Source organism: Micropterus salmoides, unplaced genomic scaffold (assembly GCF_014851395.1).
Source record: "Micropterus salmoides isolate LMB-PRFRI ecotype aquatic unplaced genomic scaffold, ASM1485139v1 Ms_hic_scaffold_1, whole genome shotgun sequence".
NCBI lineage: Eukaryota > Metazoa > Chordata > Actinopteri > Centrarchiformes > Centrarchidae > Micropterus > Micropterus salmoides.
The window spans coordinates 38,343,537-38,405,656 of NW_024040040.1; the positions used below are offsets into that span (position 1 = coordinate 38,343,537).

Genomic DNA, 62,120 nt, shown 5'->3' on the forward strand with positions numbered 1-62,120 from the left:
TTAGACAGTAGCATTTGATTTTTGGTCTAGGTTTAGTGTGGATTATGCATTCTCTAGATAGCCTGATGTATGTGAGGCCAAGACAGCTAAAGATCCAAAGCTGTTATTCTGTATCTAAGCTGTAGTCTGTAGATAGATTACCTGGTCACCTGGCTGTGGTGTTAAGCCTGAGGGGGCAAAGTAAGATACACAAGAGGTTTACCTCCATGCAGCTATGCAGTACCGATTAGTCATTCATTTTTTTAATATCACTTGAAATGCCTGAGAAAGATTAACATTGATACATTGTTCAGTCACTTTAGCTGATTTCATTACCAGAAATGACATCAGCTATAAATCATCTAGACTGTTATCCTAGAAAACACATAAAATCCTTCCGTGTGTGTGTGTGTGTGTGTGTGTGTGTGTGTGTGTGTGTGTGTGTGTTGCACTGTCTGTCAATGCTGCCAATGTTTTATTTTGAATACAAAGTACAATACAACTTTTGTAAAGCAATACAACTTTTTCTGCACAATCTGGAGAAAAAGTTGTATTGCACTTATTGTGGATAATATTGCAATTTGAGTTTGCGATTCGATTATAATGGAACAAATGGTAAAAAGTCCACTTGCTTGATTATCAAGGAAAATGCACAAATACTGACATTATAAAATGTGTATTTCTCAGCTTGAACGAAGTTAAACGATAAACAATATTTATAACAATAACTAGTAAAACAGATGTAAAACAGAATGAGGGGAGCGTGTTGCTCTACGGAGGAGGTGGCTAGAAGGAGCAAATATTGGCATCCTGGCTCTAGCCAAATCTACATCTGACCACTGCAGAGACTCTATCCACAACCTGGTGGAGGAACTAGTATACATGAGTGTATTAGTATAATATCTTAACATTAAATAAAGAGTATAATGTTCAGTTAATATTATTCTGTTAGTATAACATTAATATATTAATTACTATATTCATTATAATTTCATATAATAGTACACTATTTTACCACTAGTTTACAGTTACAACTGTTTAATTTCTGTGGGTTGTTTTTTTAATATAATCATTATAAAATGGCTTTAATTTGTTAAAGCTAAGTACTAAATAGTCAATAATCATATTGTTCAACATCTGAAAGTTTGCTGTAGCACATCAAACTTTTAATGTCCCGCCCTATTCAGGCTGTAATTGGTCGTTTGACGAGAAGTGACACCTACAAGCATGTCGACTTAATGAAATGTAAAACATGTTGAACAAGGGCTCCAATGTGGCTATGTTTAAGCTCTTTACCTTAACAAGCAATAAATCAGCGTATAGTATGACTAACACAATATTAGATAGATTAAACATACACTGTTCTTTCTTGTAGGCCAGGCCTGTGTTATGATGAAATTAGGTGATGCATGAATTGCATGAATTATTATTATGAGCAATGGCGGAGAAGAAGTATAAAATTTTAATAATATGAGAAAGGTAATTTGAGGGTCATGGCATGAAAAACTAAGTTCACCACCAAGTCCTTATCTTAGTTCAAATATCCTAGGAGTCCATCTTTCTATATCCCAGTAAGCAAACAAAAAATACTCAGTTTGAGGTTCAATTCAAAAGTTGTCCAACAAAGAAAAAATCAAGTGTGTTTAATAGACAAGCAAATTCTCCGACAACACCGGAGTTCCCCCGCAGACATCCGATGCTAGTAAAGGCTTGTGCAGACTACACGACTTTCAGCTTCGGCCGATGCTGTGCCGTTCACACTACACAATTTGCCGTTGTGTGACGGGAGTCTTGAAGTCGTTGTGGCGTTCACACTACGTAACTGTTCGGTAACAGGGGGTCACACACTGCACGAGCTGACAGCGGCTGTGTCACCCGACGCTGGTCTCCAAACCACGTTTGGTCAAGACAACACACTTGAAATGTGAAACAGGAAATGACGCGAACCTACACACGAAACAGCTGTTGTTTATGATAAAGATAGCAATTATAAAGACAAAGAATATGGGTGAAAAAATGTATTAGCACACACAGGTAGCAGGATTGTCTGAGCTACAGAGAGAGCTGGAGGTGAGTAAAAAGTGTTTTGCAGTGAAAAAGTAGCTACCTGCTCTGCCAGCTGCCTGCTGTCATTGGCTGGATGTGGATGTCGAGTCGGCCGACTCTGATGCTAGATATCTGGCAGACGTTGGCGATGTGTCAGAAATGTGTCGGGGAGCCGTTTTGATGCGTCATTGACATTTCATGCCAGGTACTGAGATACTGCAAATGTGAAGGCTGCAGTTTGGAAGTGTTAATGTAAGGTTACCTTACATACACCATGGAGTTTGCAAAAGTTACCCCAACATGTAAGTAATGACACTGCAAAGGAATGAACAAAGGGAGAGGCCTGGGAATTAAACCAGGCTGCACAGGCAACATGCAGACATATGCACATACGTACATATACTGCAATATGTAACCCCGAGCCCCCGTATCCACTTTGGCCAGGCTGTCAAAAGCATCTACTTTGTCTCTCCCTTGAAAATGAGACGTATTACAGTGTTATTACCCTTTGAACACAATGGTGATACAACTGAACCTGCTAAGAAGGGAGACTGGTTAGTTAGACAATACAGAAGAGCCACTACCTCTCTGTTGGTGTAATGAAGCAAATATGTTTGAATCAAGTGGAGGGCCATGATGCACAGAAATAAATGAGCCGTTTATTTGGCCCAGGATATGCAGTGTACGTCATCAGAATTATTCTTGTGTAATGGCTGAGAAAAGCTACAGATATACGCTTTGAAATTCCTTTGTGTGGCAAAAGGTGTGTGGCAGCTTGCTGAAAATAAACTTACTTGATAGGTAGTACATTTTTACTTTAATCCAAGTACTTTGACATTTTACTTGCATTCCTCAGAGCCTGAATAGGTAACACAGCTCATAGTTTTACAGATATGGATTGAAGCCAAAGCTAAAAAGTTGTTGTTTTTTTTCCAGTGGAAATCTCAGTTGTAACCACTGAAGGTTAGTGGGTACAAAACCTCAAACAAGCTAGTGTCTACAAAATCAGTCTCAAACTCATTACAAAAGCATCTTGTGGTTCTAAGTCTGCATGACATTACAAATAAATAATAGGCCTTGTCTCTTTAGGATAATTTTTTTGCTGCACAAAAAAAATAGGATCCTTTTTTTGCATCATAATGCTCGCCTAGCGGCTAGTCCAACACACCCTCAAAAACACCAGTGGAAAACCACAGTGACAAGACGTCTGCCTGCTGCCTCTCTTCTCCCTTCCAAACATTAGCTACCCTCCAGGCAGTGTCAATGGATATAAAGTTGTTACTGTGATGGAGAGAGAGTGCACAGTTAAAACTTTATGGATGAAAGATACATTTGTTACAAATTAAAAACTCACCACTCTGAAACTCTTGCTGCAGTCCATGTTGCTAAGCTGGTAAGGGGATATACAGCTGAACCGAAGGTGTGTTTACCGGCTTCTCACGACCCGGCCTACTCTGCTCCTAATTGGCTATTAGTCCTTAACTAGGAACTCCCAACAAAGATCTTGTAGAGGTGAGATGTATCACTCCATAACTCCATAACAAAGCGTTAAACACACAGGTTTATTTTTTTAGCTTAAAGTAGCCTTCTTTCACACACAGGCTTGATATGTGCTGACATAAACAGAGTAGAGACTAAGCATGAATCTAGCCAACAGGATATGCCAACAAGTTGACCAATCTTCTAATGGTTGTGTCTTGTAATATACTGTATATTCATCATGAAAGTGGTGGCCCTTTCATACAAGTAAACAAGAATGTAGTAAGAATGATCCTAAAAAAGTCAAAGGCAAAGTCAAAGTTAATTGCCCATTTTGGCTCTTAAAGATATCTTGGTAAACAGTGTGTGTGTGTGTGTGTGTGTGTGTGTGTGTGTGAGAGACATGGATGTGGGCCCTGACAGCATAGTTGGAAATACTGGTTACTGGAAAAAGATACAGTGTTCCTAGCTACCGTTCACGAGCTAATTCTAAAAACATTTCAAGCTGCAGAACACCTTATGTCAGGAGTTTTATTTCAGCAGCTGAAAATGGATCAGAGTATAGCTTACAGCTTCACCTTCATGTAATTTGGGAATCTGTAAAAGTTTAGTCCTGGCTTGTCTGTAAGTTCTTTCCGTAAGGCCTTTGGGTGTCTGAGTACACTGCTGGAATAGAAAGGTGTCAGGATGTGTTCTGCTGATGATTTTTGAGTGGATTTGTCACTGGCTGGAAAGTTGCATCACCACAGTTTGAGGCACCCACTGTGAAATCATAGCTTTGAGTCCAGCAGCTACTAACCTGCTGTTCCATGTCACCTGTTCCTGTCCTTTTAAAGTAAAGACCATAATTGTGTTGAGTTCAAGTTCCACATAGCTTTTTATTATGACATGCCTAGAGACAGTAAATGTGTTCAAATGTCTCTTTATTGTTATTAAGTACAGTGACATTTAAAAGACCTTTTCAAGAAAAACAGGTATTTTAATTTGAAAAGTGTGAGTGTCATTTAAATAGTAAATACAAAAATAGTTTTTGTTTTAATTTTCGTAGAAGATTTTGTATCATTTTGGTCTATTTCTTTGCTTCCCTTCCTTAGTTTTTACTTTTTGTTTTTCATACTGTCACTCCTTTCTATCTGTGCCTCTATTAAACTCTCCCCCTCCTGCAGGTTCATTCACTATTTTTATCATTGGCTCTTTCTGTGTCATCCTGTCTATCTGGCTCACTTTCATTCCCTGTCCCTCCTTTCTTTGCCGTCTCCTGCCTCTCTGTCTGACTCAGAGTAGCTGTGTCTGGTTCTGTGCATTGCATAAGAGTGGGGTTCTATAAATATCTGTAGGGAGTGATCTACAGCTAATATGTGTGATGATTATGGGTGAGGAAAACAGAAAAGCTGGAGCCTCACACCCTGGCACCCTGAGGCAATGACAGATAGAGGAACTTGTGGAAGCGTCTTGTGGTTTTGTTCCAATGTGTGTCTCTAAAAACCTTTTAATACAAGACATTTTCTTATTTGCTTGCTCCTGCATTACTTATTGCGATTATTTTGACTGATATTGCAATTGGGATATGATTTGCTATACTAGGAATTTTTACAAGGATCTGTACTAACAGAGATATTTTCTGAAGTCTGTAGAATATGATGTGTAGGCCATTACATCTCTGCAGAATGACAATATTTAATTTAAAATGGTATTTTATTTTTATAAAACACATCACCTTTAACAAATATTGCATCTCCTGCGATTTGAAAATTGCAGTAGGCCATATCGCAATTTTGGTTCATTGCTCAGCCCTATCCCCTACATGCACACGCCTACTTATATGCCTGTGTGTGTGTGTGTGTCCTTCGCCACAGAGTCACTGTGCCATGGCATACTCCTTGCCCAAATGCAATGCCACTTGTTGCTGAGCAGTTTCGCCCAACTTACCCAACAGGACGAGCCATATATCATAAGGCTATTTGCTCCGTCAGTCTAAACCACTATATCCTTTAATAGCTGGCCTTTCGTTGCACTGACTTCACAACAGACTTGCCTGCCTGTGTGTGTGGGTGCATGTGTGTACCTGTTGATGACAACTGTTATTCCTGTGGTACCTATTTCCACCTTAGTCATCTAGTGTTTCAACACAGATAGGAGCATGTCTGTTGTAATAAAGCTCATAAGATGATTATATTAAATAATACTTGTCTTAATTATACACTGTATAGATTTGGTGTACCTGGTAAATTCTACTTGAGTTAAAGACTTGGAAACACACACTTTCTTCAGAACCTGTGTGTGATTGAATGACGAATGACTTACACTGACTAAAATAAAATAGACTTGAATGAGCTGTTAATGCAGACGTGTCACAATTCAAGGGATGATTACCATAAGCATTTAATTGCACTGCAGGTGTCTTACTCGGATAGTTGGTTGCATTGGTCCATGGACCTGTTTCTGTCATTGCGTCTCTGTCCTTCCACCTACACGCACATACACAGATACACATAGACACACACACACACAGACAGATGCAGCAATCCTTTTACCGTACCACTGCTTCTGTGTGTCCTCATTATGGCTAAACTCTTTGCGCTGTGTTTGTAAGCATAGGGAGCAGAGAACTGGCCTGGACACTCAAGTTGTCAAAGTTGCTCCACAGAATTAGGTCACATACAGACTATCATTGTCACATTTATAGTGAATTTCTAGTGAGGGCTGTTCATTGTGTGTAGTTTTAAGCAGAAGTTGTAGCCTACTCACGTTTCCTAGTGTTTAATTAAAAATGTTCTCTAAACGCATTAAAGTATTGCCACTCTAATTATAAGATTAACAGTACATAGTATAGATACAATTTATGCGCTTCCCATATTGCTAAGGTATTATAATTAAAATGTATGTTCTGTTGCTATATAAAATACAAAACAAAGTGCTTTGACATAATGTGATTTATCAGATTTGTCCTTTTTATTGATAATTAAAACACTTAAAATTGTAAATTTCCCATTCTCTAGTTTTTTTCCCACCCTATATTGTGTTCATTCCTTTTTACAGGCTAGCCCATGAATCCCTGATACACACACTCAGATACCATTGTTGTACTGTGTTTAGGGCTTTCCACCTAAAGAGGCTTGAGTTGGATCCTAGGATAAGCTGGTTTATTCTTTATGTGGATACTGTTAAAAGTGCTACATACTATGAATGGTTCTGGGATATGTAACGGGTCAGGTGGTGATGTAATAGGCTTGTTAATTGGCCAGTGAAAGGTCAAGTCCACACTGAATACAATCTACTACAGCTATATGTGACCTTTGCGCTGTTAAAGGGCAAATCTCCATTTAGCCTGGTGTATCTATACTACATATAAATATCACCTGCCATGTTGTGATCACTAACTATACCTGTACATACGTTGATTAATGATAAGTGGTTTGTCTCTTGGAGCCAATCCCTAAAACGTGCAAGACTGATGATGTTAAGTGTGTGTGTTGGGAAAACATTTTGATGTGTACAGTGAAGCTGTTGCTTTATAAAAAATACTGCTGTGCTGCATTGACTGGAGCACTAAATTGCAAAACCATATTCCTCCTTGTATATTTACACTCTACATATTGGTTAATTGCATGTTCAGCCTTTCTTAATTACACTTTAATTAGAGCCACTTAGCTTCCAATATCTTGTAAATAGGCAAAGAGGGAAGTGCACACTAAATGTGCCAAGCTGTCTAGGAGTCGCTTCAGAGCCCAGTCCCGTTTCCCCCACGTAATTGACGGCTTGACACAAAAACATTGAATATGCTGGAAGATGACTCCAGTGGAAAATATATCATATAATGATGCTGATTCTCTGCTGCTCTCTCTCTCTCTGGCTCTCATCTGTTACAAGCCCCCCCCCCCCCCCCCCCCCTTAGCTTTACAGTTACAATTTATCATGTTTCTCTTAAAAACTCAGCTCCTCTTCAAATGTAATAAATCTTCCATATTGGCTGTTGCATTTCTTCACACACTTCATTTCTTTTTTTTCAAATTTGCATTGGTCTTCCCTGACTCATGCTGCCTTCCAAAATTACAAGAACAGAGGGCAACTTGAGCTATGAAATTCTTGAGTAAAATTACTAGACTGAAGACTGAAGATTGTATTTGGGTGACAACAGTTATAGAAACAGAGTCCAGTACAAATGAATGGCAAAAATATAATCTTTACAAACAAAGGTACATTTCTAAAGTGAATTGCCACATCACTATAATGACCTTTTACATCCTGGTTGTAGCTTGCAAGTCAGTGACTGAGTCAGAAATTAGAAAATATAAAAAACATGATGGTCATAGCTTCCTTGTTCCCTGTCAAAGGTACCATATATATCTTGTACTTAAGAAATGAACCAATCATTTGTATTGTAAGATGCAGGGTTTTTGTAAAAAGGTGGTAAAATCTCACTGATGTGAACAGTATCACTGGGCTGTCATCTGCTAAGAGCATGTCATCTGTCATTATTCACAGAGATAAGGCTATACCATGCTGCTGACAGAGCACACTCACCAACTTCCTGTCCAATGGAACAACAGCGCACACTTGCTTCACTCAGGGCCGGAAAACCAGTCTTCATCACCATGGAGACAAACAGGAAATTGTGGTGTGAATTTGTCTGCAAGTTTGATAGCTGCAGGAAGATAGATATACTGGAGGCATCTGATTGAATAAAACATAAGAGCTACATTATGACAAGAGCCTAGTAAATAACAGAGGAGTACTACAAGTTATTTAATGTGGATTCCAAGGGAGAGTCAGGTCGGTATACTGCAATAGCTGCATGCAGGCACGTGCAAAAACATTTAGCGCCATGGCAAGGCCGTGTTAAATATCAGTGCTGTTCCTGCTATCCACACCAACAATTGGTACATAACAGTGACTATCAAAAGCTTGATTTGTAAAAATAGACTATACAGTCATTCTCACATAGATTCTCAATCATTCTTTACAGTTTTTTTTTTAGGGTAGCATGAATTTAATTGCAGGAACAGGAGCATTTGCCACTAAAACAGTAACAGTACACGTGGGTGCAGAAGTGGAGTTTGGGGATATTTCAAACGGGTGCAGATTGTTTTCTAAGTCTATTCGAGATACCACTTTTTATCTAATAGATATTCTCACCCCATTTTTATGTGTGCATTCATGCATGTCAATCATTTTTATTGCTGTGACTTTCATTAACATTCAGTACACTAATGTCCTCGCAGATGTGTGCTTGGTAAGATCAGGCATTGTCTCTGCCCTTGTGTGAAACACAGCTTTGTTGATTAGGCGACGTCTCCCCACTGGGTACCCAGCATGCAGCTGTGCTATAGCATCACTGTGACGTCTGTGCCTGTCACACCAGGGCGCTGAAACATACTCGGATATGGCATCTGTGAACTTGGATCCTCTGCTTGCTCTGTCTCTTTAATGCCCTCCTTTCCATATTTTTTTCTCATGCTGTCTTCTCTTTTCAGATATGCTTCCTTCCTTTTTTTTTTCAGATGTTTTTTTCCTCTATATCTCAAAAGTTTCCTTACTAAAATACTGTTTATCTTCTGTTAATGATCCACACTCTTTCAATGTTCTCATGCTTCATCTCTTTTCTTTTCCTTTCCTTATAAAGCTAACCATAATCCTAGAGATATTTTAAGTGCAGGGATATACAGTTTGAATTGTAACGCTCACCTCAAGTAACAAAGACATCGAAGTGCTGTATGAAAAGTTAAAGTAAAGCTCTGTTCTTGAAATGCTACTGTGCTCAATTTTGTTGAGCTGGTTAAAGTTGGAACAGTGTACAGAGGCAGACTTTTGCCCGTGACTGGACAAGCTTTAGCAGACTTCAGCATTAAGATTTGTTTTACATTTGACCGGTCAAGCCAGTCGGTCAAAGTTCTTTTCTTTTTTTTAACCCTCTTTTTCTTCATTGATGAGTCCTCAAACAAATTCAAAAACGTGATGTAGTGTGAATGTCAGCTTTACTACTTACAGCTTTTACAGTGGCTTAGTCTGGTATATCTTTTTCCAACCCACAGGCTACTTGCTCCCAGGTCCTGTCTTGAGTGCGTTAAATTGTTTGTGCTTTTTAAAGTGAGCAAATCTATTTTACTTGGAAGCTGCCAACAAACTACAGTACAGGATTAATATTATTTTCAGCGAAGACATAGGGCTGGGCAGTAAAACTAAAAAAACTAATAAAAATAATGATAATTATCGCGATCTAATTTTCCTCAATAACAATTTAACAAATGATCAGGAAATGTTATAAGTATTTGATTTAATTAATTTGAATCACAAATGAATTAGCACTTCTGTTTTTATTAAGATATTTATTTTCTTGAGGAAAAAGGGACTGAAATTAAAACTTAATTTTACTCATGTATATTTGTTGAAAAAAGATTTTATCATAATAGTTTTGGATGTTCTACCTCAGATTTGTTAAGTTAACTGTTTGGCATCAAGTATTTGTTCTGACCATAAATAATAATTTAAAATCACAATTAATCATCTGGGCTCTTCAACTTACACAAATCATTTATCGTGATAATTAGCGATATTGAATGATATGAAATTTTTTATCATGATAACATTTTCGGCCATACCGCCCAGCCCTATGAAGTCACTATCGCCTCGATTATTATGCAGCATTCAGACCAAACGCGAATTTAATCCATGCAACGCTTTCCTCGCGGGGGTTTTATCGCTGGACAACTGCAGAGTATTCGCGCACAACGCGATAACGCGAATAAACTCGCCATTACTACAGCTGTATGAACCCAAAGTAAACATTTTGCTGTGATTAAATAGCAATAAATGGATCAAACTGATGCACAAATAACTACATTATAATGCAGGTTTGTTAAACACAGGAATTCATGCTTTGTTGGGTCTGTCAGCAAGTCAGCAGGACAACAGCTTCTAAAATGTTTGTTTTCTGAATGGAGTTCAGATCGATCAGGGCTATGCTATGCTAACTTGGTCACAGTAAAGTACAACGATAGCTGGAATAAAGTTACATACACATGTTTTCTGAACTCATCAGGTAGTTCAACCTCCTCGCTCTCTTTTCTCCCAGCAATGTCCAGTTTTGTCCGGTTTTTATATAAATATGAAGTAGTAGTCAAACAGAGCTCTGCGTGCCAAACAACACTGGAACCTGATGTGCACGGAAGCTAGCTACTGAGAAGCTCGATTGAAGATAAATCAACGTTGTAATCCCAAAAACTAAAGTAAAAAGCTAATTTAATAAAAGCAGTTTACTCTGAGCTCCTCCCGCAAGCAAATGGCGTAGTTGTCAGAGCATAATCCAGTCCGACTATGGATTTTTATTTATCAAAAAGCTGGAGCGCTGCTCTCTGCTCCTCTCCCCCAAGTTTAGCAGCTCTGCGCCGGCCAGCACATTTTCAATCTCTCGCTCTGTCTGGCCCCTCTCCACACAACGCTCTGAAGCCGGCGGTGACGTACGGTCAATCTCAACGCTGATAGGCTATTGCGACTCAGCGTCATGCGACTTTCTGGCTTTAGTTGAAAATATTCAATTCACGCAAATTCCTTCGTGTTGCCTTCGCTTCGCCTTCGCGCCGCTTCGCACCACCTGACAGGAAATCATCTTTGCATTGACTTTGTATGTAAACTAACCGCCCCGAATGCTTGCTTCACTTTTGGTCTGAAAGCACCATTAGGGTTAAACAGACTGTTAATGTTGCTAATTTTCACAATTTCTGTAGTAATTATATATTTGTGCTGCATCTCTACTGCTGTCAACATCCTGAGTACCATCTGATCTACCTGGTTACAAAAATTACATTACACTCGACCATTGAGAGAGAGTTTAGACCAGAAGCTGTCTAAACTAGCAGGGAACTAGTCCCAGATCTCTGACTGGGCAGCTCACTCACACAAGTCAATGTCTTGTAGTCTATTCGGCAATCCTTAATGTTATAGCTCTACCTCTAAATATGAAAATTGGGCCACAGGTATATGCTAATTTGAGAGTCCATGGGCTCAAGTAGGTCAACCTGTTAATCATAGTCAGTCAGTAGTATAAGCTAGCTGTACTCGTCCAATTTAAAGCCTTAACTATGCAGCGTATTGATATTGGTCTGAAACAAAATCATAAGCATTAATTTCATGAACATTTTAAGGCATGTTCTCTTAAAAAGCACACTTCCTATTGTATGCCAAATGCTTTCATGGGTCAGTCAGTCATGCTGAGGCCATTCTCTGCACCATCTGCTGTAATACTCCTGCAGCATTACACGGCCATAGTCAATCCCCAGTGGTAAAAAATATTTCTCTAAGGCAGCTGCTAGAATTGTGATATGCCACCCCCTCTCATCTGTTTGCACAACCCTAGCTCTGAGCATTGTAAAGCTTAAAGTGTATTTGCAACTGTGCTGTAGAGGAACACACACATGTTTCATGATTAATGTTATTGTCCATTGAAGTTTGAGTGTTTTAGTTTATCCATTGTACCTACATTACAAGTGTGCATGGTGGAATGACCAGGGTATTAATAGATTCACACAACCTGCCAGCACCCCCCTGCCTGCAGCCAACAACAAATACGCAAGTGTGCACACACACACACACACACACACACACACACACACACACACACACACTTCATATTTGTATCAAGCTGTGCCTGAGTCATAAGAAATGCCAGGTGACAGGTCTGTGTGTTACAGCAATGTGACGCATGGCCAGCTCTAAATGGAAACTCCTGCAATGTACCTTATGTGTTTGATACCCTGCTGTTTTTCAGTGTGTACAAGGTTTATTGAAGCGTTCTGTAATGTAGCATTTTGTTGGATCACTCAAAATCATTTGAGTGTTAAATAGTCCAACTCACCCCATAGTCCACAATGTCTTGTTTAATTGTAGTCATATGTAAGACTCAAATAATTTTAAACACACTATGGAAAGGAAAAGTAAACCTGAGTGGTTCTTTCAGTCGAAGCTTTTAAAACACTGCACTTGATTGCCCTGAGTTGTTTTCAACATAGAGAGAAAAGAGAGTAAGATGTAAGTGTTGAAAAGAAGCATTTCAACATACACATAGAGAGAAATGTGATCACACATAGAAAGAGAGGTGATTATCTGCTTTTGAGTCATAAATACACTCAAACTAGAAGATTAGAAAATGGCGTATTCTTATGTGCATGTGTTCTCGCACAGATTTCACTCGGTAAAAAAGAAATTGGTAGACTATTAAGTTACGTTACAAGTCGCGTTGGATATTTCATGCGCAGGCCAGGTATAGAAACACACAGGGTGCAGATGGGGTGGAAATATACGGAAAAAAGACAAGTTCTCAGTCTTTTAGGCGACTTTATAAAACATACAAATTGGAGCAGTAGGGGGGAGAGGGACAGAGAAAGGCGGGGCAACCTGGGGTGTTTACCTGATGAGTGTGTGAGTGTGTCAGTGTGGGGAGAAGATCATGATGCCGGCTCAATGTTGTGATGTCTGTCAGCCATCACCAATGGACGATGGCCTTGTCTATCGGCCCAACCATATTTCATACTACACTTACATGTCATCTCGCTCTCTCTCTCCCCCTGTCTCCATCTCTCTCTCTCTCTTTCTGTCTCTCTCTCTCTCTCTCTCGCAACATTCCCACTCTCCTTTCTCCTCCAGCTGCTACATCGTCCTGAAAATCTAATCTGTAAACTGCTCACATCACCAGGTGTTCTGTGCCGAAGATTAGTATTGATTGATGGCCCCAGTCAGAACTCTTGGCCTGAATCATGAATTAGCGCTCATAACTTGTCATCAGGCCGGTCTGATTGGGAGGAAAAAAACTTTTTAAGGTGGAAGCTTACCCTTGTGCCCGTTATGGTTGTTTTTTTGTTTTGTTCTGAAACACACCACAATTTGCTCGGTTATCTGAGATTGTTAACGGGAATACCAGAACCGCGTGTGTGTGTGTGTGTGTGTGTGTGTGTGTGTGTGTGTGTGTGTGTGTGTGTGTGTGTGTGTGTATACAGCACATCCATACTGTAGGTGTACTTTCTGTTACACTGACTGTCTTTTAAGAGGCAGAATATAGTCACGTGAGCCATAATGTGAAGTTATGACGTGAACACTGATCTTCCAGTCCGCAGAATGAGCAGAGCAGAGAGGCTGCAGTACTGGAGTTGATGACAACTAAACTTGTTAGTGAGTGTGTGTAATTAAACCACCTTGAGTAAAAAGCCAATACTTTATCAATACACCTGTTGAACAAGTGTAAATACGTAGAAAGTGATATTTCAATCTGCCTCTGTCCACAGTCTCTCATTTTCTATGTTTTACACAAGCACAGCGCACTAGCTCGGCTAATAGCGAATTGTTACAAACAAGCTAAAATGAAAGCTGTCTGTTTGTAGTCTAGCTGTTTATCTTAGTTTGCCATGTATATTAACATTAGGCAAATTCTTGTGAACTACGCTGTTGGCTGAGACAAACCAGCCGCTCCCCTCTCTACCAGCAGTACCTGCAGGCAGTGATTCATATCAGTAGCAGAGGTAGAGTTGTAAACTTCACTCAGTATTTTGATGTCAGTAATCATATTTATTTAATTGACATTTTAGGTTTGTTTCCAGTGAGATATTACAGAGTTTATGTAGTGGATTTGCTCTTTTAAACTTTGCTATTGCTAGAAACAACATAGTTATTTTTAAAGTATTACATTCTAATTCGGAAAAAAATGATAAGAGTATTGACAAAGAACCAAACGGATAAGGATTATCAAGAAGAGTGGGACTAGAGTTGATAAAATCCTAACAATACCCATCCGTACAGGTTTATGATAATTTATCACTCACAGATAATGAGTCCATTAGGGGAGAAGGAGGGGGGATTGTCATACCATTTTATATGCAAGAATGTTTGTTGCTTTGCATCTATGACACAATGTGTCTTGTTCTGATTTAATTACTTTATTATTTATAAAGATTAAACATGACAATTAACTTTAGTCCTGTTGATTTGATAACCACTGAGAAATAAAACAATTAGTATAGGGGCATGTAGGGTTGGGCTGATAGCCGTCCGTTGTCGATGGCTGACAGACATCACGACGTTGAGCCGGCATCGTGATTGTAAAACCCCCGCCCCCACAGCAAAAAAAAAATCTCAAATGTTCACATTATATCACCCTGTGAAAGCAGGTTTTAATGACCACAAACATTCTTGTCATTGTTTTTAAGTATGCTTTGCACCTGTCTTGGAATTCTCTTCTCCCCACACTCTGACACACTCACACACACCTCAGGTAAACACCCCAGCTTGCCCCGCCTCTCTCTGTCTCTCTCCCCCCGTCTGCTCCATTTTCCCCATCAGCAGTATGTTTTATAAAGTCGCCTAAAAGACTGAGAACTCGTCTTTTTCCGTATATTTCCACCCCCGATCCGTTATCACGGCAGCAGGTGAGCTGCACTCCGGCTTATTATGACGTAGCCTATCAAACAACTGAAACCAACATCTGCACCCTGTGTGTTCACTGTTGCTTTACCTGGTCTTTGCGTAAAGTATCCACCACGACTTGTAACGTAAGTTAATAGTCTACCGATTTTTTTTTACCGAGTGAAGTCTGTGCGAGAACACATGCACATGATGACTGACGCATGCGCACTTGATGACTTCGTCCATCCCGATGTTTCATTGTAGACATTGTCCGATGGAAATTTTGTAGACATCGCCCAACCCTAGGGTCATGTAGATTTCTGACCCACGTACCCCACCGGGCAAAAACATTAACGTTGAACCCTGCCTTGACTTTTCAATTTCTAATCTCTAGCATTTCTACTGGACATGTGATTTCACTTTCATCACTGATCTCCCTATCTCTCTCTGTTTTTTTTCCTTCCCAGATAAATGAGTTAAGCCATGTTCAGATTCCCATCATGCTCATGCCAGATGACTTCAAGGCCTATTCTAAGATCAAAGTGGACAACCACCTCTTCAATAAGTAAGGTGTTTTTAAGTATATTATGTCGTTGTTTTTAATTCACAAAGTTATTTTATAATTCTGTGAAATGTTCTTTATGACGTACTGCAGCTTATAAACTGTCACTTGTCCTTTCTGATATTTGCAAACACACAGGGAGAACATGCCTAGCCATTTCAAGTTCAAGGAGTACTGCCCTCTGGTGTTTCGAAACCTCAGAGAGAGGTTTGGCATCGATGATCAGGACTTCTTGGTAAGAAAAGGCTAGCAAAATTACTTCCACTTCTGGAACATAAACCTGTTTCTATTTAGTACTGGATTAGTCTGACTGGCCACATAAGGGGGTGCCAGCAACTACAGAATTTGGGTCAATTTACAGGCAATATATTATCCTTAAATGTATTTGAATCTTGTGTATTTTATAAAAGTAATCACTTGGTGCTACAAGCATACTGAAAGAAATTTGATCACAGTCTTAACTAGTAAACTGTCACTTTATTACACTTTTCCTTTCCCTCTTTTGTTTCACCCCACTCCATGTCTTTCTTTATTTTTCACAAATCCCCATCCCCAGTGCAGGCAATGAGTTGGCAGTATTTGGAGGTCATTATGTCCCAGCTCAGTGCAGCTGTCTTTCTCACATATTTACATTAGGGTTCGGGTGGCTGCAGTGAGTGGGCAGTTGGGGGTGTTAAGACACTGGCCAGTGCAAAGGAATGTTGTGGCATTCTCAAAATTAAACTACTTTCCTACATGAGGCACCAAATTGTGGTGCTCTATAACCAGCCTGTTGGAATTATTTTTAATTACATAGGTCATATTCCTCATTATAGCCAATGGATGCCACCAGCTTCAGGCCTGCTCTTTTGATGAGCAGCAGTAACCATTTGTTTTAATGAGCAAAGCTAGCATTATTAAATTAAGTTTTGGGAGGGTAACTGAAGCGCAAAGAGATTAACCTTTTTTCCTCACATTATGGTGAATACATGGGGGAGAAAATGGTTAACTAAAACAAAAACATTAGGATATTACTTCGAAAGCTTTTCATCTATGCCAGCCTCAGGCAAAGGGCCTCTTAAACATTTTCAGCCTGTGACACAAACCACTTCCACGTTACACCCCAAAGTGTCCATGCTTTTTAGTAACCTCCAGAACAAGACCAATTTTAGGTCTAAACACAGGAGACAGAAATGCTGCTTAAAAGTTGTATCAGGTTACAAAGGTTAGTCCTCACTTTGCTGTACAAGCAAGAGATGCTATGACTTGAAGAGGGGAGATTGAACTGAGGGCAGAGGACATGAGGAATTCTTGGAGAATGAGGCATTAAGCCAGGGATGTTTGATCATGTTACTTTTGAGCTCTAAAGTCTGGGCAGCAGCTGTGTGTGTCTGCATGTAGCTTTGGACAGGCAGCAGGCGTAGGGGTCAGAACCCCACATGTTTAGACTGGAGTGTGGGAGGTGGTCAGACAACAAGAACGTAGATGCAAGACATGTTGTATTGTGGGATCGGTTCACATACACTAGAGGAGAAGCTATAGTTTCACTACCAGTTATTTAATCACAAGATGTCATAAGTGGTTCTAACTCATAGTTAAATAAGCACTGTAACACTGTATTTAGTGAGACAGGCCATTTAAAAAAAGCTAAATACAAGTAAGAACACTATCCTGGCTCTCTGAAGGCAGTGCAAAGAATGCACATGCAAGGGTTGTCAAGATGACAAGCTGATCATATCCGGTGTGTTGCATCCTGATCAACATGATTGTGATTTTTTTGTTTCCGTCTTTGCTCTGTGTGTTTGCAGAACTCTCTGACACGCAGTGCTCCCATGAACAGTGAGGCCCAGGGACGGAGCGGGGCCCGCTTCCATACCTCTTACGACAAACGCTACGTAGTCAAGACCATCAGCAGCGAGGATGTGGCTGAGATGCATAACATTCTAAAGAAATACCATCAGGTGATAACTGACCTATCTTACTACAACCCTTTCCTGAAACAAACACTAATCTCACAAGGGGACCGCAGGACTTCAGAGATACTGTTGAGAGACACAGGCCTACATCATGCACTGTGGCATAGTAACAACATTTATGATGCAATTTTAGCTGTTGCTCTACCTATTGATCTTAAATTGGTCAAAAAAAGTGTCAGGGTACTGAATCTTATGATTTCCCAGCACAGCTGTTGCAGTCCTCAGATCAGAGTGACACTGAGTCATAAAGGGATCATGCTGTGTTTTATGAACCTTTCTTTTTCTGTTTCTTACAGTCTCCCCTCTAACGCAGACACTAAGCATGCATTGTGACTATAAAAGGGTCGTGAATTGATATTCCTCTCTCTTTTGGTAGTTCATCGTGGAGTGCCATGGCAACACGCTGCTGCCTCAGTTTCTGGGGATTTACCGACTCACCGTGGATGGAGATGAGACCTACATGATTGTTACACGCAATGTCTTCTCTCACCGCCTTTCCGTCTACAAAAAATATGATCTGAAGGTAGGTGATCAGCATGAATACTAGAAGGCGTTATGTAAATCTGATCTATAGTTGAACTGCAATCCCTTGTTGCTACTCATTTTTCACAGATCATATGAGCGTTTGGTGCAAAAATAAAAAGAATGTAAATTCGATAGTTTTTGTGGATTTCTTTCCCCCGAAGACAAGTCTGTTTGTAGTTCAAATATTTTATGAAGCTTGTGTTTAACACAACAGCCATTTCTATAGGGTAATAAGTGATCTAAAACAGGGTTAAGAGCTTCAGGTAACCAGTCTCAGAGCACAAAGTTTTAAGTCGTTTTAAACCATTGGGTGAGCTTCTGTGTTCAGACATGCACAAGGGTTATGAGTATCGGCAGGAATGAGTGGAAGTAGGGTGGTGAGGGAAAGGCAAAAGCAAGACTTTCCAGTGCTTCCAGTAACAAGATGGAGACTAATTTCCTTTTCTTTTGTCTCTAGGGTTCCACTGTGGCAAGAGAGGCTAGTGACAAGGAGAAGGTACAGTCACCTGTCGTGAGCCAGGATCCACTGTAAAACATACCCACAAAGGTTTAGACATTGGCACAGGCAGGATCTCTTAGCCTTTTAACTTTAACCGCTTTAAAGAGTAACAATAATCTATACTCAGAGTGCTACAATTTAAAAGCAAAGTACAAATGTATCAAAACAACATGAATATACAAACCCATCAAAAGAAACACAACAGTTAACACCGCCAGCATGTTTTTAAAGCGCTTACAAGTGTATCGATCCACACGGACACCACATTGTTGCATGCATATACCATTTTTTTATGATCCAAGCGCTCCCTTTTTATATGTTGTGGTGGAAATAAAACTTATTAATCAGTGAACATAAATAATGCCCATTTTCTTCATGTATTACTTTTCACGTAGCTCACTCGGAGTCAGTGTGGATTGAACAGATGGACACTTCCATAGCACTCGCGCACCGCTGATGTCGCAATTCTGGTTCAGTTTTCATGTGAGGAACAAGGGAAATTAAAAAGTATTGAGAAACTTTTTTTACAAACACATGAAACCTAGAATTGTTTCTCTTTGAAGTAATTTAAACAGTGATGTCATGTACTGAAAATGAGTCAGTTATTCTGATTGAACTCCATGTCCATTAAAAGCCATGTGGACAGTTAGAGAATGACAGGGAGAACAAACTGTTTGCAGCGGTTTCAATAACTGACACAGCTTCAAATAATTCCAGCCTTACTGTCATCACCCAAATGGCCCAACGATCACAACTGTGGTGTCGGCTTTTGTTTCCCTTTGGGAGGGGATGACAGTAGCAAATATCCATCTCCTTCAGTTAGCACCTACTCCATCACCCCATTCCCCTTCTATCCCCTGCACGCTATTTGTGTCTATTTAATTTGCTTTATCCCCTCTAACCTCTCTTCTGCTGTTCCATCAGTTCCCTTGCTTGCTGTCTGTGTGTGAAAGATTGAGGGGTGTGTGCGTGCGTGCGTGTGTGTGTGTGTGTGTGTGTGTGCGTGCGTGTGTGTGTCTCTGTGTGTGTCGGGTTTAGAGTTTTATTCAATCATACGTCTCATGAGTAATTCTGTGTATGTGTTTTCAATGTAGCTGTGTATCTGACTGGGCTGTGTGTGTGTGTGTGTGTGTGTGTGTGTATGAGCAGTATATGTGAGCAAGAGATTTAGTGTGATTGATAGTGATTGAAGCTTTGCTGTTTGTGTGAGACTGGCTAATTTGAGTTTTTGGGGCTTGGCTGCTTGGACAGAGTCACCTGTCAAAAATGAATTGTATCACTGAAATTGCGAAGGACCTGATGTGTCACTGCTTCCAGTTAAAATTGTTTTAGTTTAACTATTAGAATGGATATAAGATAGCTATATATAAGCAACATATATATTCACAAATAAAAGGCTTTGACCTTTTGAGTGATGGAAGTTTCTGATATCGTCCTAGGGCACTGTAACTTTGGAGAGCTGTTCAGCAATATTGGAAGGGGATGGTTGTCCCAAGGGATTTTTTTCACATGTCTCAACATGTCGCTCTACAAAGGTCTGTCTGACAAATGAAAAGAGTTTTGATATGAGAGCGTCACAGTTTTGACCCAGAAGGGTTTGAACTTTCCACCAGGGTTTTACAGAGGCTTAATCGTGAGGCACCATGCAGTGAGGCATGGAGGACCTCAGGGAATCCCCAAACTAAATATAGCCTCCTGTAAATGGAAGAAGAAACAAAACGTTATTGGGGTTTAAACAGATGAGTGGAAAAACAAAGCAGCTGAGGATTTGACACAGCCTACTGTGTGACCTCTTTTTGTCTGCAGCTCAGCTGTGTGTGTGAAACACCATCTACAGTCTAGCGACAGAGATTAAGAAGCAATAGGATCCATTTTTGCGAAGCTGACATGAATGAAGATGTTGTCTACCACTGACTCTTAACTCACACATGATTACAAGTTGATGCTGTTAGTCTGTCGGTAATCCTGTGGTTGTCTTACCTTTCAGTGAAAAATACAGTAAACATTATACATATATATTGTCGCCATAGCCATTCACTGCAAAATACAGTACACGATCGATCACACATACTTTCAAATGTCAACACTTGTTAACTACTTAAAACAGGACGCAACTAAAGCTCAGACATTGAAGACAAGGATCTGACAAGAGACATGCTTAAATTAACCTGCCTTTAGTGCTCGTGCTTTGATTAATATGTTTACTTCAAATAATTCTTCTGTATTTGAAGTCCAGTATGTTAACACTATAAACTTAACACTAGTTCACACTAGTGTGAACTCTCACACACACTGCAGTTAGTCAGTAAAATGAAGAAGAGGGTGCATCATTCCAAACGAAAGCGGAAAATCATGTGTTTCTGTTCAGAAGGTACAGTGTGTGGGTGCCAACCTATATTGCTTCACACACACACAAACAACAAGCATGGCAGGGTTCTCTCCTGATTGCATGACCGCCTCCCTTTCATGCATGCGTCTGCATGTTTTATAAAATTGTTTTTCTGCATCTTTTTTGAAGTTACGTTACTTCTAACACATTACAATGTGTATGAACACAAGCCCCATTCTGTTGCACATTGTGGACATGTTCTGTTCTACCCACATATGACATGTGTTTTTCTTTTCATAAAATACATTTTGCGGTTCTTGTAGCTGCTGTCTCAGGGTGTTGGCTATCAAACAGCAGCAATTGGCTTTCTGACACATTTATGTACAACATTTTACCAAGCAGATGTTCAGTGAGTTTACTGTTTTTTTTATTCTAGACTAGTGTCCAAATTAGGTACATTTGGTCTTACTAATGCCCATCAAATCATACAGGTTATTTGTGGGTAAGCTCAATAAACCAGTTACCACCCATTTAGGACACTGTCCCACAATTTAGCAAACACCAGTGGAGGGGATTCCTGCGATCACAGCATTTGTTATGTGACATGGAAAATATAGAGGTTGTGTTTGTATGTTATTAGATCGCTACTGATCCTTGGTTTGTGGAATACCACCTGTCTCGCTTAGGTCTCTGCTAAGTAGCCATCTGCTACAGTTGTTTGTTGTTTTTTTTTAAGCTCCTCTCTCTCCTCACACCAGCACTGGCCAGCATGGCTATAATGTGTCAGTATGACTGAGTGTGAACCTGCCTTGATGTTTTGTCAGTAGCCCCTTATCCAGTCATTGTAAGTCCTTATAAATAGTACCACACCTGAATAGATGTTTGGCAGAATACAGGTTCATAGAAAACCATTTAGTTTACAGTTGTGTCCTTGCTCTTCTTGGTTCCAGCTCCTGGCCTCCTTTAGAGTAGTGCTGCCAGGCTGCTTCCTTTCTTCACCAGGCATCAAAGTGTAGGCAGACCACAGTCATGCATGCATACATATATACATGTATACATAATATACCTCCTGAAGATTTAACACTTAGAAATAATTATTAGGGACAGTCTTAAATCCAATTGATTAATGACACTAATAGCATGGAAATAACTGCAAAAATAATTACACTTCAAAGACATCTAAGAATTATAAAACTATAAACTGGTCGTATGGACCTTTTGCGTTGATGCCCTTTCCAACCCTCTACCAATTTCAATAAAACAATTGTGTTCTGTAACATTTTAAACACTTTGCCTTTACTTCCAACTTCCTTCCTCCCTTCCTCTCTCCTTTCTTCTCTCCTCTCCTCCACCCCTACCGTCCCTCCCTCGCTCCCCCTTTTCTAGCAGCCGCCCCCACCAGAGGATGTGCCCCCGCGGCCCAAATCTGGTAATGTTCAGCAAAGGCTGCAAACACTGCGGATTGCCACGCGCTTTTACTGCGCCATGAAACACGTAAGAGATGTAAGAGAACCAGGGCTCATATACCAGGCATGATCTATTAAACCAATCTTATTTTAGTTTTTTTTTTTTTTTGTACGGCCGAGAATTTTCGTTTCCTCGTCTTCTCCAAGCTGATACACTGTTATTTAAAGGCCATATTTTGCACCCTTTCCATCCATTTACAGTCACCTTTTGCTCAACTTGTCAGCAACGTCAGCTTTGCCAGACAGTTTGTTTTTGTTCCCACCATTCACTCAACGGCACCAACATGTATCTGAAACACTGGAGAGCAAGAAGTGGAAGAGTATGGTGGTGGCATGAATGGGAAGGACACACTGCGTGGTCCAAAAAATCAGGAACCAGAGATCGTAGGGGAAGTACATACTTGTTACATTGCTGGAAAGATGATTTATTTATTTCAGTTTGTTGATATTTTTATTCCAAAGTATCGACTGAATCTAATCAAATTAGCAAGCGACATTATCCGACCTGTGTACGCTAACCACAGCATGGTGTTAAAAACAGAGTACACATTTTGACTTGTCTTCTAAACCTGTGATGAGGAGAAACTGCTTTTTAAACCACATCCAAACATCCAAATCCACAGCCTTCTCAGATAATAAGTGTTTTATGAGCAGTCAGTAATGTTGGCATATTGAATGAGTATGGCAATTACCTGTGTCTCAGTGCTTTGTTTGTTTTTAGTTTTGGGGGGACATTGCCTCTTTGTTTCCAAAAAAATAGTCCAGCATTTGACAGCCAAAATGTTTTTTTACATGCTGTGTTTTTATAGAGGCAGCACAAGTTTAGTCATTAAAGGGAACATTTGACAAAACCATTTAGTTGCAAACTATTTGAAGCACATTTTTTTATGCACAGCTTATATACTCCAGAGCTGCACAGTTAATTATGCTTATGTGATATACACATCTTATACGGTGTTAGATAAACACATGAAGTGCTTGGTTCATGTAGCCTTGCATGTAGTCAGTATGAATCTGCTGTTTTGCTTGTTACAGTCAGAGCTCATAATTTACAAACTGCATATCACTCATTAATCTACACCTGAGATCATCAGTAGGAATATAAGCGGGTAAAGAGGGTAGCATACCACACATCCTACACAAAGGCATAGCTTTATCCCTCGGAGACAGAAATACATTATTGTTGTCAAAGGTGAAGATTCATTTTCCAATTAGCTGACGGGAGACTGAAAAAAATTAGATTAATTTTATGAGGTTGGGGAGAAATTTACCTATCACACAGCTTTAAAAGGCTCATCGACAACCCACCCTTTCTTGCTGCCTCTAATGTATCTTTCTGTTTTTCTACTAACAACCTCAACGTAGTGCCAAGAGTCACATTTCATTGCTGCCGGTGTAACAGAGAAAATCAGTAGCAGACCAGCTGAAGACCAGAATCCTATGCATGGGAGAAACCAGAAGATCTAATGAACCGGTTAGAAAGAGTGAGGATGTATGGCGTGGAAATAAAAGGCAGTTGAAAATGAAAGCATAGAAAGATGGATGAATGCAAGAGCTGAGGTGTCTGTTTAGCTGACAGGCCTGCAAAGTCTTACAGGTTATGTTCACTCTGCAGTCAGCCTTATGTTGTGTCCTCATTTACTTTTTATGTGACATCTCTCTATTCAGTCTAGCAAGTACATCACATATTTATTGCAAATTGGAGGTCTATGTCTGTATATATATGTGCTCAAATGTCCTATTTTGTGATGTGTATTCCTGTCTTTATCTGTGTGAAGGTGTAATCTGTATGTGTGTGTGTGTCCGTGTGTGCTGTCCCAGGCTCATTCTAGTGCTACAAAGTGCTGTTGTGTTGCTGCTCTTCTCCTGCTGCCATAGAAACACTTTAGTAGTTAAACTGCTGCTGCTGCTGCCCTGTTACCACATTTCCTGCTCTCTTTTTCCTCAGTGACTCAGAACTAGGCCCCCGTCCCAACTCATATTACACCTCCTCCCCCTACAGGCTGCTGGCAGTTCTGCAGCAAAATTAACCCAAGTAGATAGAGACACCTAAATATGAAACTCCCTTCATTCTGCTCGTAGGATGAATAGTGGGACTCACAAAGATACAGTATGCAGGCTATAGGTTTATATGGAAAAAACTTTGTTACATGCAAACTACAATCTGGTTTCCGATAAACATCTTACAACAACAATGTTTGTATAATTGTCTCAGGGAAGGATATACTCTGTCATCAAACTAATAAGAAGGGGATGCTTTTCGGAGACCAGCCCAGTGCCCCAAAGGACGTTTCATAGCTTTGAGTTGAAAGTCTTTTTTTTATTATTATTTATTTATTTCATGACACAAAGTGTATGGATCTACCAGATGCATTTGAAAAGCCGTCCAGTGTGCCACAAAAAAATACTGACTGTCCTGTGTTTCGTGGTCCTGAGAAGGAAATCCATTTCACTGTAAACTATATGGAATATAAGCGAATTGGTGCATCAGATGGATCTGTGCCCTGCTGTGAGCATGCTGCATGTACTGTATTTACACGGTTAAATCTTTTAGCTTGAAAGGAGGTCAGCCTTGGTTTGGACAAGCCTGTGTACTCTGTTTGCCAACTCATTTAATCAGAAATATATATATATTGTATTTCGCTGAATCAGCAAGCTTATCTGACAAACCACAGGCTCACAGGCTCATCTGTGTCAACGGGGTATTTCAACATGCTGGATTGTCTTGTCGAGCGTTTAAACGCGCAGTTGACATGACTCATTTGTAAGATTACAGTGAATTTCTGTCATGCATTTTGAAACTTCCCTTAATTCTTATAGTTGAACAGGACAGATATATGCTATCTTTCAGTCCCGTGCACAGTTTATGAAAATGTTAATGTTTTTAAGTGTTCTGGGGAAAAAGGATGAAGAACACTGATGCTGGTGTTACTGCTTTTAGTAAAATAATTATATATATTAAAATAACTTTCTGTTAAATATCTCAAACAATATTGAAATACAATTATTGATTCTAACTTTGTGCAATTGGATGAATTAGTATTTATGGACACTTGTTGTTGTCTTCTTGACGTGAGCACCAGAATTCTGTCACGTTTTTGCCCAGGTCTGCCGCCTACAGTACCATGCATCATGCAGGTTTGAACCGTGTACTGTTGTGGTTTTGACTGTCATTTATTTGGTCGCTAATCTCTGATACTAATGGGCAGGCCAAGGAGCTGCCCACCTACAAGGACAATGACTTCATCAATGATGGGCAGAAGATCTACATTGACGGGGAGAACAAGAAGATGTTCCTGGAGAAGCTCAGGAAAGATGTGGAGGTATGTGTTTACAGTTAGATATGCCAGAAAGTGTAGGCTTTCTGCTTGCTCAGAGAAAAAAGCCCAACCTTCCCTCGATGTCACCCCTTTCTGTCTGTACTAATACATTTCCTCTTTCTCTGGCTCCACTCTTGCAACCTGCCACTCCTCTCTACTGTTTTCTCCCTCTTCCTTAAACACTTATGCTCCTGCCATTTCTTCACTTGCTTTTTATTTCCTCTACCGTCCGACCTTCCTCCAATCATCCCTCAGTTCCTGGCCCAGCTGAAGCTCATGGACTACAGTCTGCTGGTGGGGATCCACGATGTGGAGCGAGCCGAGCAGGAAGAGGTGGAGAGCGAGGACAATGAAGCCGAGGAGGAGGGCGAGAGTGACGGAGGGGGCATTGGAACACCCCCTGACAGTCCCAGCAACACCCTGGACAGCAACAAGCCCCTGTCACCTGGAGAGTTTGATCCCGCCATTGACGTCTACGCCATCAAAAGCAATGATAGTGAGTAGCCCAATGCATGTGGTTTTTTTTATAATATGATGTTAAATTCCAACTTTTGAAATGTGAGGGGTTGTATTGAACAGCTTAATAATAAAAACAGTACTTAGAGCTCCCCCTGCTGGGTATTAAAGTACTGAAGTTTGTCTTATTTAACCGTACCTGATTGTACTTGATGATACTGTGCAAATATAGATTCCCATTAAGGGTGCATTTGTTTTAAACTCCAGGTGCTCCCAGGAAGGAGGTTTACTTCATGGCTATCATAGACATCCTGCAGCATTACGATGCCAAGAAGAAAGCTGCCCACGCCGCCAAGACTGTCAAACATGGGGTATGTAGCTGCTCACAAGAAGCTATTTAATATGGTTCCGTTCAAGAAACATGACAAACTATGTGTCCCTTTACAGGCCGGAGCAGAGATCTCCACGGTGAACCCAGAGCAGTACTCCAAGAGGTTTTATGATTTTATCACCACTATCCTGTCATAGCCTTCAGGAGCAACAGGAGGGCACAGAGGCACATGGGAAAGGGGGGGAAGGCAAGCAGGGAACAGGGCAGGGGAAGAGAAGTGATGGAGAGAAAACCCATCGAGAGGCTGAATACACAAGGTGCTGTGATGGCGTTGTATCACTCTCCCTCATCCCTCCCTGTTTACTTCACCCTCTTTCAGCGGGGTGCCACGCTCTGCAGCTAAAGAAAAACCCATCATTCGTTTACATTTAACCTCTCCTATGTTGAGTTTTGTTCATGCGTTACTTTGGATGACGAGTGTTGAAAGGAAGTGTCCAAGTCATTACGTTTTTTTTTAAATAGAATTTGTTTATTTTGTTTGTTTGTTTATGTGGGAATATGGCTTTTTTTTATTGCCTCTAATATAACATCCAGCACCCTGCAGTTTTTTTATTTTATTTTGATGTTTTTATTTGTCTTTCCCTTATATCGTTTGGGGGGGGGGCGGTTTAGATGTATATAGTGTGAGGTCAAGGGGAGTGCAGAGGTGTCTTTGCAAAGACATGGCAGGATGTAAAAAGGAAGTTTGCGTTGAGCCTCGCCTAATGCAATCGCTTCATTTCAGGAACTAGGAAGCAGTCTTCCAATAGGCCAACAGCCAGACCCCCCCACCCACCCAAATGCTATACAAGTACTCAGCCAAACAAATCTTCCCATTTGTGTTCCTTTTCCATCACTTGTTCTTTGGATGCCTCCCCCTCTCACTCCTTCGTGTACAGTTGACGAATTGAGCTTCTGGGTTATCCTCTTGCCACACACACAAACAAACACGTCTCATCAGCTGAGATGAGTTCACTTGTTGCAGTAAATTATAATGCTTGTTTTCAGCACTAGTTGCGCCTCGTGGTTGTCAGCGCTTTTCCCCTTTTGCTTTGTTGTGGTGCGCAGTGTTTAAGAATGATTAAGGGAAGCATGTGTTTTTAAGGGAGGATTCGAGGACACAGCTTCTCTTAGGCGTTATTTACTTGCATAAACTCTGAATCAGTTGGGCATTGTTATGTAGACCTGGTTTCTGTTCCTGTGGCAGGGAATGACCCAGAAGTCCTGTGTGGTTGATTAAGAGTCAGCCACTCCTCGTTATATCTTCGTAAAGGGTGTCACATTGAAACATCAGCAGCCCTTAACTTTCTGTTGCCATCAGCACCTTATGAGTAAAATCAAAAATGTTGCACTTTTATTTGTTATTAGAGGTTAGGAGATCTTGTTCTGTTACGTGCGCTGCAACAAAGAGGAAAAATAACTCTGCTTTCATAGAATTGAATCTTTAGAGGCCCGATCTCAAAACCTGTCTCCTCCGCCATTTTTCACCTATGGGTGCTTCTTAATGTAAGGATCGGTGGGGAAGAATTTACTGCAATATTAGACGGGGAAAGAAGTTGGGTTTTGTTTACAGGGCTTATGTAAAGTAACCTCTCCAATCCTTGTTTTTAGAAGCGCCCCGTGGTGTTGTGGGTGGTGGGTTTTGGGACTGAGCCAACAGCGTGACCGTGCTTGCACGCTCAGGGCAGACAGAAGGCTGTTTACCTCCAGCATCGTACCAGCACACACCCAATGATGGCGAACAATGTGTGTGTGTGTGTGTGTGTCAGTGTTCAAAAGTTTTTTTTGGGGGGGGGTAGAAAGGGGAGGAGGGAAGAGTAGCTGCAGATGTAAAGATACGTGTTGTTACGTCATTAACACCAACAGCATTGTCCTCTTCTCTAACCTCAGCTGTGAGTCTGTTATTCATCGTTTGTGTTGTTGACATTTTTTAAAGGTGGTTTATCTGTGTTTGAATTTGGCAGTTTTATGAATTGATGTGGTAATATTTTGTTTGTTTCTGTTTGAGGTGTTGTTGTTTTTTTGTATATTTTGCACATGAGGAAAGGAACCAAATGTTACGAATATGATCCCAATTAGTTGATTATGGTCTTAACAAGGGAAATGCAATATACTCGTATGTAAGTGAGAAACGTTGTTGTGCGTGTGATGTTGTGTGTATCCCTTCTGGATAACCAACTAAAGCAAGTAAAAGACGTCATCCTTGACTATTCTAACCCATGCAAAAAGCTTCCATCATAATATGTTAGTTTAAATTTCATAGATTATATTCACATTTATATTTTTACATTGGATTTTAGTCATGAAACATAGGTGTATTTAAAAGAAAAAACTAAACGGAGCCACCCTTAGGAATGAATGATGGTGCTGTGGTAAATGAAGAATGATACTGCTTGAATTTATACAGTGCTTACTATAGATGTACTTTAAAAAAAAAAGTCATAAAAAATTGCATGTCACAGGACTAAGTTTCCTTTTCCCTTTGGTCTGTGTTGTTGGCTGTTCAGGTTCTCTTTGTGTCCCTACACTTTAACCAGATTTGTGAGCTGTTCAGCGTAAATTGGTCCCTACCATGCTTTAAATAATGTGATTTTCATTGTATACACTGTGCAAGATGTGTGCCTTTATACTCCAAAATTATTTAATTTTATATTTTGTAACCTTTTTTTAAAACACAGGCAAATGGTTATTTTAATAACAGGGTGTTTACTTTGACCTTTACATTTCAACCCCCCTGCTCAACCTTCCTCCACTCCAGCACCTCTGTGTTTAGATATTATTTTCACGTTATTCCGTCAGTTAAACTAAACAATTCTAATGATTGTGTTTTAACAGACAAAAAAGTGAATAGCTGTCTTAAATTTGAACACGCTGGATCAGTTTCAATTCTGTACATTCAAGTCCTTCATTCAGATTATTCAGTGTTTGCAGGCGTCCCTCTCCTCCTCAGAGCGAGGCGGTGTCTGCTGATATTAATCCCTTGTTCGTTGACGCTGGTCCTGCCTTTAGAAAAAGGGTGCGTGCGTGGAAGTGTATTGTGGAATGTGTGTGTGTGTTGTGGTTGTGTTTTCTCGTGCTTGTGCTCGCTAAGTGACTGCCCCTCCCATTCCCTCCTCAGGAGTATGTCGGCATCTTCATCACATTTACCCTCTCACATTTCAGGAATGTGTCTTTCTTTTCTTTTCTTTTTTTTTGTACATTTTATAATATTATTATTATTTTTGTGTTTGTCCAGACTTTCACTTACAACTCCTACTCATTTCTAAAACAGGTTTAGGTTCTCTTGCTTCCTCACCTCCATGTTTTTATTTTGTATAACCCAGAACACCTGCGTGTTTTCAGGGAGGTTGTCAGCACATCCTGAGTCAATGTTAGATGATATTTCTGTGTTCTTTCACTGTTAATGGGCAGTTTTGTTGTAACGTAGCCCATGCTGTACATAGGTTGTGTCGTAAAGGAAACAAGAAATGAGGGAACACAATCATCTTCGAGTGTGCTTTGCTCTCTTTGGCTTCGCTGTAGTCAGACTAATAAGCAAGTAATAAACAGAGCAGTGCATGCTGGGAGAGTGAGGATTTTTCTGTTCTGTTTCGGGGATATTAACTCTCCTCTGATGAAGTCCTTGCTTTTGTGACTTTCGCTCATGAACAAGCTCCTCCACCCACCAGTGAACTTGCTGCCACCGTTAACTTGCCAAAAGCATCTTTGAGCAGTCAGAACTACCCCACACGAGCTTAAAGAACATTGTGTGTCGTATAATGTGTCTGTTTAGGTTTTTTTCTTTCTATGTACTGGAAGCGAGATATGCATTGCTGATATGTGAACAAACACCCTAGCGTTCATGTGGTTTATCAAGTGTTAAGGGGAATTGGATTACAAATGCAAAGCCAGGCGAGATCTGCAGAGATGGAACCTTTTCCTTTTGGCCTTGAGTTTCAAAATCAACAAATTTTGTGGAGGATTTTGAAAGCAACTGAATCCTTTTTCTTTTTTAAATTTGCATGCGAAATTGAAGTCAAGAGAGGCCTGAAAACCTCCCCTCCTGCAATTGAGCTTTGGTCTCACAACAGTCCCTAGTACTTAAATTACTGTGTGTGTATGTGTGAGTGTGTGTGTTTCTTTATTGCTGTCTGACAAACAATGGCTGGTGAGAGTTCCCTTTCAGTGGCAGAGAGGCCAAAATGTTGATGTATGTTTATTGTTCTTCACATTTAATGATGACGATGATAATAATACACTCCATTCAATAAGCCTTCACTCAAACCAATTAAAGCACTTGTTCTGCTTAACTCACAGTCTACCTCTGATGTGTTTTTTCTTTGTTGTCTACAATCCCATGTCCCATAAATATATTCCTTAGTTTTTAAATGTTTGACTTACTGAAGCTCTGTATTTAAAATGAAAATATTTTTTTTCACTCGTGTTAATACTCAATCTCTGCTGAGGAAGACAGGAAACCAAGAAACTTATTCCCCGTGACTCTTAAATGAAGAGTTAAAGAGGGAAGGGAGCTATGCGGGGTTTAATTGCCACCGTTTGTCTATGTATGTTTAATTTTTTTTCAACGAAAACTAGCGGCGTTGTTTGTACTATTATTTTTGTTAACTACTATCAACTATTAACCCCGTGCATCAGTCTCTATCCCAGTTAAATTGTCTGCCGTTGCCTCTGATATCAAATAGATTTCAACCAACATTTTAAATGAATAATGTAGCCTAATTACATTTGGAGAAAAATAGCCTACACAAAAAAAACTGAACGAAAGGTGTCGAGAAACTCTGCGTCTTTCCTCTTCTTTTTATTATTGTTTGTTTGTTATATCATTATAATGATAAACCAAACGAGGGTCTGTTTCACAAGTTGCACCAGAGCGAGTCGCGCGCTGGAAAGAAAAGCGTGCCGGTGGAACAAAGGACATGCAGATTTCCACTCCCGGTTGGAAGTTTCATCACACTGGCTAAATTCTTTGCCCTTTGAATCATTTAGGGCTATACACTACAATTTAGCAACAACAACAAACTAAAAAAAAAATGAGACAGTAGTGATGATCTTTAAATAGCCTGATGCATAATTGAGTGTATCTGATTGCAGAAGTGCACAGATTGGGAGCAGGGAAATGCTGTTTGTTTTCTAAGTAGGCTACATATAAAATATGAAGGACAATCTGTTTATGGAAAATATTAAAATATCGTCTCTGCGTTTTTGTTTTTACCCGCGAAATATCAAATGTCACAAATAAAAATATTGACTGTAAAACCAGAGAAAACGAAAGCACATTGGGCAAAATTTTAACGTCATATGCAGCATTTTTACCTACTAATATTTATTTAGAGTATTTCTGTTGTTATTGCGATCAAAAGGTGTAGGCTACGCTATCGCAAAACTTGGCGGAAAACGTGCCTCAATGCTTTCATTAGTTTTTAATTATTCAGATTTTAATTCAAATTGGCTTTTAAAAAAATTGGTCGCTTATTACAGGAGGTCCAAGCATAGGTTAAAGCATTTTTTTTCTGGCTTTCAGGTTTACATTCGTGACTTTCCTTTTTATCCTTATCATGCCATGTGCTACTGCATTTTTATTCAGTATAAAGTAATTAGAATAAAGACTAGGCTATAGCTCTTTATGGAGAGCCCTGCCGTTACACAGGAGATGATCTATTGTTTTGTAACAGGCTATACTGCAAAATTGGTTAAACGCCAAGGCTGGGTTATCAGGCTATATAGGGGAAAATGCGGAGGTTGTGCTTTCGATCATGTTTTGGTTTAATAGCCTATGTTAAATATGAAATATAGGTCCTTCTCATTTTAATTAAATGCCCGAATGAACGCGGCAATTGCAGGCTTTATATTTACTTTAAAAACATGAACTTCTGAAGTGGCAGAGGAAATGAAAGCGTGCCACTAGAAAGAAAACATTTACATCGCCTGGGTCCTGTAGCTGTATGGATATAAAATCAGATTTTTCGAGAGGAGGAGGGGATGGTGGTGGCAGCTGCAGCAGCAGCAGCCGTAACGTGTTCCGATCTCCGCTGCAGTAAGAGGCGGGGGCTCATTTGCACCGTCAGTATAGGCTGCACTGTGGAGAACAAGCAGAGACAACCCAGCAGACAATAAACAAAGAGCGGCTCGCCATGTGCGCTGCAGCTGCTGCACGCGCGCGCGCACACACACAAGTGCACGCGCACCCAGTTGAGCTGCTGTGAGGAGTCACGGCCACCAGGGGGCAGGGTGAACCCTGCAAAGCCGAGGAGGAGAAAGAGACGCATTGCCCCAGATACATGCTACATCTTATGTGTTTCTAACGAAAACTGCAGCGTAGGAAGCCTATGAGCAGCATGTGAGGGAAGCTGCTCTGAAATAAGGGAACTCGGGTTCAAATCCACGTGTCAGCGAGTGTAAGTGTCTTTGAACAACAAACTAATTCCCTACCACCCCCAGGGTTGCTGCTCTGTACTGAACCTGACCTTTGACCTCTCTGTTATGTGGGCATAAGAGAATAGTTTCCATCAACCTCCACTAAGTTTCCCAAAGGTGATGAATGTGTTATCAAAGAGGGGTGAAGCTTTCCTCACCTTTAGATATCATTCAAAGGTGACAAAGACAGGGCTGTTGTTCTTTTATTTTATCTTGAAGGTCTCTTACGTAACATACAGTGGCAATATTTGTATATACTGTCTAAATCTGTCTAAATACAAGCTGCAGTTGCAATCAACATGCATTTAAAAGTGACAACACAAACGCAATATAAAATATGGAAAACAGTTTTTTGAAAAAACATCTTGTATTTACTGTGTATGCATGGTACATCTTCATGTTAACATTTCAACAGGATGTGTAGTGTGAACTGATGTCAGGCTGGCTGGTAGCTCTCCAGCCGCTCCAGCAAGACCTCTGAGTAGCCAGGGGAGTAGTACCTGAAACAACACACCGCAAAATACCATGTGTTATACTGAAGGATGTTTTGTCCTTTGTTTCCCCATGATCATAGAGATAGTGCTGAATTCTGCTTTTTAAAAGAACTCTTTACAAACCCAGTTTAACCTTAAGCCTTTTGTTAGTTTGTAAAAACACAGACACAATGACGTAATGATGTTACAGGACAGGTTTTCTGTCTGTATGTCACGTGATCTGATCAGTCACCTCTAGATTACTGTTTACGTCTCTCAGAGGGCTACCCACACAGGGCTTAGGTGTCAACAAGGTATCTGTTTTAGCATGCATGTGGGAGAGAAACATACCTGACTATCTCTTCAGGGAAACAGCTGTTGATAGCGTTGATGTGCTCCTGTAGAGGGGAGCCGGGCTCGGCCTGGATCTCTTGCACTTTCTTCAGACCCCCGCTGGTCACAAACAGACGGCGAGCCTTAGGGTCATGGGGCAGCACCTTTTGAGGGGAGGGAAGATGAGTGTATGGCACAGATATCGTATCTATAAGCTCTGAATCACCAAGACATTTTGATTTTTTTTTTGCCGATTGCTGATTCAGGTTGTGATGCTGGCTGTAGACTCACTCACTCACCTTGCTGAACTGGCAGACTACATGTTTGAGGATGTTGCTTGGTACATCGTAGAGGAGGGGCTCCAGAGCTGGGATGTAGGTGCACTTCTGCAGGATGCTCTTCAGAGCCTTCTTACTCTGAACAGAACAGGAGGAAATATACTGCATATCCTTTTCCCTTTGCCTTGACCTTTACCTTTGATACCAGCTGCACCAAAGGCTAATTTCCACTACTGATACCAGTTATCTGCGCCCAATGTTAGGCTGATAAAATATTACCAAGCTGCAGCTCTTACCTTGGCCTGCAGGTCCTCAGAGCTGCTGGCGTCCATGTAGAGCTCCAGCAGTTTGGGCAGCAGGTTAGCTGTGCCCACTGCCTTGGCGTGCTCAGGGGTGTGATGACCTATCTGGCCAATGGACCAGGCTGCGGCTGCCTTGATGTGATGTTCAGGTTCTTCGGACAGACACAGGGCCAACTGTGGCACCCCCTGCAGGACAGGAGGACACACATCAGAGCAGCACCAGTTCAGATCATATGACCTACATACTGGACCTGAGGGATGTGTCTCTGGTTTTAGTGGTGGGTTTCGCTGTTGTCACATGGCTTGTTCAGGGGAATCAGAAAAGAGATTGACAACCACACACACACACCTTGGACACAATGACAGCCATGGCAAGGTTCTCAGTGTGAGCTGCCACATATCCCAGCATCATGATCGCCGGCAAGCGCAGGTTTCCACGGCAAGCACCAAGATAGTCGATCACTTCTGTGATGGCACCACAATTCACAATCACCTGGGACAGCTGGAAACACACAAACACATGACTTTCTGTCCGGCAATGCATGTTTGTGCCTGTAAGTATAAGCGTGCAGCACCTCTGGTGTGTGTTTCACCACCTCCCTCAACAGGGTGGCGACGTTCTTCCGGACATACTCGTCTGGATCTCTGAGGCAGACTACAGCTGCAGGGAAGATCTCAGCCTCTATCACCATCTCCGCCAGGCTGACCGAGTGCTTACTGATCTGACTGAGGGCTGAGAACACCTGCCTCTGGATGGAGACAAAAACATGTCTTAAATCGAATCATTTCCAGACTTAATTCCCCTTTTTGTTAGTCAATTACAGCTTCATGTTGCACATTCCTGAAGCCAGCATCTACATCATACACGTTACTGTTTTTTATTAAATATCTGGTCCTTTATACATTACATTACATTCATTAAATCAAAATCAATTAACATTTTATGTCATTGTTAATATTTAACATTTAAATTGGTTGCCAAAGAAATTCTTTCATCTTCAAAGAATTTGTTTCCAGGACAGATTTTTTTTCAGCTTTTCTGAATGTGTTGCTGGCAAGATCTGTAAAATGTCAACATAATTTTGTGACTCTACTCCACCTTCTTGGCACCTGTAATGTTTACTCGAAAATGTTGAGTTACTACAATGGCCCTTTGTACTCAACATCACCCAAAATACAAAAGAATATTTTGAACTAAACTCTGTGATTAAAAGTGTGTCTCAAGTGTGTCCATTTAATGAATTCCTAATTAATTCACAAACCACAATGTATACCAAGGAATTCAGACAGGGCAAGAGTTTTTTGTTGAAAAGGTGAATAAAGGAGAAAGAGGACAAATGGATTAAGAACAATAATATGGGATAGAGTCCAATAGAATCCCAAAAGAAAAAAACATACATATATTTAGACATTATATTTAGATTTTTAAAAGTAGAAATATTTTCACCAATCTGCTCTGAAGCGTCCTGTTATAATCATTAAGGAATAATATGTGATAATGTAACAGTAATTTAATTTGACAGGAAAATCATTAAAAGTATTCACGATAAACATTCATATTGTTATTATTAAAAACAGCATTAAGCTCCAATAATCAAAACAACATGGCGCATTGAGGTAGCATGAATATTTAGCATTACCACATTTTGCAAGCATTGTTTTTAGGCTTGTAAACATTTTCCAGAGAAAAGAAAATGAATATTATCATTTACTGTAATGACATAAAATCATCAAACGTGTTCGTTTCATTCACGCCATTAGACGTGGTCAGCTGAGTGAAAGTAGCAGCGGTTCAGGTGAGGCTGGCCTACCTTGAGTTTGGGGTCTGGGTTGAGGATCATCTGTGCCAGGTGGGCGATGGCACCATTGTCCACCACGGTCTGGGCCTGCTCCGGCGTGTGCTTGGAGATGTCGCTGAGGGTGGAAGCTGCGATGCGTTTGAGGGCCATCTCAGGCTCCAGGAGACACAACACCAGCAGGGGGACAGCACCCGCGTCCACCACCGTCTGGGCCAGCGCTGCACGGTAATAGAAAAGAGGTGGGATGAATGTGTGCAAATGCAGGTGCTTGAAGGAGGGAGCGCTGCATCCCAGGACAAAGAATGACTGAATTAATTATTTTTTTTAATCTTACCATGCGCTGGAATGTTTCTTTAAGCCAAGAAAGTGACAAAAGGGCAGAAGGAAATCATAGAAATCTAAGCATGTCAGCGTGTCTTACTTACATGCGTTGTGTCGTGCGATGCAGGCGAGAGCCCAGGCGGCTGCCTCCTTCACCCCGGGGTCAAACTCCTCCAGGCAGAGAACCAGGGCATCAACTCCCCCGCAGGCCACCACAGCCTGGGACAGCTCGGGGGAGTGTTTGGCGACTGCACGCATCACAAACGCTGCTGCCTTCTTATAGAACCTCTGCATACAAACACACAAAGATACAGGATTTAAAAAACAACCATTTTCTCCTTTGAAATATTTTTATTTTCTTGTCTTTTCCATTCTTTTCTTTAATAAACCCTGTCAAAAAAAATATTGACATGGTAACTGGAAATAATATGAAAAGAAATAATATGTATATTTCATTTGCCAAAAACATAATTCACTGAGAGAGAAATTTGAGACCATTTGTGTGTCGGATCACCCCACATTTAAGTTTTTTTCTATACATTTCAGTGGTGATGCTGTATGCTAAGTACAATATAATCCAGCAGCAAATTCTGGATTCTTGTCATATTTGACATCAAACGTAGACCAATTGTGTCAGATTTTAGGTTCATTATATGAGACTGCAATGTCCCATTAATAATAACAGCTAAACCATGTCTCCCTCCATTCTGGGCCTCTTAGTGGGCTGAGGGGGAGAAAGAGAGAGGAGACAAAGGCCTGGTTGCTCTAATACTAAAGGGCTCTTAGGTTTTGAAGTAGCCCCCAGGGCAAAATGCCAAGTTAGCCCAAAACACACTCTCACACTCAGGGGGCTGACCCAGAGGTCCTGCCTCTGTCTCTTCCCTCACTCACTCACGCACGCACGCACGCACACACACACACACACCAGCCTCTAGAGGGCAGAGACTGAGTACTGCACACTCTGTAGAAAAGCCAAATGATGAGGCACTGACATTGTGTGAGGCCAAAGAGTGGACCAGCTGGGGCAGGATATCTTCCTTCACCACTGCCTCGGCCAGGTCATCGCTGTGGTCTGCCAGGCGGCCCAGAGCCAAAGCTGCCGTCTGCTGGATGCCGGGGACCACGTCCAGCATCAGGGGACGCAGCATTGACATCACACCTGCAGGACAGGAGAGGAGATGAATAACTAAACACTGGGGATATATTAGCAACTGAAGCTAACACAGTCTTATGAAAACCTTGTTTCTTACCAGCACTGTGAAGGATGTCTATGTTTTGGGGCCTGGCTGCCAGATCAGCGACAGTTTGCACAAACTGCATCCTTGATTTCTGATACTGCTCAAAAACTGCAAAGCACCAAAACAAACATGAAGAAAGTTTAGCCACTGAGGTGAATCTTCCATTTATCAATCAAAACAGCTCGCAAGTCTCACCTTGAATGATCTGTCGTTGGCTCATTGTTGCCCTGGGGAAGGATTTATTTTCACACGGGTTATCTCCCCAGAAAGCACCGTGAATTTACCGCAGGATTCAGTATAGCGTTTTTGCTCTTGGCCGTGTCCAGGTTTGGATTTCAGGTGGTGTTGTATAGTGTTGTCGTGGCAACAGACGGGAAGCAGAACGTTCGGCTGTTTCCGATGAAGGTCGACTAGAGTCGAGAGGAAGATCGTCTAGAGCCGAGAGGAGTCACTCTCACCTCGCATGGGTTTGTTTTTTTTTTGCTTCCCGGAAATATGTCGAGTGTGAGAGCTCTGTGTCGCTTCCTCGTCTCTGTCCACGGCGTCTTCAGTTCCCGCTAAAAGACCAGCCGCGGACATGTCGCGTTTACTTTTCACAACGTCGTTTATTCAAAGGAAAACAGAGTGGCGAAATCGAAGCGGCCATTGGCTGATGAAGTGAACATGCTGCTCATTTCACGCTGCGCTGCGTGGCGGAACATTTCAAAAGGAAAGAGTCTCCCCCCTCTTCTTTTTAAATTTTGCCTGCCTTTCCTGCTCAGGAGTGTGTCCTCACATGACCTGCCTGCCTGAAGGGGGTTCGACTTGTTATTTTCCGTTTATAAGAAGGGATTAATATGGACTAAAAAAATGCATTGTTATTACAAAATGTGACGGAGATGGGCCTGGTCCAAACATTTGAGCCGCCGTAGCAAACAAAGACGAAAAAGTTGGACTTAGATAAAAAATAAATAAAAAATAAACCATAGACCAATTCAAATAGAAAATTAAAAATAAAGTACCGTAGGCTATGGACAAAAAAGGTCCAATCGGGCACACAGACACAGCCTTGCATAATGTTGGTTTTGTTACCCAAGTGAATGAAAGAGATTTTAGATGAGCCGATTCAGGTGGCAGAGTGCCAATTTATTAAAGCCTGTTCCCATGTCCCATGTAGCCTACATCTTTTACAAAGTTTCAGAAACAACTAGGTCTATTTAGACATAGGCTATTTTAAAATGTAAGTAATTTAAAATAAATATTAAACCCAATCGGGCTCAGTTTTGTGTTTATGCGATTAGGTTTTTGTTTGCTTGTTTTTTTACACATAAATGCATAGATGAGTTTTGTCGGCTCCGTTTGAGGTCTCTAGGCTATTTAAAAAAAAAAAATAAAATACCGGATGAATAGCCAAATTATCACATTAAACTAAGTTAGCTTTATTATCACTCGGGTAAGCCATCAAAAACTGATCATTCTGAATAAGCAATAGGCTATTTTCGATTTTTTTACGCTAGGTACTGTATATAGGATAACCATGTTGTGTGGTAATGACGCTGCTCTGTGAAACACTAATAGGCTAAAATAAAATAAAACGTCAAATTCAAGCACTTATCTGATAGCGAGTGTGGTTCTTTCCTTCACGTGTTTACAGCATGACACAGGCTAGGCTACTCTTAAGCCCTGCTGCCCGCCTGATTTACTTATTCGGGTTTAATTGTAAAGCTCGATTTGATTGAAAAATATTTTTGAGCCTCCTGGGTGAGATATTATGTATTTATTTATTATTATATATATATAGCCTGCAGTTTTACAATTAATTCGATTTCGGGATGAGGAAAAAAATTGAAATAACATTTAAAAAAAATAAATAATAAATGTTCATTATGAAATTTAAATTAATAGGCCTACTTTTAGCATCCAAAATAAGGTGACGGTTTCACAATGCTGGAGATTGACAATTACACTGGAATGTAATCGTGCAATATAAAATAATAATGTTTTTGCCTCATGTAGCTTAAGTCTTTAGTTTCATTTTCCATAAAAACTGCTGCATTTCAGTCCAGTCAAATCCAGTTAGCTGCTCGTGCGATAATAGTCAATACAAAAAAAAAAAAACAAGCAAAAGAGGGCTTCCGTCTTAATTGGTTATGGTCTGAAACACGACTTGATGACGGGCCAGATCTCCTCCTCCTGACTCCTCAGAGCTGCCCTCCTCAACAGAGTTATCACTGCTGACTCACACGGACATGACGTTTTGCCCATTTGTAATACTCCTTTGTTTAGTTTTAACGCGTAGCTCCAAACTGACTGGTGTCCTTCCGTCAAAAAAAGAAAACCCAGCTGACTTCTTTAGTTAAGTGTAAAATGTTTTATTTAGATGTTTTATACTGTGCAACAGTAACAATACAATAAGTTGTCCATACAATCGAGCGATACAAATACGGAAAACACAACATTTGAGACATCAAAACATCTGTCATTGAGCATGAAATGGAGCTGAACAGGAGCCCAAGTCATTCCCTCAGAAGAAAGGGGAATAAGAGAATAACATCATCGCTGATTAAATATGCATTTTGTTTCTATTTACATGTGGATTCGCCAAAAACTGCTTAGCCTATACCATGTTAAAGACGTGGAGCATAAGCAATCCGATTCCACTGCAGCTACAAGAAACTGTTTTTTTTTCCAGTAAAAAGGCAATATTAAAGTTTTTCCTCCATAGGCATTTTTTCGTGAAGCAGCGCTACACAAAGATATTTTCCTTTCGTTGAAAATAGTCGATGCCTGAAACACTTCCACAGACCCGACACAATGAGAGTTGTGGGGGGAAACACGCAGAATCCGCTTTCACGAAATAAAATCCGAAAAAAGTGTTATCATGAGCATGCATGTTTAAACTCGACGGCTTCAAAAATATCCCAACACACATGAAATAATCATGATAAAACACGTTTCATTTGAAAAGAAAATATAAAAGTCTATCAGTCTTCAGTCACTTCTGTAAAATAAAGATGTAGCTTTTAAAAAGGGGGATAAATGCTTGTCCAACTGTTTCCAACTTTCCTTTTTTTTGTCAACATCAAAATCTGCTTCGATATTTAAAAATAAAAATCCCACTCCACCCGACCTTCTCGTTCCTTTTATTTTGGAAATGTCTCTGGTTCCGCTAAACTTACATATGATGCCATAATATTTATAACAACAAACGGAGAAAAAGATAGATAACATTGTCTACACAATGGAACTACGTTGGCATGAAAACAGTAGGCCTATTAGCTGAGCGGGTGTCTGGCGTTGGCTGGTCCGGTTCAGTCCGGAGCCCCACGTCATCCGGAGGAGGTCGACGAGCCGTTCAGAGCAACCTTCCGGGGTTTGCCGCCGCCGCCGCCGCCGCCGCACTGCGTGAAAGGGCGACTGGGGGTCGGTGGGGCAGCGGCCGGGGTCCCGTTGACGTTATTTGGGCCGTGCGGAAGCTGCGGGTGCGGGGACTGCGCAGGCGTGCCGGGGCTGGGCAGCGACGAAGACGTGGAAGGAGCCCCGGCGGGACTCCCGGCTTTGTCGCTGGCGGAGTCGCTCTCGGGACCGGATCTGCTCGCGCTGTTCTGGCCTTCCTGTTGCGCGTGGCTCACCTTCATCTTCTTACAGTTGGGTCGGACTCTGTACTTCAGCGGCAAAGGGCCATTCTGTGGAGAAGGGTCGAATAAAGACATGACAAAATATTATAAGAGCTGAATCAAAACCAAATGCATGAAATTAATAACCTCAAACATTAAACAAGTGTAACCTGCATGTTCTTCCCATGTTAAAATATGTTTCGAACCAGCCTACTTACAAAGTTCTGTGTAAAAATGTGGCAATTTCATCAAATTAAAATAGCATGTAACCAAACATTTTGAAACTGTGAAACATATTCTGAAGGACAGATGAAGCACTTCTCATTTTCTTAGGAACAGGGATCAAATGAATGAAGGTCAGTTGTGTTCCTCAGGGAATAACCCCCATGTGGGTCTACAAGCCAAATAAAGTATTTGGAAAATGCAACTCTTCCCCATCCAACAGCCTCCTGTCAGTCTGTATTTTGTTTTAAAATAATTATATTGCTTTTTATTAATATATTAAACTGACCAGAGTAGTGTCTGCTCCAGTTACAACAAAAGGTGTGGAAACCCATATTTAACAAACAGCCAATTTTTCTGTGTAGTGTACAACTTAGCTATACTTGGTGCAAATAAAAAATCTAAATTTATGATTTTCAATTTATTCATTAATAATGTAAAATGTAAATACACTAATTGCAACATCAACACTGGTTGTCTCTTAACTACTGCAATTACACACTGCATTTATTTTTTTAACCTTAAATCACAGTGTGTTTAAATGTATGCTCCAGCTGATGAGAGGACATGATGATAGTAAAGTTTATTTGACAATGTAAATGACTTAAAATGATCAGTACTTATATATTTAATCAGGCAAAATAAGAACACTTGTGATGTTAGTTAGTTACACAACACAGCTGTGGATAAATCAACTGAAATCAAGTTTATTTTGCCCAAAAAGATCTCTTACTCTTCTCCAAGTGTAGATATATGCTATATCCATTAACGTGTAGTAATCTTTCAGAGGTTCGTCTTCATACATGACTTCAACCTGAAGAAAACCCAAAAACAAAAGACAGTACATTTTTATTTTTAATAAATTTAAAACAGTAAATATATCTGCAATAATGAAAGATTTTGAGATATGAATCATGATATCACAATTCTCTTGCACCTTAAAAGTAGTTTAAATGTCCTGTCTATATTTATCAAATATAAAAAAAAAAAAATAATCAGAAAATGACCTGGTAGGTACTTGGGATGTCCATTTTGCTACGCAGAAACTTCCTCAGGTGCATGACTGTCATGGCTGCTGGACACTGCAGATACCTCTTGTTAGCCACCTGCAGAACAAGTAAGCATTCCAAAATTGTACACAGGACAATATATTTGTATGGAAGTATATTGATAAAGAGTGACTAAGCATCTAAATTATTACACACTGGTCTACCTTAAAAGCAGGAAAAGAATCTGCTTTGAAAAAACAATGTTAACCAAACATTGTTGTTGCAAAGCAAATTCTTTTCCTGGGACAGATTTGACAACAGAGATGGCAAACTGAATATTAATTAGTTACTTCCCTAAAACTCTGCAGTAGCCTAAGTTTCATTCTTATTTTATTCCAAAGGATGCTAACAAGAAAAACACACTGTTTGCAGAGAAGATAATGTGGCTGAAATCCATACCTGATCTTTAGACGGCTTGTCTTCCACTATACCTCCCAGTCTGCACAGAATGACAAAAGAGAAAATAATAAATAATTTTACAACTCTATGATATTTATGTCATTCATGTGCCAACACCATACATACTTAAAATAACATTTGATCACGATCAATAAAAACTCATGATATTTAAAAATCTAAAAATATTTAATTATAATTTTGTGGTCATCTGTTGATTTACAGAATCAGCCACAAAAAGTAGGATCTTTTCCTTTTTTTTTAAAACTGTATTTGACACCTACAGTAACTTATCACTCATGTCAACAGCCCTTAAAACTTTCTATAGTATTGCAAGAAAACCAAGAAGGTTGGCACTGCCCGAGACAAGTTGCAAAACATACAATTAAATAAATTAATGGCTGAAACTACATACACACATTATAGATACATATAGAAAAAGAGGAGCCTATGAGTGATATCCAATAATGATTATTGGAAAAAAGCCAATTTCTTAACTTGAAGAAAATGCTTTTTCTGGATGACCTTCCGCAGGATATCAGTGATTTTAAGAACTGAAATGGGCAGTGTTGTGCCCTGGATATTTATTATGTTGGACAGAAGAAAACTAAAGGTGGAGGATAGTTGACCTTGTTTTTTCAGAAGCAGGACAGCTGAATTTTGGAAGGGTGCACACTTTATATATAATGCAGTATTTTATATCCATCTATCTTCCATATCTAAAGAAAATCTGATGGAACACATCTTACCCAATATGCATGCGTTTTCTTAAGCATATTATGATAATATAAACATGACATTTCTTGCCACTGTAACTGAATTAAATACTAAGTTTATACTGAAAACTGCTACTTTGTTAAGAACAAAGATTTATACATATAAAATCTAGCATTAATAATAATATTACAAAAAGTATAAATGGAACAAAACCAACCAAACAAAGCCTACCTGGTCTGGTCAAAAAACTCAATAGAGAGGCTGATGATCTCATCATCTGTAATAATTCTCTTGTCCTCGTCTGCCACCTCACCACGATCCTCATTTGATCCATTAGAGGCTATAGAATCCACAAACACACAGAAAATTAAGTTAATAAAAAATGGATGAATCAAAAATATAATTTGGAAGAAGCAGAGTGTAAAGCAAGTCTTTCATTTCATCCAAAACTTGAAATGCATGTTTCTCTTCACTGTGACAAAAAGAGAAACTACTACATTGTAAATTCATACACATGCTTTCTCTCACCATCTACAGGGTGATCCGCATAAAAGTCTCTCCTCCTCTTCATTTCATCTGGAGGACATTCAGGAAGACGAGCAATCACAAGTCTGTTCACTTTCAGTTGTCACAGAAATACACTCGAAATAACTTTGTGATTTCCAGCAGTAAACCTGACCACGTTTGTTGAACACAATGGGATAAATGACATTGGAATAGTGGCAGGGATGTAAAAATTCACAAAATGATTTGATCAATACATTTGATTTTATTCCATTATGAATTATTTTAACAAACTACAGCAAAATTAGATGTGCATCAGAAGCTGCCAAACTTCCATTTTACCAGCACATGCTACCTTATAGGAGTGTACATGATATAAATGAAAACAAGTGGAGTTTTGCCTGATATATTTTGAGAGCTTTGATCAACAGCATATTTGGTGTAGCACAAGACAAAAGCAGCAACTCCATCTCCAAAGTAACAAAAACAACCAAATGAGATGATGCTAACAGCAGATATGATCTGCTGGCTGACTACGGATAAAACATCTAATGAAAAACAAAGGTACAGAGAAAGTGTGCGAAAGCAAAGTGAAAGTATAAGCCCACGTTAAGCTACAGAGGTGGTTCTACCGTCTTACTTTTGAAGAGACCGGGGACCAGCTTGTACACAATGTCCTGTAGAGTTTTGTCAGACCTTGAGAGAGGAAGCGAAATTTCAGTCAAGTCATTGAGATACTGGGATTTTTAACAAATGCAGTCAAAAATAGAAAAACATGGTGAATCGTTCCTATTAAGACAGATGAAGTATGCTTATGCTGTAACACTCCTAAATACTCTTTTCTTGCATTAAAGCACACATACAGCCTGTGTGCAATACACAGGACATTCAATAGACATTTTTAAGTGGCATTCAAGGCTGTGGAAAATCTCACATATATTATGCAAGCGTCCCTTATGCCGAAATATTTAAAACTAATTACTGGCTGATCCAGCTGCTCAGTATGGAAACAAAGGGGAAAACCACAAAAGGGCAAGAAAACAGGAAACAAAGGCAGTTCAAGCTATTGTTGCAGCTGCATAGTATTACCAATAAATAAATATGAAATATTTATATATTAGAAAGAACATAAAAAGCATACTGAGGTGCATCAATTCAACCCATGATGAGGCACAAAACACACAGTTTGTTTACTCCATGAAAGAAGGCTTCCTTTGCCTAAAAAAAAAATTATATCTCTCTATTTTATTATATTAAGATGCAGAATATGGCAGAACATTCAGTAACCATAGTTCTCACCTAATGTTGAGCAGAGGCTTGGTTTTATGCACTTGTACATCACAGATTGGACAGTATTTGCTGGTTTCCAGGTAGCGCACAATGCACATCTTGCAAACTGCACAGGGAAGTAAAAAAGAAAGAAGAAAACCCTGCTAATGTTAGATGACGTCTGAAAGGATATCCTGAATCTGAGCTGGTGAAGCTGAAGCTGGTTTAATAAGGAGTTGTTGCCGTGAGAGTTCCTCATTAACGCTGCAGCTCTGAGCAGTTAAAAAAAAAAAAAAATCAACGTGTATGTGCAGGGAAACATGTCAGACAGATTTCTGTAGGCTATAACTTGCTGCAACATATTTTCACGTCTCATGTTAACACCTCCGAAAACACACACACAACGAAAGAGCTATTGTTTCAGTGTCATTTTGCTCACATGAGTGGAGACATTCGATGATGGTGGTTGCGTCTATGAAATATCCTCCGCACAGGACGCACATGAGGTGAGGGTTGAGCTCAGTGATCTTTATCCTGGTCGTCCGATGCATGTTGACAGACAGGAACAACAATCCTGCCAGGGGGAAAAAAGAAAAAGTCTAAACAATGCATGCACTGCAGGCGTGGAGGCATCAGAGGGCTGCAGGTTGCCTTGACATCGCAGGTCAGACCATTTGGGGGGGGGGACTGCTGTTTGTTTGACTGCGTTAAAGCAACATCATGTTTTATGCTAATCCAATAAAAACCAACAGGGGAAGGAGCTTGGTGGCAGATTGATAGCGCCACAGAGTCACCTGACCGAGGCGCAGTGAATAATCATAAATCAATCATTTCCACTGGGCGATCGATAAAGCTCCTCTCCCTCACTTCATTTTAAATCTGCAGCGTTTAAAACACATGGCGACGTCAGAGAAGCGCAGGTCCAGCCATAAACGAGCTTCCATCAACAACAAAAAAGATTCATCAGCTCCAAAAAAAAAAAAAAAAAAGACAAAAAAAAGGGGCACAGCAAAGTAGGGGATGGGTGCTACTAGTTTTAAATTATAGAAGCAAACGTCGAGACAGTTCAGAGCAAGATAGACAATAGACTAACGATTATAAAACAAAACATATGCGTCTGCAGCTTCTCTCTCTCTCTCTCTCTCTCAATAAAAAATGTAAAGAATTAGTTTTTGACACCTCTTTAGAACCAGATCCAAACGGAGAAATTCGTCTGGGAAATAATATTAGGTGCGCGATCTGTGGCGCCCCGGGGTGAGTGTGGGTGAAAGGGAAATGATAGGAGACACCCATTCACTGCGTCAGGTGTGCCACACAGGCTATGGGGGAAACCTGAGCGTTTCTATGGCAACTCCTTTTGCTTTTTTAGCCCACATGGCTGCTCGCCAGTCACCAGAACAAGCCAGCATCTCCAACCAAAACAACAGCACAGCGAGCTGCCGGTGACCAGAGCGGGAACAAGGAGGGACCGGAGGCTCCCCGTCCCTCCGCGCACACAGACAGCCGCTGGACTGCCAGGCTGCCGACAGCACGGCTGCCATTTTGTAGAGGGGGAAAAATCCCGTGTCGTTACAGCGGGCTGCGGGGTTTCCTTCAAAGGGGGGCAAATAAAACCAGTATCAGGGGCGTTTACACGAGCTTCCCAAATCTTTACGGACTACAAGGAGGAGAAATAAGTGTCCCACTCGGAGAATAAGCTCGGCTTTACTGTGGCTCTCTTTGCGCCGTGTTTTTTCACGGCGTGTGCGCGATAATCAGCACCGTGCAGCACCAACATGGCCAGACAGCAGCGGCTGCGCTGAAGCGCACATTGGGCTCATACTATCCATATTATCAACTAAAGTAACACACACCGCCCCTCTATTAAACGTCAACAGTGTCTATACTTTGCGCCAATGGGCATTTAAGTTTATAAACGCATAAACACAAACGGTGAAATAAGTTCTCCAATGCCAAAGTAGCCTACCATCGTTTCCCATTTAATCCAGTATTTACGAGCCATAAGACACACTTGTCGGCGCTTAATAATAAAAGCGTTGCTATGAGGACTCTCTGGGCGCCCTTTACTGTCATTTGAAAAAACAAAAACACCCATTAAAAAGTCTTCGTGTAGCTTACAGACTGGACATGAGGAGGGAACCCTCTTTAAACACTGGATGACAGCCAGCCTGTCCAGCCTCGAACCCACCCCGTTACTTTACGGAGCCACAGTCGGCACCGTGCCCGAGTCCCCGGCCGGTTCCAATGCTCCAGCCGACCTCTCCTGGCCGTCTCTGAACGGACCACTGCAGGGACGTTTAGACAGCGACTCATTTTCAAAGGATGCCCAACACATGGATCATGATGGATAATGTCTACATAGCCTATAAGCAGGGAGCCTGTTGCGCCATTATTAATCGATTGACTTGTGTTTGGACAACTGCTCTCACTCTGTCCTGCAGGAGCTGCATGCACACTTTGAGACTTCAAGTCAGTCACTCAAGAAATCCAAAAGCGCATGAGTTCATTCACACTGGGAACGAATGCTGCTAAATGGCTGGAGCACAAATCTAGGATAGGCTATAGACTAAATCCTGTTCAAGACTCTCATTAAGGATTCAGTTTTGAATACAACATTGACTGAGGTAGGCTATATGTAGCCTACCTCATATATTCAGACAGGTTTAATTATGAGGTCGGCCAATTAATTCAGAAGCTACTGAACCTTTAATTCTCTCAATAAAGCAACAACAAATGAAGAGATTTCCCTTAGGTTCTTGCTCAGACCAGTTGCTCCTTTTAAGGTCCCCCTTACACGTAAATCAACAGCAGCTGGAAATAACCCAATTAAAACAAGGCAACGGGACAAAACAAGTCCTCATATTAATCGCTGTCAGTCAATTCAGAAAATCTTGAAATAAATAGGCCTAACTGGAGATTCCTAATTGACCACATGGCTGAAACGTATTCAGGTCAGTATAAACAAGAAGCACTTTCATTTGGTGTGTTAAATTGTGCTCACAGCGCACTGTAAACTATCCAGTATGTTAGGCTACATTGTCACGTCTATACCCACAGACCCGTGAGGCTGTCATCCTGCAAATCCGAGAGGGGGGAAATACATTTATTTTAACCAATTAAGCACACACAGGGACTCCACCAGCATTCATAAGCAAAATGATAATTTTTTTTATCCCCCACACACCCCCGAGAGGCAGAAGCCCTGGCTCGTGTCTGTCTGTCCTTCATCACCAGATTCAGAGCCACATAGTGCGCGAGCATTTACGTATGAAGGTGAAAATATGGAAATCTATGTGCTTAAATGTCAACAAACAAACAGTCTATGCTGGCCAGAGCAGATATGAAAGATAGGCTACATTGTACAGATACTTTGGCTGCTTGCGAGACACAACCAGGCTTTTGTATCTTGGCCGACGTGTCGCCCACATTTTTTTTAATTTCTCAAAAACACAACCACCCTTTTAATTAAAGATAATCATACACCAGGAGATAAACAGCCACAGTGCGCGATCACCGATGGTCCAGTGTTTACCGAGCAGCAATCATGAAACATTTATGCACAGTTGAAATGGTTTGCCTCCTTGTCACGTTGACGGGACCAATCCAATTTAAGTTAATAAATACCACATATGGTAACATACGCCCTAAACCAACATCACGCCCAGTTCACAACACTCCAAACACCCCGACTCTATAAAATAATGACGCTGGATGGAAATATGGGCACACAAGGACCGTTTGGAGCACTTGCTGCTGTTAACATCTCAGCCAACACAGCCTGGTTCGCCCGAGATCTCCCACTTTACATAAATCCAAACGACACAAGGCAAACCCCAAACGCGATCAACTTATACAGACAGATTGCTGAATGCTAGATAATGCAACACCGGCTGCGTGAGGATCTTAATTCCTCTTTGTGGCCGAACAGGGAACATCTTTTAGCCCCCCGAAAAAAAAGTGGTGTGCAGACGCACACGGAGCTCCACGTCGGTGATCGCTGCAGCCACCGTTGAAAGCTCCACATCCACCGCTGGATCAGCGCGTAGAAATACACAAAAGCACCGACCCCAAACCTCGCCTTCTGCCCCCGTTAGTTAGAGACGATATCGAATAAGGCATACCTGGAGGCTCGGCTGGAAATCGGTGGGTCTTCAGGCGAATAGACAATGAAAGTTGGGAGGCGATCAGCAGAAAATGAATAGGAGTCGAGCCGCCATCTTGAAGCAGGCTGCAGACGCTGTCAGTGGCGGAGAGCGCACGGCGGACCGGAGCGCATTTCAGATGTGCGAATGAAACTCCTCTCTTCCTCGCCGCCTGCGCGCCGTGTGCGTATCCGATCCGCGGCTTCAAGAGATCCCAGTCGTCCGGCTTCGGCTCGGGAAGGCTCCCACTTCGGCACCGACAACTTTGCCTCCAAAATATCCGCTTCGCCCCCAGTAAAATGCAGCAGTGTGTGTGTGCTCTGTGGAAACTGACACCGTCCCCAAAATGGCTTGTAGTTCGACCGCCCCGCTTTGGTCACGTGGTCTCGTTGCTTAAGGGTGCCTAGGAATTACTGTCGGTGTATGCTGTTCTCTTAATCTACTACGCATGATTAAAAAAATAACATAAAACACACACACGTACATTCTAATAGCATTTTAAACACAAATCTCATAAACAACTCAGCAGTTTGTTCTCTACTTGAGCTGAAATGTCACCAGCACCAGCTTAAGGGCGCATAGAAAATTACTGTCGGTGTATTCTGGTTTTACTTATGTATGACGCATGATTTAAAATAACCTATAATGCACATTCATACAGTTTAATACGCTTTTCACCACAAAAGGGTAGAACCCGTGAACTAATGTGCATACTTTGCTCAAATGGCACTTTGATCATAGGGGCGTCTATAGAAAGCAGGCTACTGATGGTGTGCCCTCGTCTCTTTGATGTTAAAAATAACTGAAGCACAGGCACTCACGCACTTTCGTGTCGTTTTGGCCGTCAAAATGCTTTATAGCCCTCACTAGAACACGCAGTCAATCGGAGCACCACACAGCTATAGGCTACCTTATTGATCTCCGTTAAGCGTTGCTTCAAAAAAACCCACGCACTTGGTTAAAACGTGACGAATGGCTCTGGTGTCAAACCTTTGTCACATGCTGTCATGATATCTAAAAAAAAAAACTTGATGAATTGGAGTTTTTATCCTTCAGTCAGCGCCGCAGAAAGTAAAGGCATCTCGGATGTTTTTGGAATCTGACCCGCCGTGGTGCTTCAGCTGAAGAGCTTTGAACTTTCGGCTGAGGTGGATGCAGAACGCTTTAGAAAACCTAAAAGGGGACCAAAAATCTCAGAGAAATTTAGACAAAAAAAATCGCTGGATCGCTGCTAGTCGTCTTTCATAAATAGCTCCCACCAGCCCGGGTCCTCCAGAAGAAGCTGGGCTGAGCCTCTTGTTGCAACAAATGCTGCCGGAAACAAAATACACTGCTGTCATGCAACTATGGCAAAAATACTAATCAGGCTGGTAAGGGTTGGAAGAGGAAATGCAGTTACTTCACCGGCTCCATATTCAACCTAAATGTTTCAGACAAAACCTACAATATGACAATGGCATCAACAGTATTTATTAAATATATTTCCTCCCACGAAATTGAAATTCCCTTCAAAGACGAGCAACATATCTGGATCAGTGTGAGTAGGCTTTGCCGAGCCATGAAATGATTCAAAGAATGAGGTGGGGGTTTTATTTCTCTGTTTTATTGAAACACAAGTTGGAATGATAATTGTCTCGTGTGCGTAAACGTGTCACGTCAATCTCAAGGTACAAAAGAAGCTACAAAGAGGTGAGCAATGCCGCTGGAAACCGCTGAAGTTCAGTGCTTTGTGCTGCGGGAGAGGCGAGGAAACTGGACACCGGCATCACATCTGACTGGCTTTCTCCACACTCTTGGCAGCGTCTTTGAGCTTTCCCACCAAATCCTGCAAACAAGCCATTGATCACTTTCAATAGGGATAAAAAATAAAAATAAAAAAAAAGTCCGGCAGAACTATGACCTCAAATATCAACTGAAGAAATAACATTCAGGCTATGGATTTTACTGTTTTAATTAAGAATGAAATTGAATTAGTACTTTAGACTGTATGTCCCAATATCATCTTATATACATCTATAATAATCATCTTATAAAGGCTTTATTGACGACACGTCCATATAATACTTTTTAAAATATTAGGTCAACTTAATACATCATCAACACAATCTATCCGCTTCTGTTTATTTTATATTTAAGGATTGGCTCAGCTGCAGCAATGGAAATCCATTTCATGTGCAGAAAGTAACTTCATTTATTATGTCGGATATAATGATACAATTTAACACGTGTATTTTTCTGCGGATGTTGCCCAGTTTGAAGAGGAAAGTAGGCTACCCTAAAGCAATGACACGACCTCTTTCATTGTCGATGAATGTGGTGATAATAGCTCGTTATGACGAAGGCTAACTGCAGGTGGTCTGTCTCTGGAATAAAAATGACGGATTGGGAGCAAATTGACGTCGATAAAAAGGCACCACAGCAACTCCTTCTACCTGTAGCTGCTCCATGGTGCAGGTGAAGTTGATATCTTCCGATGATCCTTCATTCTAACAAAAAGAAGGAACAAACATGAGCATTGTTTTACGCACGGAAAGGCGCCGCATCCAGGAAAATGCATGCAAGTAGTGACATCAAAACGTGTCCGAATCTTACCTCAGTGTTCAATGAAATGGAGTAGAAAGGCTCGTTGACCTTATCGACCTGTCCGTTCTGTTGGGGGGGGGGGGCACATTTTAGTTTGACGCAAGACACTGTGCAACACAAAGACAAAACTTCCACGTCTCATGTAGCCTACCTTCATGTGGTATTGCAGACGCCATGAAACGTCGTTAATCTGAGGCAGAGACTTTCCTATGCTAGAAGAGGATGGCAGAAAAGACATTGTGTATATATATATATATACACCAGCATTAATTTAACGGTCCTGTCGCTGTGGGCAATCAGGATCAAGTCAAGGAGAAAAAAAAGCAGAAATGTGTAGCTGTTCCTGTGATCATTTTTTACCAACTCTCTGAAGAATTCAATATTCAATAAATGCCACTTCGGGCTATTTACCCGCACATATCCCAAAGTTTTGTGTATCATACTTTCTTGTGTGTGTGGGATTAAAAGACTTTCCGTGTTTTATGAATTCATCATTTGTTTGCGACTGTTCTGAGTCAATCTGCAGACTATGTTTCTAATTCACAAAGATCGTTTGTTTATGGCGCGTCATAAAGCAGCATTTACATTGCAATTAATCACACTGCTTGACCTTTTAGTCCTGACACGCAAAAGACCTCAGAGGGCTGCAGCAACAACTTGCGTGCTCTTCCCTCGATTTGGGTAAAGCCAATCCGATACTTTAAGGCTGTATCAAAACTGTATTAACGTGGACACATCTGGTATCATTCTTGGTGATGTTGAGTCGATTTTATTTTTCAGTTTGTTCCCATGGATGAGCAAAGTCGATCAGATAATACAAACAAATAATTCTGCAGCTTGAAAAAAAAAAAATCTAATTTAAGTTCCAGTTTCATCTTGGGGACATGATCAGTCTGGTTGAACTTTTTCACTAGGAACATCCTCAAATTTCTTCCCCGCTGACAGCGCTCAGACTTACCTTGCTAACAAACGCTCCAGTTCTTTTTTATGTTTCTGTAAAGCAGAGCATGCATCGACGAGTTACAGGCAAGTCAGCCGCAGTTAGAAGGGAAAAAAAACATCAGATTTAATAAATGCAACAGTGTTTGAACTGGCACCTGATATGTGCTATAGAATATTTCTATTCTCTCTGCACTGAATGTGAGTTCGTCAAGGGAGGAGCTGTAAGAACAAAACAAACACTTTGATTAGCAGTGGATTTCACAAAACTGCGTTTACTTTACAGTCTTTTTAAAACTGTCAAGGTTTCATATTTTTGGACATGTTTACACGTGTTTGTAATCACATTTGTGATGCAGAATGTAGAGACATTTTTTAAAGGAGTAAAAGAAGCCTAAGGAATTACACTGGTGCTTGTTTGTTGGATGATCACACACATGCACACCTACAGTACTTGACTGTTGCTCTGTTATATCCTTAACACCCAACTCTGATAATGATAAGCCTATACCACATTCCCTTCTCTAATTATAAACACCAGACAATGACAAAAAAAGCAATGCAGACAGACAATTGTGACACTTAAACTGTATTTTAGATCCATTCAGATATTTCAAATGTAACCACAGTACAAATTACTTTAATTGATTTCCATCCAATTGCTGTTCCATAAAACCTGCAGGCACATTCATTTTAAAAGTTGATCATGTAAATTCTTTGTTTATCTGTTGCTGTTAGTTACATATCTGGGACACACGTTCAGAGCAAAACAAAAGCATGGCTAATTTACACATTTCAATAACAACCCTGCGAATCACATCTTAAACCCAGACTATGCTGTTTTATACCCATTTACTTGTAGTTTTACAGTAAATAATACAATATTTCCACATAGTTTATCTAGGCCTAATTCATTTAAATGATTGCTGTAATCTCTGACAGGTTCCTGGTCTCTATAGGGAGATGCAATCAGCTGGTCACATAGTGTTGCATGTTTATTACAGGTTAGAAGCGTGCAAAAAACATGCACTAGAGGAACATATTTCCTGTGCGATACGAGCACAATTTTCATAGCCATAAACAGACAACTATTTTTATAAATTCGCCTCGAGCGTGTGTAGCTGGAAGTAACGTGATGTTACAGGAAACCTTATGTCAGATGGCGCTTAGCCTACCTTATCGTCGACTTGTCGGCGTTTTGTTTGACCGCCTCCAGTATGAAGGTGGTCGCTGCAGTGTGACTTTGTTTGAGCAAGATCTGGTCGATCTGCTTCAGCTCGGGATGATCTGCAACCACAAAAAATAAAATAAAAATAAAAATAACACGGCATGAGGATGCCACTCTGCAGGTTGACCACGAATCCTTTATTCTCTATGGACGTAACAGGCGCGTTTGATTGCTTTAGATGATGTAGATTTCCGATCCATAGCCATACTCGTGCTCTCCAGATTGACGAGTAGAATGGGAATCAATGATGATTTGCATGCGAATGGGCCCCTCAGCTGCATCAGCCAGGGGTCTTTGTTTGTTTGCTTGGTGAACATTTCACTTTCTAAATAATTCTGCTATTAAAAACAGAGGCGGAATGCTGCACAGAGTTGGACAACACATGGATTGTGAAAACAAGCGAAGCAGTCGTGCAGGAGCTGTAGGCTACCTATTGCACGAGGTTGCTGCTGTCATTTCGCATCATTTAGGTATATTTAGCCTATCCAGAGCAAAATTAGCAATAGGCTACACAGAGGACTGCTGGTTTCAGATCTGCTGTGATCGATTAAAGCGAACAATCGGATGTGTATCCATGATTAGTTTTGACTAATGGTGATTAAAATAGCCTAACAGTCTTTCTAACATGCTGAATAGACTTGGTGGCAGTTTAAATGACAAAAGGCACCCCGAGTGGCCGTGTGATTGTGTGACTGCTGCTGAATGTAAAGCAGGCAGCAGAGAAGGCTAAGGTTGCTGTAGCCCAGCGCCACTGTCTGCTGATCAACCACTTCGCCTCATTAAAGATTGTAATATAAACACGGGGGAACCGGTTTAGAGCAACAGAGGCACGCAGCAGCGCCGTATTAAACTACAAACATCTAGGCAACTCCTCCACACATCCACACGGAGAGAAACCGGAAGCAGCGGCAGGAAGACAAAAGCGGCGGCGGAGGAGAGCAGCAGCGGCTCACCGAGGACTGCAGGGTCGGCGTGAGAGGAGAGCAGACTCCGGAAAGACACGTCCACCAGCACCGGGAAGCTGCTCTGGTCGAAGGCGGACGCGTCGGCGAGAGACTGTAGCCCTCTCTGCACAGACTCAGACAACTCCATTTTGCAAACCTTCACCCACGACGCCAGACCACGTGACGGATCAGCTGATGCGCTGAGTGCGGAGAAGCAGAGGGCTGAGCGATAATACCCGAAGCTGGAGCTGGCAAACGACGACAAATCACTGGGGGATCGTCAAGTAGCTAGAATGTTGGGGAGCTTCTCGCATGTAGCCTAGTGGTTTTCTTATTGCGATGTTTCCCTCGTCCTATAAGCGCACTGTGCGCCATAGAGGCTAAAGACGAACTTGTGCACTGGAGTTTGAAAAAGCAAACAAATAGCCTAAAACAGAAAGGGCATGTTCATGTTAAAAATTAGGATATTAGGAACATCCAGGTTCAAGTAAATGAGAGATATGCTACTTTTTTTTTATCTTATCTGTATATTTAAGTTAACTGGAACATACATATTCTTCACAGACTGACAGGTTTTACCCACACAAGTAGGCTATATTCACACAGGTAGCAGCCAGTTTTATCCTATAAAATAATATTTGGTTTATGGGCTGTTGAGCATTGTCATTACCGAGACACACTGAGGGTAAACCCAGGGACACTCTTTGCTTAAGCACACTGAGTAGCTAGAACCAGGCAATAGCCAACATCCCTCAATGGTTTCTTCTGTTAAAACACATCATATGAGATGAAGTGAAACTGATACAAGGTATTCATTTTGAACACCCACTGTACTGTACACTTTACAGTTTAATTTCAAAAGCATTGTCTATACAGTTTGAGTCAGTTTTGCGGTTATACAGCGGTGTGTCTACTGAAACCTCTTACAGGTGAACTCAGTCATCATGTTGATATTATTTCCTCTTTTCATTGAGTACCCTGAAGAAAACAAACTTAATGTGCCTTATTAGTTTTCCCTGGAGATAAGGGATTATAAAGACAGTTGATAAGATGCACAACTTGTAAATATAGCCTATATATATATTAATTATTTATTTTAACGATGTCTTGCCTTGTCTAAAGTGAAGTCAGCACAAGCCCTTTTAATCACCAAAGCATGGCCTTTGCAGTTTTGCTGCACTGATCATGTTTCCATGGCTGTTACAATTTAATTCAGTCGCCATGTTGATATGATTCTGTTTTATTCATCTGCATTTGTGGTTTTTCATGTGGGGAACTTCCTGAGGCAGTCATGAGGTGGAGTTTTAGTGAGCAGATTGGGTCATTTTTAAATTTCCATTATGTCAGCTAAAACATGTGTAATCAGTGTGCGATGCAGTCTAGACTCATGACAATTAACTCTGTAGAGAAAGGAAATTCACTTTTGCATAAAAAAGTGCATTATTAAAAGTAGGACTGCATGCTATAGCAGTGCAAAGTGCTCTTCACTGTGATGCAAAGCTTCCCCAAACTATCAGAACAAAAATCACAATAAACATTTAGGTCATCGTGGGGCGTACATGGGCACTATATTTCTCTTTAGAGAAATACCCAAAGAAGTGCATATTTCAGAGGAGCAGTGTCCAAAGAAATCTCCCCTTTGAGGCAAATGTTTCTGCAATATTTGCTTCTTTTATTTTTCATTTACACTTTCATGTTTACACTGTAACTCTTCAGCGTAGTTAAGATCCCCACGTGTCTATTAAATCTGGCATTATGAGCTTCTGCGCAGTTCTTGAACATTTTATTGCAGCAGTTATCGGGTTAAACTCGTGTGTTTGTGTGTGTGTGTGTGTGGGGGGGTATTTATTGTTTTCAAATGTTGCCTGTCGCTGCGGCATGCACTGCTTTTTATAAAGTGCAATACTAATTTTAGGCTGCATCATATCCTCTTACCGAGACCGTCGTCAGCCTGTCGTTCAGTAATGAGGAGGATTGCCGATGTGTGGCACGGCCACACACGCAGCAGCTATCGGAGTGACCTCTGACTTCGCGCTTTGTCCAAAGTCCATTTCGGCTCCATGTCGGGTTGTGAAATAGATTAGCCTTCACTCTCTCCCTGCTGTTTCGTTATGCCTCCAATGTAGCCTGTGTCTCTCATCGCGATGTGCATCCCGTCGTCACCAAGTCTCCCTCATGTTAGGCTACATCATTATTTTCCCCCTGCGTCATGAGCATGATGTCAAAATTGATTTGCATGTCTCCATTTCAAACATATTGTATATGGTCATATGCTGCAGTATCATATATTAATGAAATCTACCTATTAGTTTCTCAAAAGGTTTATCTAATTCCTTCAAAATAAAAGTGCTAAGAAATATAACTGATAACTGACTATGTGAATAAGGATGTATTAAAAGCAATACAACCACACAAATGAACACTTTCTAGGCTATATACAGTTACCCCAATATCTGTTTCTACAAGTTTAACTTATTTTTCAATATCACCCTCAGCTTAATCTGTTCAATTGATCACAGGTCAACGTTTCCTTTTCCTTATTGTGTTGCCTCTGTTCAACAACACATTCTTCCATTGTCAGAGGGGAAATCGGGCAGCTGATCCTGTATCATATTTGCCACCATTATGAAGACACTTCTTTTTACATCTTTATGTAGGCTATAGTATTTTGACAAAGGTGTACAAAGAGATCCTACAAAAATCTCTGAATTGTTGAGACATGCATGATCTGTCCAAATATTAGTGTTAATGTTAACCTTTGACCTCTTGCAGGCAATAGGAAACTTTGAAAACTATCAAAGGTGTTAAATAGAAGTTAAACATGCGCTGATGTCTCCATTTTGATGTGATAACTGGATAAGCTTCAGTTGTAAGACCTTTGCAAAACCCGGAAATGTTTGATAAAGTTTCATTCAGCTGAGCTGCACATCCTATAGCCTAATGATCTTCACAGGTCTAATGATATGAAAAATGATGGACAGCTTCTGCTGTAGGCTGACAGATGTTGTTTGAATAACGTTTTGTCCCCCCCCCCCCGCGAAAAAACTAAAAAGGCACGCTGATCTGCATACCTATTAAAAATCTATTCTGTTTTATTTTATTCAGCTTTTCTGCCTTGTTATTAATCCTTGGTTGACTGAAGGTGAAAACAATCGAACAATCACTTTGGTCTAAGCTATTATTTCCCTCCACTAAATGTCTTTATATACCAACAATGACAAAACTGGAAACATCCCCTTTAAGAGGACGCTGCGGTAATATGACCTTGGGAAATGTGTGCATTGACAACAACATGGGAACACTTTTTCAAAACCAGCTTGTAAGACGGAGATGTATTAACAGTGGAACACTTACTGGTTTGAACAGGCTGTTTTAATAGGACTGGTTGTGTATGCATGTTCAGTTTATTGCAACGACGGTCATTGACAGATTGTTACATTTTTATCTTTTATTTTGTGCTTTCCAGGTTTTTTTTATTTCCAAAAGAAAAAACATCAGGGCAACATATCAATAGAATAAATGCCATATCTCTGGATTGAGTGAGGATTTGTAAAATAAATTGATGAGTCGAGGCCTGTTTCTGCGGACTGTGGCTTGTTTTCCTCTTTTTAAGCTTTAGCCTATATGATAACAGTAAAACCAACGGAATTTTACCAAAGAATCAGTCATTTCAGAGCGTGAATGGATTCATATGTAACATGAAGGGTCCAAAAGATTCACGACCTGCAGAGCACGTGTATACACCACTATTTAAAAGGCTGTAATTGACCACTATTGTGTGTCTGGCTACTGCAATATCCACCCTGTAACATTTCTCCTTCTATGAGAAGAAGTTAGGCCTACATGTAGATTAATTGCCTTTTCCCGGCGATCCCAGAGGTGACCCACCTTAACCTTTATTATATTCTTGTGCCATGAACGCTGCAGCCGCATCTACAGTTTACAGTTTGTTATAAGCTAAGTTCTTGGTTCAGGTTTCTATGAGTCCCGAAGATGCCTGAGCTGTGCTCATTTTACACTGACAAGACAGCTACAGTAAAACTGCTAAATGCCTTTAACGATCCCCCAAATCACGTTTAGGATTGGTGATACATGGCTGAGATATAGTCTACGTTGTACATTGCAGTAACTTTCAGCACGTTCAAGTAAATAAGACAATGGTGATATTTAATTGTTCTCTTGTTACATTTTTTTAGCAAGTGGCTGCTGTTGCCTACAATATGCAAATAATCATGGTGCTAGTAGATTCACATGTCATAGTTTTGTGATGTGGAAATGATGACTTTCTCAGTTTGTCTGTCTGAAGGAAGAACCTGACTTCCAGAGAAAAAAAGTTATTTTCCTTAGAAGAAGAGTGCACACGGACTGTAAAGGGTTTGCTAAAAGAACGTTCTCCTACAAATTATGGCCATTTGCAAATAAAGAGATTAATAAAAATGTGTTTTAATTGTTGCCTAATCATAACCTACAATGATCTATTTTACCTGATATGGATGGATGTTGTACATACAAATAAATTTCTAAAAAATGTATAAAAACAGCTACCCCCAAAATCGTTTGAATCAAAACTATTCATTATTTTTTATAGTCTACATGTAGGCTAGTTTTTAGATCTTTTTAACAGCTCTACGGTAAATGTACTGCATGCGCATGTTACATACAATAACTTGAGCTAATAAGTAGCCTAATCAACACAAATATCAGATGTCTTTTTTTTTCCATGTCAAAATTAAAAACAAAAATCAATTTTGGCGCCCCCCACTGGGTGGCGTCGCCAATAGGAAGCCCCCCGCAGATTACTTACAGATAGCCTATCACATATGTTCAGCAAGAACGTAGCCTATTGTTGAATATATAAAAGAAGAACTATGGCAGATAGTGACTCTAATCATCATGCTGTCCATATCGCCATCTCTGAGAGACACAAAAGGACAAAATGGTCCAAAAACCTCGGTCCAGCTTGTGACTGCAAAGCCTGAAAATTCAACAAATATACCTTTTATCTTCGAGCAGCGGCTGCTCCATTTTAAATAAACAGGAAGCTGATTGACTTTGTTTGTCTGAGCGTCGAAATGTCTGTTAAACTAAAGGGTTTAACCTAGAAAATGTTTTCCTTCTGGTTGCACCCAAAGGTGGCTGTTAGTGAAGCAAAAGAGATTTTCAGAGGCATGTTTTGGTCTTTTTATAATCTAAAATTTGTTTTGGAAGTGCAAGATCAAGTCTTTACTTGAAATATGCATTTAATAGGCTATTTATTACGTGAACAATTTATGAATTACACTCAAACGTGGGAGAAATAAATGGCATGTGGCAAAATATTAACTCAGTTAACTAATGTTGACGGTTTCATTCTGTGATTTAGCTATAAGCATGAAAGAGCATGAAACCACAACTCCCAAGCAACCAGCTCCGGGGTCAGGACCTCGATGTAACCATGAGGCCCCTAGGAGACAAAAAAATGTGGTTATTATATTAAGTTTAAACTAATTCCAGCAATCTTAGAGGAGAACTTAATGTCAGCTCTCCGGAGGAAAGACAACTTGCTTTTGCACTTTGATAAGCATCAAGTCTGTTTAATCTGTTTAACGTTTTAGGTGTTGGGGTCCCAGCAACCTTCTGCTTCATTTGCTAAAATAGACGAGGCACCCTGGAAGTGAATTTCTCTGATCTGGCTCAAAAGTTGATTTGTTAAACAAACAGCACACACACCGAGCTCAAATTAGTATAAGGCTATTTAAAGGTCATTTTCAAGGCAGCCGGCAGGAGGTGAAAACAACAGATCCTAAAGCATTGGCAGTGTGCATGTCTGCGCTTCTGAGTGCGTGCATTTTTGCGCACGCGATGCAGAAAGGGACAATGAGAAAGAGTGAGCGAATGAGAGAGAGATTTTTTTTTTTGCAGAGTGATTCTGCCCCCTATTGGAAAAACATCTCCCATCCCCTCCTTCCCTTCCCTTCACACGAACGCACTGTGCTGCTTTTATGACGTTGAAATTATGTATTTTACTGATCATCCTATTTCCTGGAATGTTCTGTTTCTAAGAGCACTTCTTCTGAACTGCCTACATACATCACAAATTATGGAATAATAAATTACATACAAGCATAATAAACAAACAAATAAATAAGGTATATGAAACCGTTTGTATTAGCAGATTGAATTGAATGTGCAACAATATGATTGATTAATCCCATTTTAAGGCGCAGACAAGAGAGGATGCCCTGCAGAAATAAAATCTGTAATTAACGTCTGCCTGTTAAGTACCCCATTAACTAGGCTAGGCCTATATATAGAGCTAATTAAATTGTTGTCATGCAGAGCCTATATTGTAGGCTACTCTTTATATGATCATTTTGATTAGTAATCCCTCAGATATAGTGGTGAAAGGAAGAAGTGCAGATGCATCCCTCCGATGATAATCAGCTCAGAAGGACAAACCCCCCCCCCCCCCCCCCCCCCCCCCCAGAGGTCAGCATGGGGTCAGTGTCTTGCTCAAGGACACTTCAACAGGGCCCCTGGGTGTGTCGGCGCAGCAGCGGCCGGGTCGAGCCGACACACTGAATGCAAAATGGCGGGAGAGAGCGGCCTTGTGCATGAATATGCTTGTAAAATGTGGCAAAGTTGTAAAAGGCTCCGGCGGCTTATTTTTTTTTTTTTTTTTTAAATACGCGCTGATAGAAATGCACGGAGATTGGGACTAACAACAAAGAGTACGCGCGCACGGTCAAATGCGCCTCCGCGGCCGCTGGGTGGCAGTGGTGTGGTTTCTCGCTTCCCTCTGTCCTGTGGGGAGCTCAGAGGGAATCATCGGAGGGGAACAAAGAAAGGAGGGAGGCGGGGGGGGTGGGTGTATGTGTGTGTGTGTTTGAAGGGGTATGGGAGGAAGGGGGGGGGGGGGGGTCCCTTGTGACAGGACATATATGGAAATTTGAATGGCTCACATTCACCTACCAGAGCGCGCATGCCTGCTCTAATTCACCATCTCTACAGCCAGCACCA

At 40.8% G+C, this 62,120-nt stretch overlaps 4 protein-coding genes across 6 annotated transcripts in view; 1 reads left to right on the forward strand and 3 right to left on the reverse strand.

Moving 5' to 3' along the window:
* The window catches only part of pip4k2aa (phosphatidylinositol-5-phosphate 4-kinase, type II, alpha a), a 33,370-nt gene extending 2,701 nt beyond the window's left edge, over positions 1–30,669 (forward strand). The window contains exons 2-11 of one of the 2 annotated variants that reach the window (XM_038726450.1): positions 15,360–15,457; positions 15,593–15,689; positions 17,242–17,394; positions 17,786–17,932; positions 18,392–18,430; positions 22,149–22,265; positions 25,438–25,551; positions 25,804–26,044; positions 26,272–26,375; positions 26,452–30,669. In XM_038726450.1, coding sequence (XP_038582378.1) covers positions 15,360–15,457; positions 15,593–15,689; positions 17,242–17,394; positions 17,786–17,932; positions 18,392–18,430; positions 22,149–22,265; positions 25,438–25,551; positions 25,804–26,044; positions 26,272–26,375; positions 26,452–26,532 — 1,191 coding nt within the window. In that variant the 3' untranslated portion in view covers positions 26,533–30,669. The remainder of the gene's footprint in view (positions 1–15,359; positions 15,458–15,592; positions 15,690–17,241; positions 17,395–17,785; positions 17,933–18,391; positions 18,431–22,148; positions 22,266–25,437; positions 25,552–25,803; positions 26,045–26,271; positions 26,376–26,451) is intronic. The other variant, XM_038726457.1, reaches the window with a different exon arrangement.
* Positions 30,670–32,975: 2,306 nt separating this feature from the next.
* On the reverse strand, positions 32,976–39,088 carry spag6 (sperm associated antigen 6). The gene is made up of 11 exons (XM_038726471.1): positions 37,728–39,088; positions 37,545–37,640; positions 37,287–37,453; positions 36,399–36,582; positions 35,986–36,191; positions 34,750–34,923; positions 34,524–34,676; positions 34,169–34,360; positions 33,894–34,010; positions 33,613–33,758; positions 32,976–33,288 (listed from the first exon to the last, which is right to left on the reverse strand). Exons 1-11 carry the CDS (start codon positions 37,750–37,752, stop codon positions 33,225–33,227), a joined length of 1,524 nt encoding a protein of 507 aa, XP_038582399.1. The 5' UTR covers positions 37,753–39,088; the 3' UTR covers positions 32,976–33,224.
* Positions 39,089–39,867: 779 nt separating this feature from the next.
* On the reverse strand, positions 39,868–50,697 carry bmi1a (bmi1 polycomb ring finger oncogene 1a). 2 transcript variants are annotated; one of them, XM_038726485.1, is made up of 10 exons: positions 50,338–50,697; positions 45,725–45,859; positions 45,316–45,412; positions 44,657–44,712; positions 44,041–44,088; positions 43,744–43,852; positions 42,799–42,838; positions 42,358–42,456; positions 42,084–42,164; positions 39,868–41,197 (listed from the first exon to the last, which is right to left on the reverse strand). In XM_038726485.1, the coding sequence occupies exons 2-10, from the start codon at positions 45,834–45,836 to the stop codon at positions 40,841–40,843; spliced, it is 999 nt and encodes a 332-aa protein (XP_038582413.1). In that variant the 5' UTR covers positions 45,837–45,859; positions 50,338–50,697; the 3' UTR covers positions 39,868–40,840. The 2 variants fall into 2 exon arrangements, with proteins under 2 accessions (XP_038582413.1, XP_038582421.1); XM_038726493.1 differs by lacking the exon at positions 50,338–50,697 and adding an exon at positions 46,465–47,052.
* Positions 50,698–51,007: 310 nt separating this feature from the next.
* Positions 51,008–55,313, reverse strand: commd3 (COMM domain containing 3). Its single transcript, XM_038726502.1, has 8 exons — positions 55,131–55,313; positions 54,125–54,236; positions 53,108–53,171; positions 52,969–53,003; positions 52,162–52,222; positions 52,020–52,076; positions 51,860–51,913; positions 51,008–51,252 (listed from the first exon to the last, which is right to left on the reverse strand). The coding sequence occupies exons 1-8, from the start codon at positions 55,267–55,269 to the stop codon at positions 51,193–51,195; spliced, it is 582 nt and encodes a 193-aa protein (XP_038582430.1). The 5' UTR covers positions 55,270–55,313; the 3' UTR covers positions 51,008–51,192.
* Between the last annotated feature and the right edge of the window lie 6,807 nt (positions 55,314–62,120).

Coding starts and splice junctions, on each gene's coding strand:
- spag6 (XM_038726471.1), bottom strand. CDS start 37,752: ATGAGCCAACGACAGATCATTCAAG. Junction 37,641..37,727: donor CCAACGACAGATCATTCAAG/GTGAGACTTGCG, acceptor GGTGCTTTGCAG/TTTTTGAGCAGTATCAGAAA. Junction 34,011..34,168: donor CTGAGGACCTGCAGGCCAAG/GTAAGAGCTGCA, acceptor TGTTCTGTTCAG/AGTAAGAAGGCTCTGAAGAG.
- bmi1a (XM_038726485.1), bottom strand. CDS start 45,836: ATGCATCGGACGACCAGGATAAAGATCACTGAGCTCAACCCTCACCTC. Junction 45,413..45,724: donor CATCGAATGTCTCCACTCAT/GTGAGCAAAATG, acceptor TTCCCTGTGCAG/TTTGCAAGATGTGCATTGTG. Junction 44,713..45,315: donor AAGCCTCTGCTCAACATTAG/GTGAGAACTATG, acceptor TCCTCTCTCAAG/GTCTGACAAAACTCTACAGG.
- commd3 (XM_038726502.1), bottom strand. CDS start 55,269: ATGGAGTTGTCTGAGTCTGTGCAGAGAGGGCTACAGTCTCTCGCCGAC. Junction 54,237..55,130: donor CGCCGACCCTGCAGTCCTCG/GTGAGCCGCTGC, acceptor TTGTGGTTGCAG/ATCATCCCGAGCTGAAGCAG. Junction 53,172..54,124: donor GCCGACAAGTCGACGATAAG/GTAGGCTAAGCG, acceptor TTGTTCTTACAG/CTCCTCCCTTGACGAACTCA.